Source organism: Bactrocera tryoni, chromosome 2, assembly GCF_016617805.1.
Source record: "Bactrocera tryoni isolate S06 chromosome 2, CSIRO_BtryS06_freeze2, whole genome shotgun sequence".
NCBI lineage: Eukaryota > Metazoa > Arthropoda > Insecta > Diptera > Tephritidae > Bactrocera > Bactrocera tryoni.
Genome location: NC_052500.1, coordinates 42,621,866 through 42,693,954, shown reverse-complemented (window position 1 = coordinate 42,693,954; position 72,089 = coordinate 42,621,866). Strand labels below are relative to the sequence as shown.

Genomic DNA, 72,089 nt, shown 5'->3' with positions numbered 1-72,089 from the left:
AGGGTTTCCTAAATATTCTACTACTAAAACGGCCAAATGCCTTAGATAAGGCACGAGTGTGTTGCCGTGTTATGCTATCCAATTTATTATTTTAAGTACGTGTTTGTTAAATTTTCAAATATATTTCGATTATTAAAATTCATTAAGACTATATTTACCTAGTTTTGATTAAAAATTTATTTATTGTATCGAAATATTGGTAAATCTTTCCTATTTTAATAAAAATATTTAGAGAATATTTCTGTTAAAACAATGTGTTTCGTGCAACTGTGTGATGTAAAAAGCCTTTTCAACGGACATATTTTTAAGCAGAAAAAACTTTAAAAGTTGTGGTTTTTTCAAAGTGATCAATTTTGATTTATAATCTGCATTTATAGATTATCTACACTTCATCCAGAGTAAGTATATTAAAATGTGTTAATAATTGTTTTATCATATAACAGGATGCCATTTCGCAAATGTGCTGCTGGTTGCAGTTTGGGCTGGTCCAGGTGAGTCTTTACATGAAAATAGTCTATATGTAAATAAGTGATATTTAATATTTGTATAAAGAGATAATAGTATATGTTAGTGTGACGAATTAAATGTTAGAAAAATTTTGAGCAAATACGAAAACAAAATGTGAATAGGGTCGTCCGAAATTCAAAAGCCGTTATTTCATAAAAAATGTGCAATTAAAAAATCGCGTTATTTTATAATTTATATTTTAAATATATATATGTATATATATATATATATATATATATATATACAGCATTTTGACTGGTCTGGTATATCTAGTATTAAAAATGGGGACGTATGTATATAAAAAAAATTGTATAAAACTTGATTTATATATAAGTATTCGAAATAAAAATAAATAATTTAGTTCGAAATAAATATTTACATTTAGTAATAATAATAGAGACATTAAAATGTCTTGATTTAATATTTCGTGGCGCCTCCTTTGTTTATAATTAAATTATAAATTATTAGGTTCCGTTTTTAGTTTAGTTAATGTTTGTGTTTTTTTTTTTTCACTAGGCGGCGTGAATGGGTCAAGCTGTTGGGTGTAGCGAATCCAACAGTTAAACATTTGTTTGCGTGCCAAAGACATTTCTCACTTAAGATGAGGAAGGGTCGTTTAATATTTCAGTCTTCAATAAGATTTAAATTTAAAATTATCTCCACCTACAGCGAAAGTTGATATAACCATAGGTTGTAGTGGATAAGTAGGTAGAATAATTGACCAAAATGGACAGGACAACATTATAGATATAGGTTGTGAGGATTTTTACCCGATACATCTTAGCTCTTCTTCTATTAGAACTGTCTCAACTTCAAACAGTAATACGTTTGAAGTTGAACCCTTGGGTAAATCCCTTCAACCAGCAGGTCTTGAAGAATGTACACATTCTTCCTCTTTAGGTAATACGAAACTAGTTAGCACTTGGACATTGAGTAGACAAACTCAAACAGATATTTATTTGTCATTATATTTATGTATCGGGAGGAGTTGGACTCTAAATCGAAGGAAATAAAACTTTTACGCAATAAGGTGAAAACTTTAGAAAATAAAATAGAAATTTTAGAAAAAAATAAGAATTTGTCTATACTTGGGCAGGAAGAATTGAGGAATTGCCTTAAAAATGCGCCCCGTACTCCGAAGGGCTATAGGTTTGATAGGGAACTGAAAACTCAAGCTCTGGCTATTAAATTTTTATCACCTATTGCGTACAGGTATTTAAAGCCACTTTTTAATTGGCCATCGCAAGTAACCCTCGAAAAATTTGTTCAAGGTTGGCCACGTAACCCTGGCTGCAATTTTAGCAGCATTAAAGCTTTGGAATTGAGAAGCCGTGGTTTCATAGACGCAAAGAGATATGTTTCGATATGCTGTGACGAAATATCTCTGAAAATCCACCTTCAATATGGGAGAAATAGGGACTGGATCATTGGGTTGGAGGATTACGGTGAAATCACGGTGATTGTACCTCCAGAGTAGCTTTTAGTGTTTTAACACTTTTCGTCCAAGGTGGAGAAACTTGGACTCGCCCTCTAACATATTTTTTTGTGCACGAAGCTTGCAAAGGAGATATTATGAAAGAATATATATTCGAAGCCATTGGTCAACTCCAGAGTATTGGATTTCGTCCCTGCCAAATAGTTAGCGACCAAGGGTCAAATTTCGTAAATTTTTCTAAGTTAGTAGGAATAAATAAAGAAAGGCCCTATTTCGAAGTGAATGGCTCAGAAGTCATATTCATCTCTAAATATACTTCGACATATACATACTTCTTTGATTCACCGCATCTTTTAAAAAGTACACGAAACTGCTTAGAAAATAAAAAAAAATAAAGTCGTTTTTGATGGGCGTCCAGTTGAATGGTCGGATATCGTTCATATATATGAAAACGGTACCCATAACGACATTAGTTGCACCCATAAATTAACCTCGGCACATATTTCTCCTAAACCTTTTCAAAAAATGAGCGTGCAATTAGCTTCTCAAGTTTTTAGTCATTCTGTTGCAAGTGCTATGTTCGCCCTTTATAGCTCCGGCAAACTTAATACTTCTAAGTCTCCATCTTTTCTTAATACAGCCAAGTTCGTTCTTTTTTTTTTGACAAATTATTTAATATTTCTAATAGTAGTGCATTTGGAGCAGTAGAGAATTTTAAAGAACCCTTTTCGGCTACTGGGAACCAATTAAAATTTCTTGAAGAAGCCGAGGAGTTTCTTAACTCCATTAAAGTGTACGACTCGTTCGGTCGTGAAATAACAAACACTTTTAATTTCATAAAAGGTTGGCTTCTAAATATACATAAGTAGTTTAAGACGTTTGTGGCATTTCTGGTCACATAAGGAATTCACACATTTAATGACAAGAAAACTGACTCAGGATAGACTGGAGAATTTTTTCGGACACATACGTAGAGGAAGGGGATTTGATGTGAGAATAACTCCGCAGCAGTGTGACCATTTCAGCATTTTTGCAGCTAAATTTAGCTTTTTTTTTTTAATTTAGCCGCAAAATTTTCATTTAGCATTCAGCATTTTTCTTAGCTTTTTGCGATTATTAGTTTAGCATTTTTTAGCATTATTCTATCCAAAAAATTTCAAATGTTTTATTACTTTTTTGTATAAATAAAATCTGATAATTTTTAGTTTACTACACATTTATACATATAATCATGGCAACCATTTGCGTAGTGATTAAAAAATAAAAACTGACATCACAGCTCAATAGAACAGCTGTGTTTTCATTCATCTCTAATAAAACAAAAAATAGCAATTTGTTTAACATAGACAATGGAAAGGTTGGTAGTTAACTAAAAAATGAAATTATGTGTAAATTTAAGTAATCATAATGATTTTTATAGGTATCTTAAAAGAAGTGACCCAAATGATTTAGATATTGACGAAGTTAGCAGTGACTCCGAAGAAAACACGTGCCCAGCACCACTAAAAGGTAAATAAATACTTATTCCGTGTGTTAAAAATGTACTAAAAGTCATATACTCGTAAATATTGCAGAAAATATACCCAAAGAACCAGAAAAAGCTGGTTTAATGATCCGAGACTATGCAAGTGGATTGTCGAGCTAAATGATCAGGAGGTAAAGTGTAAATACTGCCATTGTACTTTAAAACCAAAACTAAGTACACTTCTTACTCATGGAAAAACTTCTAAGCATTTAGCAGCAGCATCGCCTTTCACAAAAAACAATCAAAAAACTCTCGATTTTCACCCACTAAACAACAATTCCAAAGTAAGAGCAGTAGAATTATTAGAAGCTTTATATATAGCGGTACACACTACGATAAGGTCAGCCGATCATTTAGTCCGTTTACAAAAATATATATTTATTGATAGCAAGGTCGACGTTGGCATGCCATTGGGTCGAACAAAGTGTACTGCCCTCATTAAGTCAGTTTTGGCTCCCCATTTTCAACACCTATTGGCTGAAGATATTAGTGACAACTTTTTCAGTCTGATTATAGACGAATCTACAGACATAACTATTGATAAATATTTGGGTATAGTAATACGTTATTACAGTAAGTCTGCGAAACAAATTGTAAACACATTTTTAAACCTAAGTGCACTTGATGACGCGTCAGCCAATGGAATATGCAAAGCCATTTTTAAAGTTATTAAGGATTTTGATCTAAAAATTCAAAACATGGTGGGCTTAGGAACTGATAATGCCAGAGTAATGACTGGAGTTAACCGTGGAGTGGTAGCAAAACTACGTGAAAAAAATAAAAACATAATACTAGTTCCCTGTATCTGTCATTCCATTCAGCTTTCAGTGTTTTCAGCATCCAAAATGCTACCTGATGAAATTGAGTATTTAGTGTCAGAAACTTGCAATTGGTTTTCCAAATCAACTTTAAGACACAAACATTATAAAAGCATTTACGCTGCGATTAATGATGGCATGCAACCATTAAAATTGGTAAGAGCTTGTGACACTAGATGGTTGTCAATTGAATCAGCTGTAAATCGTATAGAAAGTCAATGGCTAGAGTTGAAAACTCATTTTGAAATTGCCGCAACGGTAGAATCGTGACGTCAAGCCAATATATTAAAAAAATTGTACACTGACAAAAATTATTATATCTGAAGTTTTTGAAACCTTTGCTGTCAGATGTACAAAAAGTAAATAAAATGTTTGAAAGTAATAATGCTGACCCTACTCTGTTGCTATCAGAACTATATGTTCTTTTGAAAGACCTTTCCTATCAAATTGTTTTAAAATCTGACACTTTTGATCCGTTCAATTCGCGTTTAGAAGATTTTTTTGTTCCAACACCATTCTTTAATTGCAACTTTGAAGAATTTTTAAAATCAAATAAAGATGTAATCAATTCTGAAGAAGAAAATGAAATAAGAGTTACTTGCCGAAAGTTTATAGCTCAGTTAATATATCAGCTTAGACAGCGATTGCCAGCAAATTTTCTAAATCTTAAAAATACAAATTTGTTTTCTGTAGAAAACAGTTTAAAAACGAAAAATTTAAATTGCATGAACATTTTGAACAACAAATGGTAGATTTCGCAGTGGACGAAATTACTATTTTAGAAAAGCAATGGCAAAAGCTAAGTACATATGAATGGGCAAACAAAAACTCAACAATTGATTTCTGAATAAGTTTATACGAATATAAAAATGCTTTAAATGAAAACCCGTTCCAGGAATTGTCTTCTTTTGTTATGAAGTTTCTAGTTTTACCATTTAGTAACGCAGAAGTTGAAAGAGTTTTCAGTGGCATGAACCTTATAAAAACAAAAATTAGAAATAGAATGATATTGAACACTATGAATTCACTTCTTTACATTAGATGCGGATTGAAAAGGTTAAATAAATGTTGCGAAAGTTTTAAAATTACCAACGATCTCATACAAAAATGTGATAAAAACATGTATGATAATGATATTTCGACCGACTCTTCGGAAGTTGAGGAACAATATTCATTTGATAATGTATTTAGTTTATAATTAAAATGTATCATTTGTAAACAAATGATATTTAAAAATGTACTGAAATGCTATTAAATAGCGATTTAAATGTTTATGTTATTTTTTTTATGTAAATATACATATACATATGTATGTATGTACAAACCAATGTGATATAGAAATGAATGATCACTTTTTCTTTTATGTTTGTAAGACTCTTTATGATTCTTCTTTATTCAATAAATAGTTTTTTTTTTGTTGTTTGCCATGGCTCAACAATACATGGTTGAATTACTACATGACATTGTTTTATTCTAATGAAATATATTTCTAAGGCAACATTGAATACAAAATTTTAAAAAAAATTAACGTTTTATAGTGATCATTTTATGTAAAAAACGTTTTTATATTTAGCATTCTTTTTTTCCCTAATTGACCATACACACCTCAGCAGAACGGCTTTGCAGAAACGCTGGATGAAATGTTGAAGAGTATGTTTGTCAGTTCGGGTGTAAACGAAACTTTTTGGACAGAGGTTGTTTACACTGTAGCATATCTACGAAACCGTGCACCAACCGGTTTAAACCGGTTTCACAGCTTAGCAAAGATCTATCATATTTGAGATCTACATTTTAAAGTCGCCCGTGGCGTAGTGGTTAAGCTGGCAGGTCACTTGCGCAGCCTAGGGTTCGAACCCGGCCGAATATTTTTTTTTTGGTGGTGTTCCGTAACAAACTTCAGGAATCTTTATATAGAATGAGAATTTTGAAAAAAAAAACGTCGAATAAGGTGCGAAATTTCAGAAAAGCTTTTTTTTCGAATGCTGTGCAGTTTTTCTTAGCAGCTTCACTTTAAAAAAATATAAATGTCATTTCATATTAAATTTACTACCAATGATTTGAATATTTGGAGAATATGATTAGTGAAAGTTTTTTCTGGCATTTTTGGGAGCATAAAAGGCGACAAGTATATTATTATTTTCAGTACGATACAATATTGGTATTTTTCTTCTTTATTCAATTGGTAAATTGATTTTATATTCATAATTCCTATCTTGCAGTCATCTCGACAAAAGTCCATCTCGGCCTACTTTGCACCTGCGAAAAAGTACATCGAGAAGAAAACGAGATTCCTCGTGCAGTGAAGCACAGTCCACCTAAACATGATGAAGGCATTGACAATTCGGGCAGCGAAACACCGTCTTCGTCTAAAAACTCCGACATTGCGCAAATTTCTACCATTGCTGTAAACCTTTCCAATGATGTTGGTAATTTCGTGGGACAAAAAATTTACGATCACGTGAAACAAATTTTGCTTGAAAATCTTTGGACTTCTCCAAAATATTATACTTTCCCATTTTCGTAGAGAGTTGTTTCTGACTAGAAATAAAATACTACGTCTCTTCCAAACACTTGGATTCTCATGCAGAGTGGCTCGTACTATCTGACGTGGGGAAAGGGCTATTCTGCAAATATTGCCCATTGCTTACGCCTCGAAATCAAGGAGATTATCGGGGAAATACTCCGCTTGGGATACTTGTCACGCGGCCGATGACTGATTTCAAAAATTTGGTTGGGATCAAGAGTGTGTTAGAAATTCATTCTCAAAATATGTACCATAAGAATGCAATGGCAACGGGGAAGGACTTCGTGAGAGACTATCACAACCCACAACGAAGCGTCCGTAATCTTCTCGACGAAAAACATCTTTCGCAAACCCAAGAGAACAGAAAACGACTCATCCCCATTGTGAAAACGGTCATTTTTTGCGGAAAGCAGAACATCCCACTTCGTGAGCATACAGATGACGGAGATAATCGAAAAAATAAAACGCCCGTGCAAAACGAAGGGAATTTCAGGGCTTTGCTGAAGATTCGATTCAGGTGACACAACTCTGGAGCATCACCTTGGGAGCACATCTTCAAGAGCGACCTATACCAGTAAAACGATTCAGAACCAACCAATTGAATGCTGCAGGGCAGAGATACTGGACAAAATTTTGCAACGAGTGGTGTGCTGTGCTGAGTTTTACACAATTGTTTTCGATAAATCTCCAGATCTGTCGGGAAAAGCTCAGGTAATATTTTCATCCTGCCAATTATTACGTAGAAGTAGAATTTCCGTAAAAATATAATAATTGATGCCTATTGTCTGAACTATCGGATAGTGATTGTTCCCAAGAAAATAAACTGATTAGCGTTGTACTCAGATACGTCGATTTTTCTTCTGGCGAAGCATGCATACGAGAAGACTTTGCATCTTTCAAGAATCAGAAGAAAGCGAGGATGAAGCTGGATTAATGGCTTACAGGACTGCTGGAAAAAATTACCGAACCGATGAATAATAGTTTGTAAGTGGATCTGTCATCGGGGGGATTGTTCTTGGAGACATGAAGAAAATGAATCTCCGAATGGAGAAATGCACTTCGGTAGGGACTGATGGATGTGCGGTCATGCTGTCAGATTTCGGAGCAGTCAACGAAATCCGGAAAGAAGCAAAAAATGCTGTCATGACTCCGTGTTTCTCGCACAAACTCAACAACAGTATTTCAAAGTCAGTGAAAGTACGATTAATCGAAAACGTTGCCAGTGCCACACGAGATGTCGACAAATTCTTCAAGAACTCATTTCCAAAACGTGTGACTGTATTAGCAAAGATACTTCGTGAAAAAATTGTTCAGTTGTGTGAAACAAGATGGGTAGAGAGGCACGATGCTGTCCTTCAATTTGTTGCGAAGTTACCGTTGATCATCGAAGCTCTGTCAAAAATCAGTGAGTGGAAGAACAGAGAAACAGCAGGCAAAGCAACATTTCTCATATCGGCTTTGTGTAAGTTCGAATTTATCGTCGGGCTCTTCTGTCTCAGCGACATTCTATCGCTCACCCATTCGCTCAGCGTAGTTCTTCAAAAGGAAGGAATTGATTTGGCGAAGGCATCAAAAATGATTGGGACGTTGCTTGCCACGTTGGAAAAAAGAGGGAAAAAGTTGATGAAATATTCCGATTGATTTATTCAGAAGCCAAGAAAATGGCGGAAAAACTCGATGTTGACGAAGCGAAACCGAGAACATATGTTCGACAAACGAAACGCGAAAATTACGACGTGAAAACTTGCGAAGATTACTACAGGGTCTCTGTCTACATAACTCTCCTGGATACCATCAAAGAAGGTTTGGAAGCTCGTTTTTCACAAGAATTTTTGAATGGTTACCAATTGAGTGTGTTGCTCCCAGAAAAAGCAAGTCTTTTAAAAGAAAACGGAATCGATGATTTAATCGGATGCTTGATAGAAAGATTCGGAAATCTTCTGGATGATGAAAAAAGCGTACAAAAATTGAAATTCAAAGGTGAATTAAGCTACTGGCAATGTCACTGGCAGCAGCAACAAAAGATTGAAGACAGCTAAATTCCAACTTCTGCACTGGAAACATTAAGAAAATGTGATGTCGACATATTCCCAACATTCCACACCTATCTCCGAGTATTTTGTACACTTCCCGAAACAAACGCGAGCTCTGAACGTTCTTTCTCTTTGGATTAGCGTTGCTTCATACGCATCATGACATCGAAATCACCGCCGAAGAAGTCATCCAAAGATTCGCAAAACTTGGCAATCATCGTTTTGCGTTATGAAACACGCAATGTAAAAGAATTTTTCTTTGAATTTTTAATAAAATGAGCCATTATGTAATGCATGCATATAGTTGACTTTTCGATTATAACCACTTTGTTTACCTAAAAATTGGAATTGATAATTTTTGTTTCATAATTTGTACTGTATTTCTCTCGCAATAATAAGTTTGAAACCAAAATCGAAAGATAAATTCAATTATATATAAAATATAACTGTTATAATCTTCTTCTTCTTAATTGTCGAAGACACCGCTTACGCGATTATAGCCGAGTTAACAACAGCGCGCAAGTCGTTTCTTCTTTTCGCCACATGGCGCCAATTGGATATTCCAAGCGTAGCCAGGTCCTTCTCCACCCGGTCCTTCCAACGGAGTGGAGGTCTTCCTCTTCCTCTGCTTAACCCGGCGGGTACAGCGTCGAATACTTTCAGAGCTGGAGTGTTTTCGTCCATCCGGACAACATGACCTAGCCAGCGTAGCCGCTGTTTTTTAATTCGCTGGACTATGTTAATGTCGTCATATATCTCATCGTTCCATCGAATGCGATATTCGCCGTGGCCAATGCGCAAAGGACAATAAATCTTCCGCAGAACTTTTCTCTCGAAAACTTGCAACGTCGACTCATAAGTTGTTGTCATCGTTCAAGCCTCTGCACCATATAGCAGGATGGGAATTATGAGTGACTTATAGAGTTTGGTTTTTGTTCGTCGAGAGAGGACTTTGCTTCTCAATTGCCTACTTAGTCCGAAGTAGCACCTGTTGGCAAGAGCTACTCTGCGTTAGATTTCGAGACGAAAGAAAGTCGTCTTGTCTGAAACCTTGTTTGGTATCGAATGGCTTGAGGAGATTGGTCCTTTCTAATCCTGACGGAGCTTTTGGTGTTGCTCAACGTCAGTTTACACAGCCGTATTAGTTTTGCGGGGATACCAAATTCAGACATCGCGGCATAAAGGCAGCTCCTTTTCGTGCTGTCGAAAGCAGCTTTGAAATCGACGAAGTGGTGGTGTGTGTCGATTCTCCTTTAACGGGTTTTTTCCAAAATTTGGCGCATGGTGAATATCTGGTCGGTTGTTTATTTCCCAGGTCTAAAGCCACACTGATAAGGTCCTTATACGCGATGTTAAGGAAGCTTATCCCATGGTAGTTGGCGCAGATTGTGGGGTCTCCCGTTTTGTGGATAAGGCACAGCACACTTAAGTTCCAATCGTTGGGCACGCTTTCGTCCGACCATATTTTACAAAGAAGCCGATGTATGCTCCTTATCAGTTCTTCGGTTTTGTTGTTCTTCAGACGGGTAATTGCTATTCGAACTTCTTCATGGTCGGGCAATGGAACGTCTGCTCCATCGTCATCGATTGTGGAATCGGGTTCGCCTTCTCCTGGCGTTGTGCGTTCACTGCCATTCAGCAGGATGGAGAAGTTTTCCCTCCATAATTTAAGTATGCTCTGGGCATCGGTCACTAGATCACCTTTGGGGGTTCTACAAGGGTATGCTCCGGTCTTGAAACCTTCAGTTAGCCGCCGCACCTTTTCGTAGATTTTTCGAGCATTACCCCTGTCGGCCAGCTTATCAAGCTCTTCATACTCACGCATTTCGGCCTCTTTCTTTTTCTGTCTGCAAATGCGTCTCGCTTCCCTCTTCAACTCTCGGTATCTATCCCATCCCGAACGTGTTATGGTCGATCGTAACGTTGCGAGGTAGGCTGCCTGTTTTCTCTCCACTTAAACACGGCACTCCTCGTCGTACCAGTTGTTCTTTTGCATTTTCCGAAAAAAAAATGGTTTCGGTTGCAGCTGTACGTAAGGGGCTTTAAATGCCGTCCCACAGTTGCCTTATACCGAGTTGTTGACGAGAGCTCTCAGAGAGCAGGAGTGCAAGTCGAGTAGAAAAACTTCTAACTGTTTTAATATAAAGTATAAATTTCAATTGTTTTATTTATAAGGAAAAAGCTGACCGATACGATAGACAGTGGTAACCAATGAATAATGAATTAAATTACTCATAGCAAGGCGCGAGTTAACCGATGCACCAGTTTTCTGTGACCAATTAATAAAAATAACCTATCGGCCAGTTTTTGTAACGCATATGTAACCAAACAAACTAGCTGGCTAACAAAACAAATAGGCAATTAAACGCACGCTGTTTTCCGATGAGTAACTGATAGTTTTTCATAATATAATAAAATGTATTACAATTCAGTACTAGATTTCTTTAGAGCTGCATACTAACACAAGAAAATTTACCGCAGAAAATTTTTTATATGAAGTTTTTACATTTCTTGAGATCTGGAAACCACCCTTAAGTGTGAAATACACATAAATTTATCGACTCTTACACTGCATAAATATTATAGGAATTCTCTTGCTCTTGCAAGATTGCACTGTGACACAAAATGCAAAAATCCTCTACCGAAATATGCAAGGCCAAGAGAGCACCCATTTCAGAATCTAGTGACATATGAACGGCTGATTCGGTAAATTTTTTGAGAATGGCTATTGTGCATGACTATTGTGAATTGGGGCACATTCTGTATTCATTCTTAACAAAAAATTGTAACAAATCTTAATAATTTAAAAACATGTTCAGACCGAAAATTTGAGGGGATTAGATTACATTTAAGCCCTTCCCTAATCAGCCCGCTCTGACTGCCGTTGAGAAGATGTAAAAACAGCTGCTTTTGCCATTCAAAACTTCACATCGCTTAATATTTATCAAGAGAAAACATTGTCATATAGTATTTTGTAATAAAAGACGTCTTCTTTGAAATACTTTTCATATAATGGAAATAATCGACGCATTTTTTTTATTTGAGAAGTCTATTTTGTTTGTTTAATCGATTTCCAATGCTGACAAGTAGATGGCGCAAATACAGAGTCGCACCGAGAGATTTAGCGTGGATCAGTTTCAAATCACTTCGAAGAAGTCTTTATGTGAAATGACAGCTAAAACAGGGTTGCAATTATATTTTTAGGAGTCATTGCACGAAAATAAACATGGGTTTTGGTCTGACATATTTTACAGCCATTGAAAATAATTTTCTGCATGTGTTTGTTGATGTGCGTTGCACCAAGTAGAAAATTAAGCAATTCATGCACCGTGCAAGGGTTTTGCAAGAGCAAGAGAAGACCCCCATTGACTTCAATGTTTTCTTTGTAACTTTATATTTGTATCATAGATAGTTAGATGTACGCAACAGGAGGAATGTAATTTTCACTCAGCAAAACGTTTAGAGCTGTTTCAACAGCAAAAAACTACATATCGTCACCTGAAATGCAAAATAACGTATCATCAAAAAATTCGAAATTGAGTGTCTTATTGATTACGCTTCACTACTTCAAATTACATACATAATATTACATATGTTCAACATTTTCAGGTTCTGCGGTCAGATATAAACCAGTTTTAACCAATATTAAAATTTTGTTTCACTCATGTTCCATTTTATTTCATGCTTCATTCATGCCACTGTAAATTTCCGAAAATGTTGTTAAGTTATTTTGCATTTCAGGTGACGATATGTACATATAGGCTGCTTTGAAGTCACAACAAATTGATTAAAAATACCGAAACCTCATTAGCGTTATCAATATCAATTTCGCATATACATACTAATATCTGACATTCTTTAAGAAAATTCAATGCTCAAATATTAGATATAATAACTAGGTTTTAAGATTTAAATTTAAACTTATTAGATATACACTGTGGCAAAAAAGTAGTGTAAATAAAACGCAAAATATTTAATTATTCATCAAAATTTATTTTGTCGCCTTCAAAGTAATCTCTACCTGATCTAATACACTAATGCCAATGATTTTCCAGTCCTTTTTTCGAATTTTATTTTATCTCTTCGATCGACTGAAAACGCGTTCCTCGGAACGGGAATTAAACTTTGGGGAACAAGAAAAAATCAAACGGAGACAAATCTAGTGAATACCTTATTTGATCGATGGTATTCATTTCGTTTTTGACTTTAAATTTGGCCGTGTAAAATCCATGATTGTTCTTACACAATTCCCGTCTGTCCCTCAGGAAGAAATTCATGATGCAGTAGACCACAAATATAGAAAAAAGCAATGAGCATTACATTTATTTTTGAGATGCTTTTCTTGTTTTTTTTTTGGTTTCGGATCGGAATTGACACGATCAAGCATGTCCAAAGAGACCTGTTTACGGTGCTCCTTTTGAGAAAATTCCGCTTTATCGTAGCAAATAAAACAACATATCGAGGGAAACCGAAGTAACAGATATGACTGTTAACAAATAGGTAACAAATACGATAACATGTTAAAGGCAACAAATAGTTAAGCAAAACAATAACACTAACAGATATTTGAATAACAAATCCTTATGTTATGGATAATACGAATGTAACCATTCGCAAACAAATGTATTTGGCACCTTTAAAAGACTGTAAACATAAATAAAACTATTAGGTTACACATTGAAGACAAAGTAGGGAAAACCTGCCATATTCTACAATAGTGAACAATACCTGCATGACTTTGTAAGCCCAGTTAACCCAACTCATCTAACACGTTAGTACGTTTCCTGGGCCAGACGTTAGATGACCTCGATGACAACTTACCAGAACCTTACCACCCAAGCTTTGATTAAATAACCGTTACAACAACCTGCTATAATTGTAATTGAATAGAGCGACAAAGTCATTGAACATCCTATGGGAAATGTGTTAATTTTTTCACACTCACAGAACAAAAGGAAAAAATTATGATAACTTTACCCAAGTGAACAAGTAGTTAATACGTTTGTTAACAAGCATAAGTGCGTTCGAGATGGCAATTAGGACGAATTTCTGGTAACACTTGCAATTTGCAGTCACTCTTGCGCGCAATTTACAAAACAACATTTAATTTTTGTCTGCATATCAGCAAAATATCAGCAACGAGTTGTCAAATATGCAACATGGCTCCTTATTACGTATCTCGAACTCACTTTATATTATATATGTATATCATTATAAATACAATACAAACAAACACACGCGTAAAAAATTAGCCACCCAGTAGGCTTTTGTCACTATATACCAGTAGGAAATCTGGACAATATATTTTAGATGTCATCGTATTTGTAATATAATGACTTTCGGAATTTTTAATAAGCAAATATCGAAAATGAATGAATTTTAAATGTTTCCTTAATACCAATTGAACCACCAATTGGAAGAAGGGAATAAGAGCCGTTTTTGACGAAATAGATTTTTACTCATATTAGCTCTTTTCAATCGTAAAACTACGCGTCAGGTTGAAGAAAGAAATAAAAAGGTTAATCGCCATTGTAATACTAGCGGTCAAAAAAAATGTAAGTTGGAAAAAGGGAATAAATCATGGATTTATTTCTTTCTTCCAACTAACAACCTTTTGTCATACAATTAAAAGTCATTTTAATTTGACAATTTTATTCACTTAAACCGTTAGTAATAGCTGAATTTGATTGGCTGGTTAGCCGGCTGCTTAGATCATCGCGATTTTGTTTTGTTTACCAGTTATTTAGTTGACACTTGACCTTGAATACAAACGTTGTGGTTTGTGGTCTGATGAGATTAACATTCCAAAAAAGAAGAAAAGAGAGGTACGTAATTTTCACCTTTATAAAAAGAAAATACAAAAAGCACAGCGTCTATTGGATCAATCGTACACAAGTACAAGCACAGGGAGGTTAGTAGAGGCAAAAAGCAATAAAGAACGTGATTGTAAATGCAAAAAAAAAGTGCACACATCAGTTCAGTAATATAGATAGTAAAGCAATAATGAATACAGTTTATAATGGACGACCCAAAAATGAGCAAGACACGTATCTTATGAGCCTTATTGAACGCTCAAATATAGCCCGCCGCCGCCAATCGGGCAATGAGAATAAAAAAAACCGTGAGAGTAGCTTTGCCATGAAAAATACCGAAAAGATAAAAGTATGTCGTGAAGCATTCTCCATATTATACGCTGTGAAAAATAAACATATATTCCGATTGACTCGTCTCATCACCGAAAAAACCCCAGATCAGCGTGGTAAACATCGTAATCGAGGAAATAGCTTATCAAATGAAGCGAATGTTGCGATCGATCAACACATACGATCATTTCCCCTAAAACTATCGCATTACAGCAACAGAGAGCTTTATTATTTAGAGGCTAGCCTTAATGTCGAAATAATGTTTGAACTTTTTTCCAAGAACTACCCCCAATATAAAGATGTTGTGAAATATGATTACTATAGGACATATTTTAAGGAAAATTTCGTCTATAGATTTGGGCGGCCACAAGTCGTCGTTTGCTCTGTCTGTGAAGAGCTAGAATCCAAAATGAAAAGTACTTCACTTAATGCTATAGTTTTTGAGTATATGCAGGACCTACCTTTGCCAAAGATTCCTGTTCAAGAAATGTTTTACTTAAGAAAACTATGGCTGTACGTGCTTGCGTTCATACAGAAAATGGATCCTAAAATCAAAGAACTACACATTTTTAGCGATGCTTGCGGAAGGCAAAATATCGGGTGATTTTTTAAGAGCTTGATAACTTTTTTTTAAAAAAAACGCATAAAATTTGCAAAATCTCATCGGTTCTTTATTTGAAACGTTAGATTGGTTCATGACATTTACTTTTTGAAGATAATTTCATTTAAATGTTGAACTTGGCTCGTCATGTGGTTTCAACAAGATGGCGCTACATGCCACACAGCTCGCGATTCTATGGCCATTTTGAGGGAAAACTTCGGAGAACAATTCATCTCAAGAAATGGACCCGTAAGTTGGCCACCAAGATCATGCGATTTAACGCCTTTAGACTATTTTTGCGGGGCTACGTCAGTCTAAAGTCTACAGAAATAAGCCAGCAACTATTCCAGCTTTGGAAGACAACATTTCCGAAGAAATTCGGGCTATTCCGGCCGAAATGCTCGAAAAAGTTGCCCAAAATTGGACTTTCCGAATGGACCACCTAAGACGCAGCCGCGGTCAACATTTAAATGAAATTATCTTCAAAAAGTAAATGTCATGAACCAATCTAACGTTTCAAATAAAGAACCGATGAGATTTTGCAAATTTTATGCGTTTTTTTTTTTAAAAAAGTTATCAAGCTCTTAAAAAATCACCCGATGGGAACAACACACTCATAAGGTTTTTTTTTACCCTCTTATCAATCAATCGTTTTGATAAAATATATCAATACTTTCCGGTGCGAGGACATTCCTTTTTGCAATGTGACCGTAATTTTGGAACAGCCAAGAGACTTATTAGAAGAAAGGATAGAATATATGTCCCACCTCAGTACAACAACTCGATTTCAGCAGCTAAAAGTAAGGGATTTTCGGTTAAAGCCATTAATAAAGAGAACATATTGAATTTTAAAACAACATGGCAGCCGTTCTACAAGAAAACCTGCAAGTCAATAGATAAAAGTAAAAATTTTAAAATATCAAAATATAAACATTTTGAGTACAATAGTGGTAATAAAGGTCACTTAATCTGTTCCAAATTCATTGACGGATTTGTAAAGACATTTTTTTTGCTCCGAAAATCAAGAACTACTCCTAAAATACCTGACGAAAAAGCATACCGGTCAAAACTACCCATAAACGAAAAAAAGATGAATGATGTGCGAAAAATCATACCATATATTGAAGAGTATAAGACGTTTTATGATTTGATTTTGACTTGGCCCACAAGCACATTGGATGGTGCTGATATAGATGAGGATAAATACAATATCTTTTCTATGTTCTTAATATAAAAAATGCTAATATTCTTTAATATTTGTGTTTTTATTTTCATAAATTGGAAAAAGGGAATAATTCCAAGAATTTCAAACTACCCTAACTTTTGTTTTTCTTTACATAAAATATTTTTTTTTACAGCATATTATCGGCAACAATGTTTACTACATTTCATTTTAAGATATCATGGGTATTTCATCTATACGTTGAGAGTAAATCAGTTTTTTCTAATTATCTCAGTTGGAACTTTTGTTTAATTATTCCCTTCTTCCAATTGGTGGTTCCATTGTGGTTCAGCTTTTCATGTTGCTCCGAAATGCAAAGAGATTCAACTGATAACTTTTAACCTATATTTCTACAAAATTAATTACCGTAGTTATTAAATAAAATTATTTTTTTGTTACCTGCATTATTTTATTTATTTAGCCAAGCTCCCAATATTTAGTTCTACAATACAAATTAAATAAACTCATGCGAGCAGAAACAGACTTAAATTAAAACAACAAGGTATTATTCACTAAGTTGTAACTTGACTTCAAAAATATACACAGGCACCAGCAATTTCCATTAATATATAATATGACATAATATTTGTATTAAACAGCATCAGAAGAAACTGGTTGGCTTCTAATTTCGATTTTGTTATTTTGCTAGCTCTTTCATGCGATTAAGAGCGCTACCAGCCTTAAACCAACCAATTTGTAAATCATTAAGAGTATGATTTAGTTTAATTTTATCGGTTTTGTCGCCAGTTTTAATCTCACAATCAATTTGTTTTCCTGGTGCTATTTTTTCTAGCCCGAGGAGGGAAATTTTACTTTCAGGTTGAATCTATAAGCATACAAATAAAGAAATTATTTATTTTGTGTAAAATATTTTTCACCAGAAATACCTTATCGTAGTCGGCGGGATTTGCAAATGTTAAAGGTAATAAACCCTGTTTTTTTAAGTTTGTTTCGTGAATGCGGGCAAATGATTTAACAATGATTGCTCTACCGCCAAGGTGTCGTGGTTCTAGAGCGGCGTGTTCGCGTGATGAACCTTCTCCATAGTTTTCATCACCGATTGCAACCCACTTAATGTCATTTGCCTTGTAATCTCGTGCAACGTCGGGTACTCCTCCCCATTGCCCCGTCCGCTGATTTTTTATCTTATTCATTTCGTTATTTTCCGAATTGACAGCTCCTATAAACATATTATTCGATATGTTGTCTAAATGCCCCCTGTATTTCAACCAAGGTCCAGCAGCAGAAATGTGATCTGTTGTACATTTTCCTTTTACTTTGATAAGAACTGTCATATCCACTAAGTCTTTGCCATTCCATTTGTCAAAGGGATCTAAAAGTTGGAGGCGTTGGCTCTTTGGATCCACTTCGACTTTAACAGCATCTCCGCTCTGAAAGATAGTTACATATACATAAATAATTCCTAAATAGTTTAATTTGAAGTAGTTTTTAAGATGTCTTATGATAAAGAGTCGGGCGGAATGATAGAGGTTTAATATGCCTGCTTTAGAAGCTTCAAAAAATCGAATTTTTTTTTGCTTAACCCTGGTCGAGACCAACGGTCTGATACACTTAGTCGAGACCAATGGTGCGTGGCTAGGCCAAGTGGTGGTTACATACATTTGTATGGAAATACGTGTTGTATTTACGCTCATATATGTACAATATAGATACATTTTTGAAATTTCAAACCCATTTTGCGAGTTAGTTCACCCCTGGGGCTTTCAGGAAAGCCCTCAACCTCCCCTCTATCCCTACCAGGGGCGTGGCAATAGCATTCACATAAAATGTATCATTTTGAGAAAAATTAAATTTTTCTTTTTAAAACGCTCTAAAATGGACATGTAACGAACATGAAAACAGATAAATCAACCGTGCGAAGTGATAGAAACATACCAAAGTTCATATATTTTCATACAAAATATATGGGGTCTAGCCAAGCACCATCCTTTTTTTGTCCGACACTTTATCGTTGAATTTTTTTCAGAATTCTATAGACAATAAAATTCTGGGAAGCTACCTGGAAGCGCAAGTCGTTTGCTATACTCTAAATATATTTAAATGACATTTAAAAACAAAATATGCCTGGCCAGACCCGAGGGTCTCGATGAGGGTTAAATCTCTTTAAATAATGGGTTGTCAAAAAAGTCTTGTGGTATTTTTATTGAATTTTTTTTATTGAAATTGAAATGAATTTTTGATGACTCATGCCCAGCTCTTGACCGATGCTATGGCTGCTACTATGCCGGTCTCTTTCGACCAATTTAGCGATTTTATCGCAATTTTCGACGACAAATGGAAATGGAAATGGAAACTGTATCGGGTCCAAATTTTATTGGCGGCTTGAGATCCATTTTTGCCTTTATCGTAGTAGTACTGTAAAATATGCCGTATTTTCTCTTTATTTTGCTCCATGTTTGCGACGCTATAACTCACGAACGACTTAAAAGAAACGACAATCAATCAAACACGTGTTAGCTCGTGAAATGAGCTTTCCAAAAAGGTATAGCATGACCCGATGCGACGAATAAAACTAGAACTACGCGCTTTCAGTGCCAACTAGCGAAAATACCGCAAGACTTTTTTGACAACCTGTTATAATCTTTAAATATGTCCCTTAAGTTATAGATGGGAACTCGAAATATTTTCGAAGCTAGAAAGGAAATAGTGACCGAGCGTCTAGCAGATATATGAGCGCTTGGGCAGAAAGCGAAAACTTTGACGCCCGATTCTCGGTTTTTCATTTTTACGATTTTTCTTAATTGGCGGGCAGGATAGAAAAAAAACTAAACGTCGTATGGAATTGGGGAAAAGTTTATTATCTTTGGCATTAAACTATAATCTATTTAAACAAAAAAAAAACTAAGAAAAGTCAAGTTTGAACATATTTTTAAACAACACAAGTCAAATTTGTTGGTCAAAACCACTTCTTTTTCAATTTATAAAAAAAAATTTTAAAATTTTACACTTTTTTAAGTTTAACTAAAAGAAGATGAATTTTTTGTTTCCGACATAAATTGCGAATTGCATCCTACCCGCCGTCCGACAAATGCACATGCGAGATGCATCGGGCAATTGCTTCCCAAAAGCAGAATATCAAAGATTTCGTACCCAACAAATTCATGAATGATGTTTAAACATATACATAACTATAAACCCTAAAAATTTCGATTTAATCAATTATTCCTTTCCTTCCCAAAAAAAACTCTTCAAAAAATCGAACTTTTTAATTTTCGATAATTTCATTGATGCTTAGATTAGCTAATATAAAATATAAAATCAGATCTGGTTTAAAATCTGAAATACCTGTACTTAGTGAACAAAAACCCTCATGTACCGACGAAGGGGTTTGAGACCAAATTTGTTATGGAAGCTTATAGCGATACTACCGAGTTCGCTCGGGGGAAAACTTTAGTATAACATACACTGACTGGTTAACAGAACGGGAGAGTTGATTATGCCTATGTAATTGTTATTTGCCTCGGGTCGTAGAGAGCTAGAAATCATTTTACTGCAGCACATCCCAGTAACCAACATTACGGACTTATTGTTTTCTGCGTAAATAAAAAGAATGCCTTCATAGTTGGGAAAATGAAAGGGTGCCCAGGTGAATGCCGGCTACTGTTAGAGTTTGTCCTTGACTTTTATTTACTATGATAGGGAAAGCAATTTTTAAAGAAAAATGTAAATGTAAAAATGTAATGTGGGTATTATAGGGATTCGGGAATCAATACAGTTCCTCCTTCGGTTCTTCCAGTAAGAATGGTAGTGAGACGATGTGTCGTCTCAGCTCTAGGATACGTAACCTAATAAACACAGTCGGAGCATCCAGGTTACGCAGCAGTATGATAGGCACACCAACTTTAAGTTTCACTTGTGGGATCGAATCCCTTACAGGTTGAGGGAATTTAAGACCACTACCGGGTTTATAGTTAACAGCATCCAGGAGATGAAAAATACTGTCTTTTTCACTTAGAATCATTTTTGTTCTACAAATTATACTGCATAACATCAGTGCTGTCGACAACTGGCAAAAAACTGAAGCTTCTGGACAAAGTTTTCAGCACCCTGCCCCTCCCTGCCCCACTACAACCTGAGATCCAAAATATGTGCGAGTGAAAGCTCCAACTTGACTGTTTAGCGTGTCGATCCAAAACATCTATATTAGGGTTCCTAAAAAACTATACATTGCCGCTGGATTGTTCAATGAAGGATATTCATTTATTTTGTAAGTAATCAATAAAGTTAGCCGACAATGCAAATCGTTTTCCACTAGAATGGATGAGCAGAGACTGACGCTTATTAGCTACTAAAGAAGTTCGTCAAGCACATCAACAACAACTTGTTGAATTCTACGAAGCTACAGAAGGACCAGTATACACTGGCGCTGGAATCGCTGATTGATTGGTAAGTCACTATAATAATTCGATCTTCCAATATTTTCAAAAGCATTTTTCTCAAACCCATATTTTTAAAATCTGTTACCTCTATAATATTATTGATTGATGTTCCTGAAAGTTTGCACATATATTTTTTATAGTATTATTTTCCATATGAAACAACATGTTTTTGAAAATTTGTTTACGCCCAGTCCAGTCTAAACAAAGAAGATATGCCAAAAAGCCGTTCAGATATTCTTAGCTGTGCGGGTTTCAACGTTATATTTAAAGATTCTGGCTGACTAGCCTTCATAACCGCAAATATGATGCGTTGGACTTTTAAGGCTACTTCCGTTCAGGCGATGTCAAGCTAAAAATATTAAACATATTAGGACTAGTGCTGGTGGAACAACTTGACGATTCGTGATTCTGCACAAAGAATGGCGAAGTCAACTCATATATAACATATGTTAATATCGCATCAGTCCATCTGCTCATAAACACCTCTATTGAGAACACACTACCACTATCAAGTCCTTGTCCAATCCGAAGAAACACGATCTCCTCGGATCCTAAGTAGTGCGCGGTTTTTTCCGCGGCTATTCTCTCAAGAGATCATTCCTTTATTACATGGACGACACTGAACAATTAACCACTCTAGTTGGACGCAACTAAGTTCAGACATACACTGGATGACATTAACATCTTCACCGACTCCCTCTTAGTGAATGGCGTACTTGTCGTCAAATCACCACCCATTTCAGACTAAGATCTAGAGTTGCTCCTGCGTAATTTCGTTCTGTATATTCTAGCAGGTTAAACTCTTGTCCAGATTCTATCCCGACATACAAATATATGCCCTGCGTGCAATGTGTCCCGGCATGACTGTAACCATCTCTTTCACTCATTTCATAAACAGTGCCTAGATAACCACAACAACAAACAAACTAGCTCATGCCTCCTCGACTAAAAATGTAATCAAACGGGTGTTCTTACTTCCGTAAATCACGAAAATGGATAATAGTTACTATACCCATTGGATCCTTCGTAATTAAATTTCATTCCAATAGAAATGTCAACGCAGCTCCAATCAGAATTTAGTTTTATGTACTCTAATGCCAAAAAATATGCCTATTTTCTCAGGAGTATCATTAAGACATGTTTGACAACGTACATATAAAAACACTTAGCACTTGTTTTCAGTGGAGTTTTAATATTTTCATTAGTCATTCCATTAATTATTAAATTAGCAAATAGATTTGAGTTTAGAAAAAAATAGAACATACTTCTTTATTTAAATTTTACAAAGAATTTTTTTACAACACTGCTAATCTGATTAGAATGTAATTTTAATTTTCAAAGATTTTGTTAAAAGTAAACAATCAAAATAAATAAATAAAAAAAAACAAACAATAATGAGGGCTTCGCAGCCTCACCAGTAAAGCCGTAAGCATTCCTTAAATAATTAAATAAATAATTAATAAATAAATAAATTAAATAACAATGACAACCCCTGGCAATAAAGAATGTAACGGCGATGATGTCATCGCAAGGAACAGCAGTCAGCAGAAATCATCAATCGGGCAACAACAAATGTGCTGACAGCAATCAGTATGCAGGTACCAGCAAACACTCGGACAGCGAAAGAAAACAAAATGCAAGGTGAGAATATACTAAACAAGCATCTGTTCTAACTGGTATTGATCGCTACATAAACCTAAAAAGGAAATCTAGTCCAATTAGGTCAATACAAAAAAATTTCAACCAAGCACGCCAAATGGTAGCAGCAGATTTGCTTTACTAAGCAAAGAACCTAACGATAAATATACATTTTGAAAGGTCTTGACCTACAAAACGACTTTTTGCATGATTAGTTTGGATATTGCGTTCAACAGTTATAGACCTGTAAATATAGAGTTCACTAACGCCGAAATTCGCGCTATTTTAAAGTTGTCCTTCGTTAAAGGCAAATCCGCTAGAGAAACGTTCCGTGAGGTTAATGGTGTTTTGGGGGATGGTACTTAATCACTTTTAACTACGGAGGGATAGTTTCGACGATTCAGAGCGGGTGTAAGCGACACCCTGAATAAGCCAGCCGGCGGAACACCTGCGACGACGAATACCGATCAAATCAATGCTTGAAGCAGGCGATCGACCAGAAGCCAGCCAGAATTGGCCAACAGGAAGGGTGTAGTGTTCCACCAGGACAACGCCAGACCACACACTTCGTTGATGACTCGTCAGAAGCTACGGGAGCTCGGATGGGAGGTTTTATCGCATCCACCATATAATCCGGACATGTAATTACCACCTGCTCCTGTCCATGGCGAATGCCCTTTTTGGTGTAAAGTTGAACTCAAAAGAGGCTTGTGAAAAGTGGCTGTCCGAGTTCTTCGCATATAAGGAGGGGGGCTTCTACGAGGGGGGCTTCTACGAGGGGGTATTATGAAGTTAACGTCTAGATGGAAACATATTATCGAACGAAACGGCGCATATTTGAACTAAATCCGATCACTGTAACACTTTTTATAAAGCATTGAATAAAAAACAAAAAAGTGGAAGGGAGATATTTGACAGTATTTGCGTGAGCGGAGCTCAAATGCGCTGGTCTCCAAACTATGCAATATAATATGTACAAACAATTTCCACATAGTTTCCTTGAAAAAAGTGTAGTATATATGACACAAAACTTCAAACATACTCTGAAAAAAAAATTTATGGATGTTGTAATATACTTGTCAAATAAGCCAAGAATTACTTACTCTATCAACTGAAGAGCCCAAAAGGCCGAGTTGTTGTCATTACACCTATTGAGTCTTATACAATAACGATGTTAAAGAAGCACTGGATGAAGGTGGTTTTAGTTTCAAATCAGTAGTAAACATTTTTAACAGAATTCCACCCAACTAAAGAAAAATTAAACACATCCGATTTCCAATCTAATATATATGCTCTATCACAGAATTACCGTTGAGGAATCACATAAAAGAAATGGTCCAGTACAATACACAAGCTGCCAAGAGTATGGACACACGAAAGCATATTGCACCCTTCGCAATGTCTGTGTGGTGAGTTACATCCTACATTCCAAACCAGGTAATCTTAAAAATAATGCTACACAAGAAAGCTATGCAAATGTGGTGAAAGTCAGTTCTGCATAAATGCAATTGCCCCAAAAACAACCAAATGGTTTGATTTGATTGAAACTATGATTTTCAACCTTACCCAATGTATGACACAATTTATATCTACAATGCAAAATATGATTCAAGAGGTAATCATATCACGAAACCAAATGTTGTAAACTTTATTAAGTAATCAATAAATGTATTGAACATTTGTATATGGAATGCTAACCGTGTTAACCAACATAAATTGGAGCTTATTAGATTTCTTGATGAAAATAATATAGATGTTATGTTATTGTCAGAAACTCATCTTACTAATAAAAGCAATTTCTTTATACCGGGATTTAAACTCTATGTTACAAATCACCCAGATGGAAAGGCACATGGTTGAACAGCAGTTTTGGTTAGAAAACGATTAAACCATCACGCATTAGAATCTCATGATATAGCGGAATTAAAAGCTAAAACAATATCTATAAAAAAATCGGTTCGGGAGCCTAAACTTGGCGGCTATATACTGTCGACCTCGGTTTAAAATTACAGACATCCAATTTAAAGACTTTTTTTGGAACGCTAGGTCATAGATTTCTGCAGGTGGAGATTACAAAGCAAAACATATGTATTGGGGCTCACGATTAATTAATCTGAAAGGACGACAGTGTATCACACTATTAGGCACAATAACCTAGACATAGTATCTCCTGGTAAGCCGACATATTGGGCTAATGATCGTAACAAAATCCTAGATTTATTTGAATTTGTCGCAATCAGAAATATAGATAAATCGCACATAACAGTTGATACGAGTACATGTACTGCAAGTGAACAACCCATATTTGTTGATCCAAAAATGGGTCTAACATCTTATAAAACGAATTGGCTAAAATATAAAAAAATATTTAATTTTATTTTATTAATATTGAGTACAAAAGAGATATTGACGAAAGCATAAGAGAACTCAATGATATAATAACTAAAGCAGCTGTCTTAGCAACACCAAACAAAAACTATAACACTCTTGGTTTCAAAAAAATCACTAATAGAGAAATAGAAAAGCTTCTAAATGAAAAAGGCGTGCATGACAAGAATGGCTGATAAATCGCACACCTTCCACTCAGCTTCAATTGAAATCTGTGTTTAAACGCAAGGAAGAATTTAACACTGAAATGTATATAAAAAAGCTGTGTCCAAATTCAAGCAAACTTCTCATTGGTAAGCCCGGAAGACCATGAAGATACCAATTGACATGCCTATACGAGACTTGGGTAGAAATTGGGCTCGAAGTGACAAGGAAAAGGCAAATTGTTTTACAAATCAACTAAATAGGTATTTCAGCCTAAAGAACAACTTTAAGCTGCCCAGCCTACCCAACACAGCTAACTCGAGTCATTTAAGACTTCACCTTCTGAAACTGCTTGTAATAGTAGCTTGATAAACAACATTTTTTGGTTTCTGTTCCGGTTAGAGAAAAGATGGTTTGCCAAGCTCGTGAACTCTGGCCGTGTGAAAAACATGGCATTTCCAAATTTATACCACTCACAATTTGATTATCCTTGTGTCCTGTTGATTGTCACCTCAAATGCAGTTTTCACGGGAAACGGAATAAGTTTGAACTGAAATGGCAATCGTTAGAACTCAGAGGAATTCGTAGAATAAAGCATTCTGCCCCCTTGTATTCGATAGCGCAGATTGCGAAACAATCTTTGAATCTTTCAGTTTAAGTCAACAACATCGGCATTTTTGGTAGCTAACATTGCGCGTGCACTTAAGGAATCGTAGTTACGATAATTTGGCCAATGTCCGAACATTCGTGATGAGTTCATCTTTCGTGAATTGATAAAGGGAAGATGGAATTGATATCGAACAACTAGTAGGGGAGCCCAAGAGGGGATTTTTGCAGTTACTTAAGCGTGTCAGAAAACTTTATGGGAAGAATCATTGCACCTTTTTATGTACCCCTACCAAATATGAGCCCTTAATATGGAGGCGTGCGTTGGAGGGAGTTCGTCAGATTAGAGAAAAAAAATCGATCCTTCGGGAAACTCGAACGCGTAAGATTAAGAGATGGTAAATTAAATACATGAAGACGAGTGTATATTTCAATATTCTGACAGTTTGAGGGTGGCTTAGAGAAATGGCAGGGTGGCAAATATGTAAAAAAAAACGTCACCTTGAAATACTCGAGCGCGATAGATTTTTGTTTCATTTTAAAGATAATTCTGTCAGAATCACGAAAATCATATAATCTGACAATTTCCGTGGGGCGATGCAGGTAAAATCGTCGAAAAAAGTCAAGTGTACTGATCACCAGAGCGTGGTTGTTGTTAGTAGATGCTTTTAATTTATTTGTATATATATATCATATATATGTGTCATATGTATCATATATGATACATGGACGCTGTACACATGGTACAAGAAAATAATTTTGTATCACATGTGATACATTGGACAGGGAACCTGTTAATTAGTTTTTTTTTTTTGCTAACAAACCGTCAGATTAACGATATGCCTCTATATAATTGTCAGATTATCTTCTGGGAAGACTCTGGCATCAAGTTCATCCCCCTGCATAAAAATCTGACGCACTCGAGTACCTCAAGGTCACCTTTTTTTTACAACTTTTAAAATCAATAAATGACCTTTGGCCACGCCGAAATTGTCAGAATTTGAAATGGCACACTTTTTAGAGGTTCATTAACATTCGCTTTGAAAATCTGACACGCTCGAATAACTTCTTTTTTTTTTTTGTAACCTCTCATTACGGCCCTCAACCTTGAATTAATTGTCAGATTAATATATATCGACTATCAGAAATACTATGCGCGTATATGCCATAAATGACTGACGCGCTTGAGTATTTTTATGTGACTGTTTTTTTTTACATTTTTGAAAATAATTACCCGCTCTTCTCCCCACTAAAATGGAAAACTTCACAAAGACTTTCTTTTTTTTTAAACGTTATCTTGACAATCTAGTAAGTCTCAATGACGCTCCAGTAACTGCAAATTTAGCACTCCGGGCTCCCCTACTATACCGGAAGTATCAACCGGAGTTGACCCATTTCCAATTTTTTGCGAAAACGATGTAAAATGTCTTCGGCAATGCAATTTTTGTTCGTATCCCATAATTGATCATAGCGAAAAGTGTGCGAACTTCATTTGCATTTGAAGTAGCTATTAGTGATTATTATGTTCCAGCAATTGTAATTGCTTAAGTTCGAATAGCAATTACCCGCCTGAAGAACAACAGAGCGGCGGGGGCCGATGGATTGCCGGCCGAGCTATTCAAACACGGCGGCGAAGAACTGATAAGCAGCATGCAACAGCTTCTTTGTAAAATATGGTCGGACGAAAGCATGCCTAACGATTGGAATTTAAGTGTGCTATGCCCAATCCATAAAAAAGGAGACCGCACAATCTGCGCCAACTACCGTGGGATTAGCCTCCTCAACATCGCATATAAGGTTCTATCGAGCGTATTGTGTGAAAGATTAAAGCCCACCGTCAACAAACTGATTGGGCCTTATCAGTGTGGCTTCAGACCCGGAAAATCAACAACCGACCAGATATTCACCATGCGCCAAATCGTGGAAAAGACCCGTGAAAGGAGAATCGACACACACCACCTCTTCGTCGATTTCAAAGCTGCTTTCGACAGCACGAAAAGGAGTTGCCTTTATGCCGCGATGTCTGAATTTGGTATCCCCGCAAAACTAATACGGCTGTGTAAACTGACGTTGAGTAACACCAAAAGCTCCGTCAGGATCGGGAAGGACCTCTCCGAGCCGTTCGATACCAAACGAGGTTTCAGACAAGGCGACTCCCTATCGTGCGACTTCTTTAACCTGGAGAAAATAGTTCGAGCTGCAGAACTAAATAGAGAAGGTAAAATCTTCTATAAGAGTGTACAGCTGCTGGCGTATGCCGATGATATTGATATCATCGGCCTCATCACCCGCGCCGTTAGTTCTGTTTTCTCCAGGCTGGACAAGGAAGCACAGAAAATGGGCCTGGCAGTGAACGAGGGCAAAACGAAATATCTCCTGTCATCAAACAAACAGTCGTCGCACTCGCGACCTGGCTCCCACGTCACTATTGACAGTTGACTTTGAAGTTGTTTGATAATTTCGTCTATTTAGGAACCAGTATTAACACCACCAACAATGTCAGCCTGGAAATCCAACGCAGGATTGCTCTTGCCAACAGGTGCTACTTCGGACTGAGTAGGCAATTGAAAAGTAAAGTCCTCTCTCGACGAACAAAAGCTAAACTCTATAAGTCGCTCATAACTCTTGTCCTGCTATATGGTGCAGAGGCTTGGGCGATGACTGCAACCGATGAGTCGACGTTACGAGAATATCGCATTCGATGGAACGATGAGCTGTACGAGATATACGACGACATTGACATAGTTCAGCGAATTAAAAGACAGCGGCTACGCTGGCTAGGTCATGTTGTCCGGATGGATGAAAACACTCCAGCTCTGAAAGTATTCGACGCAGTACCCGCCGGGGGAAGCAGAGGAAGACCTCCACTCCGTTGGAAGGACCAAGTGGAGAAGGACCTGGCTTCGCTTGGAATATCCAATTGGCGCCACGTAGCGAAAAGAAGAAACGACTGGCGCGCTGTTGTTAACTCGGCTATAATCGCGTAAGCGGTGTCTACGACAATTAAGAAGAAGAATTGTAATTGCTGGCATGCTTCTCAAAAAGTTTCACACACCGTACCATTCCCAATACGCAATGACTCAAATGAAATTGAAGCACGTACATTTATCAATAGCAAGCGAAGGTAGAAGCAATCGTCGATTTTCGGGTGGATTGTGTAAACTCGTTCTAAGGTATTAGTTGAGAACACACCTGGATGTCAATCTACTGGTTGGCCTTGCTTTCTGTGTAACTATTTCTTCGACGATGCATTCCATGTATAATATCAAGGCGTTTCCGAATAGAGCAATATTCTCGCTAACGGATCACTGACGAAAGTTGAGAAAAAACTCGTAAATGTTAATTTTGTTGTTGGCGGTGCTTCCACTGGCTGTACTGTATTCTCTGGGTTGAAATACACTCTTTGGTCATTCTCCAAGTTAGCTGCGAGACGCACAATATCCTACAAAGCGCTTTATTGCAGTTCACGTATCGACCATATCGTTCAAGACCAATAACCGCCATGTTGCTTTCTTTGATGACGGACTTGGAAACGTATTTTATCGATTTCACGAAATTGCAATACTCAACATTGACATAAGTTTTGAATGTGAATTAGACAACAGTGGCAAATATGATACGATCCATGTGTTGTTAACTTCAATATTCACGCCTCTAAATTGAATGCTAAATATTCTGGCATTGTCGCCGGGTGAGCGACGCCGATAGAGTGGATATCCATCATTTCCAGTTTGTGTTTCCGAAAGAAAAGCACGTGGATAGTGTTTCGTGCCTTTATTGTCAGACATACAAACCGAAGTGGGATTGTAGTGTCCGCAAGGTCCACGAACCATATTGGTTTTCGCCACTTCGTATAGTACTGGGTATTTCTTTGGATCAGGAATTTCGTAAAATTTTCACTGAATAATTTTCAATAATTTTTCTTTAGAATATCCGGAATAAAAAAGCAAGCGACTGAAATTGAACGATTCAAATCAACATATTGAAAAATAAAACAAACAAAAATTGTAAAAAAATTTGTATGGAAAAAAGTTACTGTTTGGAATTATCCAATTTTCCGACTTTTCCTCATGAAGAGTATAATGTATTTTCATTTCTAAACCTTCCTCGATCCACAACGAACAACCTCTGAAATTTTCATCAAAATTGGTGTATCCGTTTTCTTAGCGCTACTAACAAACAAACATTCATTCGTTTGTATGGAAAAAAGAAAAGGGCTGTTTTTAGGGATTTTCCGGCAATTATTCGAATTTTTCTTGCCGTAAAAACCATCCTTGAACCTCTACGAACATTTAATAAAAAGAATTGGCAAAATTGGTTCAGGCGTTGTTGAGTTATGCGTTTAGCAACACATTTTGCGATCCATTTTTATATATAAGATACAAGATTAAAAATATTCTACGTTTAGAATTGTATAAAACATTGGAGTCTTATTTAGAAAATAGACAGTTTATGGTAAAAGTGGGAGATTTCATATCTGATGAAGGACATATAATATATTCGCCGATGACACAGCCTTAGTAAGCCGTAACAAATGCCACATAATTGCATAAAGAATATTAGCAGAGCACTTAAGTTCTGTCAAAGAATGGCTAGCCAACTGGCGTATAAATGTGAATGAACAAAAGTGTAAGCATGTTACATTTTTGCTAACACCTAACCCATTCTCGCACGTGTAGGCTCCCATGAAACCGTCGAAGCCCTAACCGAGAACTGCACAGCAACCACGTAACCATACAAATTGGCCAGTGACAACAGTACGCCGCACAGCCGTACTCTCACCGAGCAAATAAATTCGCAACAACTACTTAACCATACCAATTGTCCAGTGACAACAGTACGCCTCTCACCAAGCAAATGAATTCGCTACATACATCAACCAGCCTAACTGCACCAAGCACCCGGACTAAGATCTAGTAAAGGAACTCAACCTTAAAAAAGTCCAGCAGGACTTTATTTGAGGGGGAGTACTGTGGGCACACAGACAAGACGTATCACATCTGGCAGCACAGTTTGTCAGTTATTCTATTATTTCATTCTCTTTATATTCTTCTTGGAAATTTACAGTTTCAACTGAATTCTAAGCTTTTAGTTTTAAGAAGCGTCACTTCTTGTATAGACGCCATAAAGTGAAGAAGTCTTTTAAGTTATCTTAATAAATAATCTGTAATTTTATATTAAATGTGGTGTTAAGTCGCCAATTATAACTCAAAAGACTTCTTCATTTGTTGGCGTCTATACAGCTGTCAATTCTCTATCATATGTGCTGTAGTTAATCTGTGCGGGTGACAACTTTTTCGAGAAAAATCCAAGTGGCCTCCAAACGTTTTTATGTTTCTGCTCTAGCACCGCTCCCAGCGCAGTACAAGATGCGTCACACGTAATCCGAAGTTCGGCGGCTGGTGATGGATGAGTTAGGAGAGTTGCGGCTGCTAGTTGTTCCTTGATGTAGATGAAAGCTTGTTCTGATTCTGCTGTCCAAGGTACTGGACTGCGATGTGCCCGGCAGTAAAAATGCACAACATTTTAGTACCATAAGCGAATGAAGTAACTTAGTAGGTAGAATCTCTCAATTAAGCTCCCGAAGCCTTGTGAAGTCTTGTCTTTTCTTTATGGAATTATTCTTTGCTTATTGAGCTAAGCTCACCGTTTATAGGCTATTGCTTCCTTCAGACGGTTTCTTACCATCAATTCTGTCTTCGCTACGCTTACGGCGATTCGACCACGATCGTTTACACTTTACTTGTTGTAAGTAAACCACTTTTCATTACCATTAACCATATGCTTTAGAAAAGTATTGATTTTACAACAGCAATTCTCGCATTTTGCGCAAAGTTGTGTGGCACATATAGTACGAGTTTCTAATTATATCTATCTTAATGAATCCAAAAGATTTTAATGTTTAATTTCAAGGCTGATACTGTATCAAAATCATAACTGCTATTAAAATTAACCCCGGCTGGCTAGCGTTTCCGCCCTTATCGTAGAAAATTGTAAAATATGGCGTATTTATTTCTTGCTGTTCTCGATCTTTGACGCGTACTCAAACAATACTGAGTTTCTGAGAAGTTATTTTAGCACGAAATCTTACCTTTCCATCTAGCGTATATACATATATCTGATCGCACTTATTCAACGTAAGATACATATTACTAAAGCGATTTATTGGAAAAAGAGATTTTTTTTACAAGATTTAGATACTAACAGTACAAAGTACTTATTCATAGATGGGTTCAACCCTTACATAAAAAAATTGAATTAGCAAGAATAAACGGTAGTAAACGGTAATTTCAAAAACATGTAAAAGTTATAATTTAAATACAGGCTTCTACAAATTAAAAAAAAACATAGTTTGTTTTGTTACAGGCGCTTGCACAGAATCTTCATTTAAATATTTTGTTATGTTTCCCTATTTATATTTAAACTGCTCATTTTTTACACCTTGTTGGGTCTTTATATAGTTTTGCTTTAGTAATGGCCCAGTAAATCTCAATTGTGCAGCCCCTATTCCCTTCATCTGAGGATCCGAAAACGTGAAACTCATATGCCGAACCCTTCTGTTTTAAATAGCAGATCATTAAATATTTTATACGACATTTCTCGATTACGAAGGTTGAATGGTTTTATCAAGTATATTTTTAAGGGAAAAGTGTCGTCAATTTGTATAGTCGGTATCAATCGTAGCCGTCAGAACAATGCTTTTGTATTTTTTCTAGATAGTGTAAGGAACCTTATTAAAATCACTGATATAAGATCAGACAAGGAAACTATATGGCACATGGTTCCTATAAAAAAAAAAACTCGATAAACTATCGCCTGCAGCTAAATAACGTAGTGTTACCGTCAGTCTTTCATCGCCCGAGATCGTTTCAGGGAATCTTCTTTTATATTTATTAACATATTAGGTAAAGCGACCACTAAAAAGTTTAAGTCTTCCAGAGTTATAATTAGGGAGTTATTCAATCACTTTGGGTCCTTAGAAACCAATTTGGGTCGAAGTGTGGTGTAAAATCCACAGGTGGAAATTCCTTAATTATGGTATAATACGACATTGCGTTATCTATTTTTCTGAGTCTTTCGCTTTTGCCTTGCCATTTAACGTCGTTGCCAGACATAACGCAGCTGTTTGTTAATTTTTCCCTTTCACGCACTTTAAAAAAAAACGGACTTTCAATTTAACAGCTGTCAAATTTGCCTGTTTACAATTGACTTCTATAGTGAAAAGGGGTTGTTAATCATCTGAATCCAAAAATTAACAACATATTTTAAATGCACTTTTACATCAAGTCAGTTTTGACATTGTAATGAAAACCTTGACACCAAATGAAAATCTGTTTGTTGAGTCAGTTTTTGATGCTAATTATTTTAACCAAATGAAAACTAGACATACACCAACGTTAGGTGAACGAAACTACACTCGATACAATATATTGCGAGAGTATAATTATATTTCTGTGACAAATTACAGTGCCAACGCTAGAAGAGGTTTTACGGTTGAGTTTATTATATAAAGTGAGAAAACGCAGTAACCCCATTTCTCATCCCATTTTACCCAGTCCTGTCCAAGCTATTTCAGGCAAATTCATTTAACAGTGACCCTCTGCAAAAATGTATTATACGGTGGTAAATTTTTCACAAGAAAATTGGGCGATGAATTACACCCTATTTATATATGTATATATTATTAATTATGAAAGGACTTACCTTAGGTGGTGCATCAAACGTATCCATTCCGGGGTCAAAACCTTTCGAAGGTAATTCGTCACCAAACGGGGCAGTCAATTTGAATTTTTTGCCATCCGATCCAGTAAGTTCATCGGTTAATGGATTAAAATCTAATCTCCCCGCGATTGATAACGCAGTGACTAATTCTGGGCTAAAAAATACAAAAATAGTATATATTAAGTAGATATGATAAGCAGTTGTTTAGTTAGAAACAAGTAAGGAAGGACTAAGTCCGGGTGTCACCGAACATTTTATACTCTCGCATGATAAAGTGATAATCGAGATTTCATCATCCGTCATTTACATATTTTTTTATTTTGCTGTAAAATTAATTAGATTAGTAGTTCCTGAGATATGGTTTTTGGTCCACAAGTGGGCGACGCCACGCCCATTTTCAATTTTTAAAAAAAGCCTGGGTGCAGTTTCTTCTGGCATTTCTTCCGTAAAATTTAGTGTTTCTGACGTTTTTTGTTAGTCGGTTAACGCACTTTTAGTGATTTTCAACATAATCTTTGTATGGGAGGTGGGCGTGGTTATTATCCGATTTCTTCCATTTTTGAACTGCATATGGAAATGCCTGAAGGAAACGACACTATAGAGTTTGGTTGACATAGCTATAGTAGTTTCCGAGATATGTACAAAAAACTTAGTAGGGTGCGGGGCCACGCTCATTTTTCTAAAAAAATTACGTCCAAATATGCCCCTCCCTAATGCGATCCTTTGTGCCAAATTTCACTTTAATATCTTTATTTATGGCTTAGTTATGACACTTTATAGGTTTTCGGTTTTCGCCATTTTGTGGGCGTGGCAGTGGGCCGATTTTGCCCATCTTCGAACTTAATGGAATTACTACTAATTATGGAGCCAAGAAATACGTGTACCAAGTTTCATCATGATATCTCAATTTTTACTCAAGTTACAGCTTGCACGGACGGACGGACGTACAGACCGACGGACGTACTGACGGACGGACGTACTGACGGACGGACGTACTGACGGACGGACGTACTGACGGACGGACGTACTGACGGACGGACGTACTGACGGACGGACGTACTGACGGACGGACGTACTGACGGACGGACGTACTGATGGACGGACGTACTGACGGACGGACGTACTGACGGACGGACGTACTGACGGACGGACGTACTGACGGACGGACGTACTGACGGACGGACGTACTGACGGACGGACGTACTGACGGACGGACGTACTGACGGACGGACGTACTGACGGACGGACAGACAGACATCCGAATTTCAACTCTACTCGTCACCCTGATCACTTTGGTATATATAACCCTATATCTGACTCTTTTAGTTTTAGGACTTACAAAGCAACTTTGTTGCGAGAGTATAAAAAGCTATCTATCCGTTCTTTTTTAAATTTTCCACTTTTATAAATGTATTTTCAGGATACATTATTTCTTAGTGGATACTTTGGAAAATACCCTCTAATTTAATTTTGATATTTATTAGTATGTTTGAATTTGGTATCCCCGAAAAATTAATACGGCTGTGTAAACTGACGTTGAGCAATACCAAAAGCTCCGCCAGGATTGGAAAGGACTTCTCCGAGCCGTTCGATACCAAACGAGGTGAAACTGGTCGATAGCAGTCAGATATCACACTTTCACTGCCGCTCAGCAGGCTGGAAAAGTGTTCTCTCCAGTTTTTCACCCTCTGCTGCTCAAAATGACATAATTAACAAATTAATGATCCGACAGCAGTCATATTTATATACGCCCATTTTGGTGAGGACTAACTAAAAATTATATGGATTTAATTTTAATAGCGCCACTTTGTGTCAGACCGGGGCCTTTTGTTACGATGTTACAAACATCGTGGCAAACTTAACATACCTTGACCATGGTATAAAAATATTGCAGAAGAACAGGCATTATTCGAAGAAACCGAATGGATTACAATCAATTTTGGTTCGTGTTAACTTATAATAGGCGTGTTTTATTTTACCAGCAAATGAAGCTATTAGCTTATCATAAGCTGTCATAGCTTGTATATGGAACTAGAGGCATTGTCAGTTCATCGCTTTTTTTCATTCACAATAGCTATGATTTTTCCCAAAAGAAGTAGTTGGCAATAGCGAGAAACCTCATTTTGTCAGATGAGAACTTAAACAAACCAAAATTACAGATTTTTTGGATAAGTATTTAGTTAAAATTAAGATAAATATGAACACTTGTTTTCAGTTTTTTGTATTCTAGACCTCAAATAAATAAAATAAAAATATTTGTATAGTATATTAATATTCCGTTTAAACATTTGTAATTTCAAACTAAATTGTATATCAGCTGATTGTTCTTGTCCGCATTGCCAACACAATTATTTTTTAAGCGAATATATCAAATAAGCTAAGTGCGTTTTATTTGTCCAAGATTTAGCTGTTAGCTTGTGATGGTCAAATAAAACACGGCTAATATAATCATCCCCTATACACTAATTTAGTCATGCACTTCTGTTCTCCTTCAAATATATACGAACATATATGCTGACAAATGCTTTTACGCATCGAAGATTTGTTTTGCTCATGTTCAAATCTCATATATGTTTTGCCACACATGATTCAAATCAATCAGGCAGAAAAGAAAATGTTCACACATTCGTTCGATTCAAGCAATCGTCGCAACGCTATAAACTGACATGATATGATTTGAACTGAAGTCAGCCAAACCGTTTACTCGATCGTGATTGCCGAAGAACAGATTGTTAATGTGGCATCAGATCAGTTGATGCTGGTCGGTACTCGAATTGATCAACAATGTTGTCTACGATGAACTGAATTCATTTCATTGTGTTTTTGGCACGACTGTTTGGAGCTCTCTGGCCTGGACCGTGCCATAAAACTCCACATTCATTTGAGAATCAAAAATTGCTGCTATGAACGACAAGGGGAGTAATGAGTTACTCGGGTTGACATTGCCGTCGGTTGCAATGGCGTCTAGGAGGTATTGTTAATGTCAGATTTTTCAACAGCTAAGACATTTTGAAGACAAAGCGAAGTGAATTCCTTAAATAGAATGCTATCCTCTTCATTCAAAACTTCCTTTTGCATTTTATTTTGCTAAATTTTTTGCATAGCTAGGCTTGTTTAAAGACTGCCTTGAACCATGTATCTTTTCGTAAATTTTAAGGTTTTCTTTCAAATCTTTAATGGTTTTTGCTTGATACAAGACTGTTTTGTTAGGTTTTGAGTCGGGAATTCCCTCTATAAAATGTCCTATCAAACTAGCATCATCTAAGTTAATGGGCTTGGCTATTTCCATCACAGTATATATATATACATATATCTTAAACGATTCATTATTCTTTTTACGTCGATTCTGTAACATTTTGTGAATATCCAACGAAGATAATTTGGTACCGAATTAGTCTGCAACAGCTGATTTTAAAGAATTCCAATCTCTAAAACCTGACTGACTGCGTACGACAAGTTTTGCTGCTTCTTTTAGCTATTGTTTAGCATATATATACTTTGATAACTCATTCCACCCTAATGTAATGGCATTATCTGCAAACTCTTGAACCCAATCATTTAAATTTAATGCGTTTGTCCCAGTAAAAGAAGGTAAACTGTCTTGAATGTCTCTGAGCGTGAAGTTGGTACTGATTGCAACACCTCGTTGTGTAACTGCTTCCTCATACTCGGATTCCACATCAATATCTTTTTCATCGCTCTGAATGAGATTATGATGTCTTAGAAGTCTGTCTCGGTCCTTGAACACGTAACCCAACCCTTCTTAGATGTTCCTTCAACGTCTCAACTGTCATACCTAAAATCGTTTGTATGTCCATGGTCTTACAATATTTTACAACTATGAATATTATCAATATTAAAAATTAGGTACAATGTAGTGAAATGAATATATAGTATATTAATTTAATTTATAGGTGCTATATAAATTAAGTATTTAAAAATTAATTAATATTTCATACAAAATAGAAGTAAATGTAGGTCTACTTTAATTTTAGAATATATCTAGTATTATGTAATATTTTTTGTTAACAATTGAAGTTTCTGTAACAAAAATGCTTTGAAAAATTGATTGCGCCTTAAAACGTTACTTATAATAATAATTAATTGCAATTTTGTTATTCATTAATTATTCACATTTTCGTTTACATGTATAACTCAATTTTCAATTCTTTAATTAATTTTTTTTTTGTTTGTTTTGCCTTCTGTATTCTATGTTTAATGTAGTTACTTCTTCAAATTCATTTACTTATATTTTCTTTTCCTCACTTAGTTATACATTTTTCTTATGAAATTTGGTTTTTATATTACTGCTCGTTTTTTTATTATTAGCCCTATTATTACTGATTTTTGATGTCAATAACTACTCTTCTCCAACAATGGTTGTTGCTTGTATTTAAACGTTGATTGTAGTGTTTGGTTCTTTTACTTAACATCTTTTGTTATGATGACTTATTATTGGCACACACTTCTTCTTATTCGTGGAAATGCTTTGAAGCCTCTGGTTTTCATAACCAATCCTTCGCTTGATTCACACAAAAATATGCAGAATTTAACCCTTTTTCAAATATTCACCGACGGGTGAATCACTCTTCAATCACTCTATCTATTAAAAAAACCGCATCAAAATCCGTTGCGTAGTTTTAAAGATTTAAGCATACAAAGGGACATAGGGCCAAAAAACCAGATTTTCTTTTATACTATGCATTGATACTCAATCTAGCGCAAGTTATTCAGACCTACAAGTAAAACTTCGAAATCGTCCTCCTAGAGCTTGAGCTAGCATACCTATATACAACATAACATTACTCACCTGGTGACAAATGAGTGGGTAGCAGGATTAGCATCATTGCGACCAGTAAAGTTTCGATTGTAGGATGTAACAATTGTATTCTTTTCCCCTTTCTTTACATCTTTGCGATCCCACTGTCCAATGCAAGGGCCACAAGCATTTGCTAGAACAGTTCCACCAAATTTTTCAAACACCTTTCCGATACCATCTCTTTCGATTGTTGCACGAATTTGTTCAGATCCTGGTGTAACATTAAATGGTATTTTCGACTTTAGTCCATGACTCATTGCATCTTTTGCAATATTAGCACAACGCCCCATATCTTCATACGATGAATTAGTACATGAACCAATGAGACCTACTTTGATATCTAATGGGTAACCATTTTGCTTAGCATTTGCACCCAGTTTACTTATTGGGTGAGCTAAGTCAGGTGTAAATGGTCCATTAACATGGGGTTCTAGTTTATCTAGGTTAATTTCAATTAATTCATCATATTCACAATTGCCATCGGGTGCAAAAAGTTTTGTTTTATATTTATTTGCTTCGTCTGCGATACTGCTTCTTCCAGTGGACTTCAGATATTTAGACATACGATCGTTAAAAGGGAATACTGATGTTGTAGCTCCAATCTCTGCCCCCATGTTACAAATTGTTGCCATACCGGTACAAGATATTGAATTAACACCATTTCCATGGTATTCTATTATAGCACCAGTACCACCCTTCACAGTAAGAATGTCTGCTACCTAAAACAAATAAAAAAAATTATAAATTTGAATTATTTAACAATATAATTAAGCTAAACATTTCCATTCGATACAATTTTAACAACAAATAACCTTACTGCAAAAAAATGCGTAGATATAGAGCGTTTTCGGTAAAGCAAACTGCGCAGTGTGCATGATGCAACCAAAATCAAAAAAAATCTTACATATGTACATCTTAGCCAAAATGGAAAGTTCGAAAAAGCATCACTGTCATAGGTGGTGCGCAAAAACGCGCATAATTTGCAACATTTTAAAAGTAGTTACACAAAATATTACGCCAAAACCAACTGTGATAGCTAAAATATCATTGTGAATAATATTTAAGTTTCTTTTTAATTTTATAGGATATATGTATGTATATAGACAGAGATTGCGGCAAGTGCAGTACAACTTTCACTTATGGAATAATCAGTTTGATATTAAAGCTATTCGCAATTAATAAAATCATATTTTTACACGATTCATTTTTACCCGTTCGATCTTTGATGCTATATGACTCGTCCTTGAAAGTATGCATAAAAAATAGTTCGCACATTTTTATGCTAGAAAATTCTGAAATGCGCAGTTTTGAACAGTTTCAAGGCAGCTAAATTTGGCAGTGCTAATTGTGCAGTGTTGACGGTATTTACTGCATTACCGAAGAAGCCCATGGTGACACTTCATATTGAATTTAGCTGTTGCAAAATTGCTGTTAATGAGCAAGAAAACTTTCATTTGATAACCACAAGCTCAATATATGATCAAAAAGTGGCAATTTGTTCCAGCGTTTGAAGGAAATTTATACTTGGACTACACCTACGGCCACACGCAACTTACCACTACATTTTAATAGTTTTTTTCGGATTTTTTCATTCCTTCGTGAATTGTTTTTATAAAGCAAATCATTCTTAGTATTTAATTTATTTCGTTTAGTGAATAAAACAATAAACAGTTTTTTTTGCTTATACAAAATCATTCGAGTATATTGTTTAAGCATAAAGCGCTAACTTTTAAATTATTAGATTAGTAGAAATACGTGGGAATCTAACTGTGTCAATATTGTGTAAGATTTGCGTGACCGCATGTGTATATTCTTTCAAACATAACGGAACAGTTGAGACGGATGTTAAATTTTTGGTTGTTAGGATATAAATTGAAAAGCTTTTACATGATTTTACGAGTTAGATGGGATATTGATTGGACACGGAAATCTCCAGTATCGGAGATGTGATAAAAAAATACCCGAAAATTATAAATAAAACGCAAAATATTTAATTGTTCAATATATTTTATCGCCTTCAAAGAAATTCATACCAGATGTAATACACTTATGCCAGCGATTTTTCCAGTCCTGGAAACTATTTTTTAAGTACTTTTTGGGATGGCCTCCTTCGGAGAATTTTTATTTATCTCTTCGCTCCACTGAAAGCAGGTTCCACGCAGCGACAATTTCTGTTTCAGGAACAAGAAAAAATTTCACGGAGCTAAATCTGGTGCATTCATTGCGTTTTTAGCTTTAAACAGACCTGTTTACGGCACTCTTTTTGAAAGAAATTCAGCTTTATCGAGACGAAACCAGCAAGAACACGTTGAAGAGGTTGAAAGCCGTCCAGAAAAGAGCATGTCTACAACGATCTTTCGTAGGCTTGTGTTATTGATAAAACTGAATCACCGTAAGCCTTTTCAACATTCGCAACGATTCCGCAAAGGAAACTTGGTTAGAAATTCAAAATTTGAGACCAATTCTTTTTTCTATTTCATTTCCCCATTATTACCAGACTCCCTTCAAACCGTTCTCCTTCAACATTTCGCCCGAGGTTGAAATACCAGACTGACTCTGCTGATTGGTTAAAGTTCCAAGATGCGTGTCTACATGGTTGCAGCTCCTATCCTATTTCCCTTAACGTCAACGAAGAAGCGTCCCGCGTCCAAAAAATCATCAGAAGTGCGGCTATTCTATCTATCCCACAATCAGGTAGCAAAACTCGTAGGCCGGCTCCATTGTGGTGGAGCGCTGAACTTTCAACTTTAAGGCAAGCCAAACAAAGTACATGGCAAAGCCAAACTTGCGAAAGCTGCCTGTTTTGAAAAATTTACCAGCAACATTAACTCTTCATCCAACCCAAGAAGCATCTGGGCCGACATCAAAAGACTAACTGGGATGGCTTCTTTTCCTACAATATCTGCATTTCTAATGCTCTGTCTAATAAAAATCACATCTCCTTGATGTCTCTCGATTTTCAAAAAGCCTTCGATCGAATAGGCATTCATATCGTACTAAGGCAACTAACCAAATGGAAAGTGGGTCTGCGAATCTTAAACTTTATAAAATCTTTTTTATCCCATCGTAAAATAAGTGTCCTTATCTCGAACACCCGCTCCTCTATCCTTCCCCTAGATAATGGCACTCCTCAAGGATCACCCTTATCGGTGATTCTCTTCATTATAGCGTTTGGTGAACTTAGCGAATTACTATCTAAATTTACCACTATGTACGCTAACGATGTTCTGGTGTACTCCAAAAACACTGATCAAGCAGCAGTTCAAAGAACCTTCTCCGATATCCTCTCCAAAATCTTCTCCTGGTCGCAAAATTCCGGCGCTTCAATTTCCCCTAGCAAATCCAAACTGTTGCACATTTGTAGAAAAAGAAACTGTATCACCCATACCATAACTTTTTCCGATATAACTATAAATTGTACAAATAGCCTTAAGTTTTTAGGTATAATATTAGACTCTAAGTACTCTTTCGCACAACATTGTCAATATGTAAGAGATAGATTAATGACCAAACTATTAATAGTTAAGTAGCTCTCCGCAAAGCGCTCATTTATCGGTCCGGCACTGTAGATTAACGTAACCAGGGCACTTATTGTCTCAACTATACAGAATCCAATGTGGTTTAACGTGGGTATCTGCCTAAGGAGGCTCAAATCCACGGTGTTTTCTATTACTAGAAACACACAGATCAAAACAATGCGTTGATCAGCGCCCCAAAGCGTAAGTGTGTGCACCCACACTACACTCTGGAAAAACCAAGGTATGAGTGCCTGCCACATACACATACACTTTGGTTCCAAATTAAAAGGGTGGGACTCCCTTTCCACCTTGGTCGGGTGCGAGGCCCATCTAAAACCTCTGCCGTACTCTGGGTCCGGCACCCGGCCGCAGTGCGACTCCACATTGGACAAAGTCCTTCCTGCATTTAGGTTTAAACCACAGCCACCACGAATCTCCCCAAAGGGCCAAGACCCAATGAGCAGACTGGAGCGAACTCCAGGGGCGGCTGCTCCCCGTGGTACCATGTTTTAGTCTTTGGTGTGACCTGTAGCCCAAGCTTGCGCTTAAGCTACTGCAAGTCGAGCCCCCAAGAATTCCGAGGAATTCTTAAGAACCCGACTCTATGATGTGTTATCCGTCAAATCCATTTAGTGTTTGTTATATAATCGCAAACCCATTCAAAGAATATGATAGTATCTCAATATAGCACTTTTCTGACATCTCTGACCATGCCGACATTCAATAAACCAGACATGTGAATGTCGGACATAGTGCATTTGGATTTTAGTCGCCTCCTACGACAGGCATGCCTTACCGCGGGAATATTCTTATCTCCCTCCCCGCAGGGAGTCTCAACTATACAACTGTCAAACGTGTTTTACGTGGGATCCTGCTTATGTAAAGCTTAACTCCACGGTGCTCAAAAGCACAACGGATCAATACAATGCGTCGATCAGCGCCCTGAAAATTGGGTAAGGATTTTCAGTACCAATTGGCAGTGCGGTAAGGACACACTAACCACCTTGGTAGGGCTCGAGGCCCATCTAAAACCTCTGCCGTACTTTGGGTCCGGCACCCGGTTGCAATGCAACTCCACATTCGACTGACAAGTCAGTTCTTCCCGCGATTTGGGTTTTAACCACAGCCACCACGAATCTCCACAAAGGGCCAAACCCAATGAGCAGACTGGAGCGAACTCCAGGGGCTACTGCTCCCCGTGGTACCAGGTTAAAGTCTTTGGTATTGACCTTGTAGCCGAAACTACGACCAGTTGAGCCTCCATACAGCCCTGGACTGGTGGCCAGGATTTTAGTCGCCTCTTACGACAGGCATGCCTTACCGCGGGTATATTCGGTTTCCCCTCGAACCCGGAGGGGTCCCCCCGTACCCGCAGGGGGAAGTCTCAACTATACAATACGGTTTGGAAGTTTATGGACATCACGCAAAAAAATAAGTTGAAAATGCTTATTGCCCCTTACCACGCTGCAATTCGAAGATCGCTGCGCGCGTTTCCAACGACTCCCTTAAATAATTTATTCGCAGAATCTGGGCTAAATACAATATTCGATGACGCCGAAGATTCAATTCGCAAACTCTATGCTAAGCTGATGTTTTCACCGAATGCTCTTCTTAGAACGGACCTACAATTAGCGATTTCGCGCAAACGGCCACCCAAAGTGCAATCATCTGTTTACTTTTGTCGCAAATTCGCAAAGGATATCGGCCTTCCACTCCAAAGGCCTCATATTCGCAAAAGCATTCATCCGCCGTGGCTTTTTAGAAATGATTCTTTTATCAATGAACTTGTCCATCTGCGGAAGGCGAGTACTGCCAACGATGTATACAAGGCAAATTTCCTTGAAGTGGCAGCTAAATATAAATCCACTGGATGGGATCTGATTTTTACCGACGGCTCAAAATCATCACAGACTTCATTTGCTGTCGTGAAAGAACATGGAGAAGTAATTTCTTATGGTATCTTGTTTAATTTCTGCTCGATTTTCACAGCAGAAGCCGTGGCAATATTCAACGCGATGCTTTATTCCGTACGAAATAAAGGAAAATGTATAATTTGCTCTGACAGTATGTCATGGTTTCAAGCTATTAAGGGATGTAACCAAACCAACCCCGTTATTGAAAACATTCGTGACATCCTTATTTCACACCCCCAGAATATCAAAATCATGTGGATCCCCGGTCACGTAGATATAAACGGCAACACGATTGCCGATAAGATCGCTAAAGATATGGTTCTTACACCTATCATAATCAATCCCAGTCGTACAAAGCCCTGCTTCTCTCTGACCATGCCGACAAATTACATTACTCCATATACCCGTCTCCGACTTGGCCACACGATTATTAAAACTTCTCATTTGCTTCAAGGCGCTACTCCTAGTTGCTGCCCTTTCTGCAACTTTTCACTTAGCATTAACCCACTCTTGGATTGCTGCCCGAAACTTGACGCCCAAAGACTACACTATTTCAATGATATTAATCCTACACAGCTGTTAAAAAACCCTACTGACAATAATATTAGCAAGATATATAACTTCCTCAGAGAGACCGACCTACTCCGACGCATTTGAAACCGCCCTAGTCAACATGCCAGCCGAAAGCCTCCGACGCTAGCGCTGCGTTATCTTTAGTTTATGTAATAATTTATTGTTATGTAAACTTTTATAAATAAATAAATAAAATAAATATTTTTATCCACTGTAAAAAAAATCGCAATGCGCTACTGAACTGAATTGACTTAATTAAGTAGCTGCTGCAAACAAACTGGTTAACCGATCGCGCTCATAATTGGCATAGTAATTAAAGACAGTCCTACCAACTTAACAAAAATAATTTTGAAATATCATTTACTCGGGGAATTTATTTACAATTGCTGGGTGCTTTTTTGTCATAATGTATAAATTGTATCATGGCAATCGATGGGGGGAAGATGATTATGACTAACAACTAATATTTTGACATGACAAAACACATAAAAAATAATTAAGGAAAGACTAAGTTCGGGTTTGGGTTTATCCTCTTTCAACTTGCAAGGATCAGGACTTTATAAATTTTAAGAAAACGAGTTAACTTAATTGCATTAAAATATCACACATTTTTGCCAACCGAACGGCTAACCGTCGGGTTGAAAGTCGGAAATCATTATATATGATACATATATTGAGGACTGAAAAATAGAAATGCTGATTGCATTAATTTTTGACATTACTCAGGTATATTTGCCCACTTATTTTCAAAAAATTTTCTAAATATAAACATGGAGTAAAATCAGACCAAAATTTCTATTTATTTTTTTTTCGCATTGTTTTAATTAAGGCGTTGAGGACGAAGAGAAGTTGTCAGAATTCTCTATAGTCAACAAATTAGTTTTATGCCGTTCAATTAAATGCGACTTTAAATTAGTTAATCTATTGTTTCTCAAAGATGTATTGCATATGGCTACACCCACCTCCTTTCTTTTCAAAATGCGCCCACTCAAGAATTAAAATCGAAATATCGATCGATCAATTTTTACGGCTACGACCAGGTAGCAGGCAAATATTTTACCGTAAAATCACATGAAGCAAACACTCCACGCTAGTCGCTGCGACTGCCGACTACTGCTATAAGTCGACACTTGTTGTGGCTATGACTGACGATCACGATCGAAAGCAACAACAAAAAAAAGTGGATTTTTGTTCGCTTAGTTCACGGGATATTCGACTTTAAAGTTGAAAAATTCCCTCAATTCGAATATTTCAACAAGCTATTTCAGTACATTTAACACAATTTAACAACAGGCACTTGTCATTTAATCAAACTGTAAACATTTAAACAACTTATTTGCAGGCTTTATAAGTAAGATATCTCTTCTTTAAAAATGCCGTTTTACACTCGTAGTGAGCATCATTTTTATCCCAGCAAAACTTGCGTGACCGAAACTCCAATACTTTTACACAATTTTTACTTTTCCCTAACACTCCCTCACAAATCTTAGAAATGAGTAAGAAGTCAACCTATTGTGTTTTGTTTGTTTTATAAACAACAGATGCTAAGCAAAAATAAAACAAAAGAAGACAAACAAATTTGTTTAGCGTATTGAAAACGATGGATGTGAAAGCGTAAAGCATGATACCGTGAATTTGACGTTTTCTTGTTTGTTGTGACAAATTGAATTCGAAAAAAAATGTCGGTTACAAACGCGTCGCAAAAAAAATTGTGCATATTTGTGCTGGTGCATATTTAGGCAAAATTATTTAAAATATCTCTTTGAATTGTGTTTCGTTTAATATTTGTGACTACAATAATATCAGATGATTCAAGAATTCGAATAGAGTATTGTGGCTTATTAGATTAGATTAGATTGATAGATGAGGAATGCACCGCGACCTTAGGTCTATTGTGCCCTACAATATTCTACCGGGTGCTAGTGAGGCGATGCGATCCCTATCCGGAAGCATGGATCCAAGGGCCTTAATCCTGCGTCTACAGACTGCTGTGCAGTCGATCAGCAGGTGTTCCGGGGTTTCAGGCTCCCTGTCGCAGAACCGGCAGTTAGCGCAAGAGGCTAGACCCATGTTATATAAATGCCTATTCAGCATGCAGTGACCAGTATAAAATGCGACCAGTAGCCTAAGTTTATTCCTGGGGAGGTTAATTACAACTTTGAACCTGCTCAAGTTGTACCACCCAATTAGCAACTTGGCATGTCGCATACCGTGTGTTCGTTGCCAATGCTCTTCCCTGCGCACTCCTTCTTTGCGGAGTAGCTCCTTTATGGTATGAGGACCCAACCCAGTAAAGGGTTCGGGTCCTACCATTTTGGTTTAGTCTGCGGAACGGGCGAGCTCATCAGCCAGTTCGTTACCGGCTATACCTCTGTGACCAGGCACCCAAAATATGTGCGCCTAGTTTCGTTCCGCTAGGCTGTTCAGCCGTTCTCTACGCTCCTGCACTAGTAGCAATTTGATCTCGTAGGAGGAGATCGCTTTTAATGCCGCTTGACTATCGCTAAGTATGGTTATCCGCTCATTACGGTAGTTGCGATGGAGGTTTATCTCTATGCACCGACTTATGGCAAAGGCTTCTGCCTGGAAAATGATCGGAAACTCTCCCAAAGGTATGGAGAGCTTGTTCGGTAATCGAACATATTGTTAAAACGCATTTTTTAAAAACTTTCACTTTTAATAGAAAATTTCGAGATTTCTCACAAAATAAATTTAAAAAAAATAATAAAACTTAAATTGTAATTTTTTTTTAATAATTAAAATAGTAATATAATAGTAACTGATAAATAGAAACGACATTTTTTACTGAGAGAAAAGTAATAAAAATAATATACTTCAAAAGCGAGATATTTTAAGAGGGTATTTTCAGGCAGATACGAAAATATATAAATTACACTAATGTTTACCTTTAAAATAATATCCTTTGGGGAGGTCCATCCACTAATTTTTCCTGTTAAATTTACTCCGATTACTTTCGGACACTTTAATTCCCAAGGGATGTCAGCCATTACATCAACAGCATCTGCCCCTCCTACGCCAATACAAAGCCCACCAAGACCACCTCCATTTGGAGTGTGCGAGTCTGTTCCAATCATTAAAAGCCCAGGAAAAGCGTAGTTCTCCAAAATTATTTGATGTATAATTCCACTACCAGGTTTCCAAAAACCAAGACCGTATTTGGCACACGCTGACGCTAAAAATTTGTATACTTCCTTATTAAGATCCTTTGCTCTAGCTAAGTCCTCTTTTCCCCCGGTTTGAGCTTCAATTAAATGGTCACAATGCACTGTCGACGGTACCGCTACCCTTTTTAGGCCGGAAGATATGAATTGTAGCAGCGCCATTTGAGCAGTAGCATCTTGCATAGCTACCCGATCTGGTCTAAGACGTAAGTACGAACTTCCCCGCTCAATGTCTTGATTCTTCGGGTCGTCCAAATGAGAGTACAATATTTTTTCGGAAAGTGTTAGAGGGCGATTAAGACGATCGGACACGACGTTTAAGGTGTCTGTTAACTTCTCATATGGTAGAAAAACATCAGCATCAAATTTTGACAACGCAACTTTTGAAGCCAAATAAATTGATGCGTGAATATTTCTGGAATGAATACTGGAACCATATTGACCGATTTTACGAACCTACAAAAGGACGGAGAAGGGTTAAAAAGTATTTTCTCATATAATATAAACATATATAGTATACTTTCTATATTTATTTAAAAAAAATTTGGGTCGGCTTTAGTATACCATCCCAGGATTTCGGGAATAAAATGGGTATGGTCGGATAGAGGAGATTCTCCAGATCACGAATATATATGGTTATAGCCGCAGGAAGCTTATAGTTTTCGAGTTATTCGCGTTTTAAGTTGAAAATTTGCAATATTTTAATTACATATGTTCGATATATAAAATTAATTTTGCACTTATATTTTTCACTTTTATATACACTAACACATCACTTATTCATTTGCGCACATTTATTTTATGTAATATAGTGCAAAAATAGCTTTTAATACGCATTTAAATTATTGTTGAATTTGATTATTTGAGAATAACAAATGAATTACAAACTGTCATATAATCAGTGTTACCTTATCGACATCATTTGTAAAAATAAATGTGGCAAATAATCAGTGTTACTATAGTAAAATACTTACAAACTAAAATAAAAAAAAAAAATATATATAAAGTAATATTATACCCTAAATACAGGAAACATAATCGTTGATAAATATTAAAAAAATTATAAAAAATTTAAGTGGCTGCCAATGTAAAAATGAGTTCTACGGGAGAAAAAAAATTTATATACCCGGTGTTTGACCGACCAGAGTTATTTTTTTTGAAGCGCGGCCGAAGGCCGCCCACGCAAAAAGGAGTTCTACGAGAAAAAAATTTGGTTCACCCCGGTGTTGGACCGACCAGGGTTATTTTTTTGAAGCGCGGCCGAAGGCCGCCCACGCAAAAAGGAGTTCTGCGCAAAGAAGTAGCAATGTCATTGAGGGCATAACAACCACTCTAACATCAATGCGATCTAACGGATATAAGTACTGCTACTTTTAAAGCAAAGTACCGTTGCTTTTATTTGGCATTTTTATAATTATTTCGTGTTTGGAAGATTAAGTTGTGTGGACATATAATTATATTAATTTGTATTAAAATTACGGAAATATTTTTGAAAAAAATGGAAAATAATTCATCAGGTATGATAAATTAAATATTGAAAAGAATATTTAAATCATTGTTTCTAATACTTTGTTACAATTATATGTAGATCTGAAACAAGAAGCGACTATAAATGTTCGCAAATCAAACAAATTGAGCGTGTCAGAGGTGAAGAGAATGTGGAATATTTCAAAAATATTCAACACATTTCAAACAAAGGAGAGCTGCATATTATTCTGCGAAGAGGAGGGTCTCATTGCCAGAGGAAGGACTTGCAGGGTGCATAGACTGCCGATGGTGCTCTCCATGACGGGAAATAGCACCGTCGGTACGTTTAGGGGCCGAAAAGGATCTTGCCGAATGCGTTCCGGAATATCTCGATCCACGGGCACCTGGCTGGAAAATGTTAGAATACCATTACCACAAGTTTTTTACTTAATGTTTTGCTACGCATCGCACTGGTCGCATGACGTAGTAAGGAAAAACAGTATTGTCAGGGAATCTATTTTATCTAGCGCTACCATATGTGACTGGTATAATTACTGTCGCGAAGCGGTAGTTTTATAACAAGTGGAAAGAAGGCGGTAGGTAAAATAGGTGGCCCTGGCAAAAAGGTCCAAATTGATGAAAGCAAATTCGGGAAGAGGAAATTTAATAAAGGTAAGGTTAAAAATATACAATATTAGGTACTTACTTATATGTTTTTCTCATTTTAGGCAGGAGTGTGGAAGGTCACTGGGTGTTGGGGATGATTGAGGATGGGAGCGACGACCTGCGGCTGGAGGTATGCCCAGATAATGTTAGGTCTGCGGAGGTGCTCATACCCCTGATTAAGAAGCATGTTGCGCCAGGAACTACATTAAGCACAGATTGCTGGAAGGCGTACGATGGTTTGGCGAATCACGGGTATGAGCACCGAAAAGTAAATCACAGCGATTTGGACAATCCATTTGTGGCTGCAGATGGAACGCATACGCAGCGTATAGAGTCCCAGTGGCGTGTGATTAAAAGGTTTTTTGCGAGGGACAACCACAACAATCCCGAAAATTTCGCCGACCTAATTTTTGAGAATGTTTGGCGGAAAAATGTGGCCAACAGACACGAAGATCCTTTCGTCAAATTATTAGAGGCAATAAAATTTATATACAAGCCTTAATACACGTTTGTTTTATTAAATTTAAATAATTTCTTTATATTTTATGTTCAACGCGAAAAAATTCTGATACACCCTGGTGTTGGACCGACCAGGGTTATTGTTTTTTATAGGTTGTTGATTTTCGTATTTGGGGTATAATCTGTGCCCTTTATTTCATTTAGTTATTTTACAAATAATGTTGATAAGGTAACACTGATTATATGACAGTTTGTAATTCATTTGTTATTCTTAAATAATCAAATTCAACAATAATTTAAATGCGTATTAAAAGCTATTTTTGCACTATATTATATAAAATAAATGTGTGCAAATGAATAAGTGATGTGTTAGTGTATATAAAAGTGAAAAATATAAGTGCAAAATTAATTTTATATATCGAAAATATGTAATTAAAGTATTGCAAATTTTCAACTTAAAACGCGCATATCTCGAAAACTATAAGCTTCCTGCGGCTATAACCATATATATTCGTGATCTGGAGAATCTCCTCTATCCGACCATACCCATTTTATTCCCGAAATCCTGGGATGGTATACTAAATTCTTCGCAAAAATTTAATTAAGAATCAAAATTTTATTTTGTTGAGATTAAAAAAAAATTTAATTTTTTCAATTTCGATGTTAGGCTCAAAAATACCGTCCCAGGATTTCAGGAATAATATGGGCATGGTCGGGTGGAGGAGGTTCTCCAGATCAAGAGTATAATGAAAAAACGAATTAGTGAAGTGTTTGTGAACATAAAATAACGAAATATATGTATGTGTAAAATTAATTTTAAATCGAAAAAATACGTACTTAAAATAGTGATAAGTTTCAACTTTAAAGGTAAATATCTCCAAAATTAATATATGACTATATATATTCTTTATCTGGAGAACCTCCTCTATTCGACCATATCCATTTTATTCCCAAAATCTTGCTCCGGTGTACAAAAGTTTCCCGGATTAAAATATATAAATTTTTATCTACGCAAACGCGAAAAAATGCTAATTCTAAACTATTTAAATTTTTTTTTAATTCTTAATATATTTTTAAATTTTAATCGGGTTTGTGAGTTTAAATTTTTCTTTAATTTTAGTTGAATTATTTTTTAATTCGATCGTATTATTTCTGATCTGCCGGTACAAGTGACAACTTGAGTGAACTTCATAAAACTTGTTACGCGGTATTACAGATAAGTACAAACAGGATCTTGAGGTATAAATCAAGCTAAAAAATTCACATCAGTAATTCACACAGTAATTAGGTGTTTTAAGAGAAAATGAGATCAGGGTAGGCTTTAAAAAAATTTTTATGAGCTGATTTGGTATCAATAAATGGGTATCTACGGATAAAGGAGGTCTCACACATCCAAATTCTATTCTACTGGAACTTGTCGCTGACTTATGGTTTTTGAGATACTTGCAATTAAATTGCAAAAAATCAACTATTTAAATAAATTATAAAGTTTGATATGGAATTAAAGATTTTTGGCCTATTTAATATAAAATAAATGATTAGAAACGAATTAGTGAAGTGTTAGTGGATATAAAAGTTAAAAATATAACTATAAAATTCACTAAAAATGGGAGAACCACGCATTTTAAATAGTACAATGGGTAAAATTTAGAATAGCATCCCCGGATTTCGGGGATAAAATGGGTATCAGTGGAAAGGTGACGTTCTCCAGATCACGAAAATATATATATATAGTTTCCGCTGACTTATAGTTTTAAAGATATTTGCATTTAAAGTTGAAAAATTGACAGCTTTTACATTGATAATTTGTATATTGTGAGTAACTTTTTCACTTATATTATGCACTTTTCTCGTACTAGCACTTCACTCTAACGTTTCTGCATATTAATTTTTTTAATATTTGTTGTAAATAAAGCTTTATTTAAATTCTTTTATTTTAGTTACAATTATCTGCATTTGCACAATAAGAAAAGGGTTGCCATGGTTATTTTTTTTAAGCGCGGCGCTTCAAAAAAACAATAACCATGGCAACCCTTATTGTGCAAATGCGGAGAATTGTAACTAAAATAAAATAATTTTTTTTTTTTTATTTTTATTTTATTTTATAAAAGCTTACATAATAATACAATTATTATACAAACTTAAGAAAATACGCAGCACTAGCATCATGGGCTATCGGCCGAATAAAATAATTAAAACAAAGCTTTATTTACAACAAATATTAAAAAAATTAATATGCAGAAACGTTAGAGTGAAGTGCTAGTACGAGAAAAGTGCATAATATAAGTGAAAAAGTTACTCACAATATACAAATTATCAATGTAAAAGCTGTCAATTTTTCAACTTTAAATGCAAATATCTTTAAAACTATAAGTCAGCGGCAACTATATATATATATTTTCGTGATCTGGAGAACGTCACCTTTCCAGTGATACCCATTTTATTCCCGAAATCCGGGGATGCTATTCTAAATCCCAGCCAGTAGAATTTTTGAACTTTAAATTCAAATATCTCAAAAACCATAAATCAGCGGCAACTATATATTTTCTTAATCTGGACGACCCATTTTAACCCCGAAATCGGGGGATGCTATTCTAAAATTTACCCTAGAAAAGAATTAGTGAAATGTTAGTGGATATAAAAGTTAAAAATATAACTATTAAATTTATTATCAAAGGAGAAACACGCATTTTAAATAGTTGATTTTTGAACTTTAAATGCAAATAAAAAAAACATAATTCAGCGGCAACTATATATATATTTGCTTGATCTGGAGGATCTCCTTTATCCGTTTATACCCATTTCAATCCCGAAATCGGGGGATGCTATTCTAAAATAAAAAAAAAATATATCTTATATAAACAAAAAGTGCATGTAAAAATGTAAATTAATAGCCATATTTATTTAACAATCCATATCTTAAAACATATGTATATATAACTTTTAACGAAGGTTTCCTTGTTTAATGCGGGAATGAATTTCTTTAAAAAGTTTTATTAATAGGTGCAAAACAAAAGTAGGTTATTTTCTGGTTAGATAATCATGTCTATTGAGGTTATGATTACTAAAAATCACTTCACAACGTTCGAATAAGTTAAAGGGATATACGACTTTGTGAAATACTAAACTGAAGCAATTTTTGATTTTGATTTTTAATTGAAGGTATTATCAAAATATATAAGGCATATACAAATACAACACTTACCCTACTGTTTACACTTCGCAAAAATTGTGCCATTATGTTTTTTATTAATTATCGTTTAACAATTCCACCACTTAAAAATTTGTAATAAGGAAATAAAGCAAATATTTAAAAAGATTATTTACGCAAGCAGCTAAACCCACAAGTACACCAATGAAGTTCTTTGAATGAACCAAGTGAAAGTTTTGAAATATATCAACATCACAGGTACTTTACTATATGAGCTAACGCAAGAACACACGAAAAACTCGATTTTTGATCGATAAAAAATATTGTTCTAACTGAAGTTCTCCGTACCATTACGGGGCATCTAGACAAGTTAAATTTATCTTACTTACTATCAAATCCATTGCTAATGCCATTGCCAAATCAGTATGTGGACATTTGTTATCATAACATAATCATTTGCGCAAAGGCGTAGGGTAGGTAGGTTCGAGCTGATGTAGCGCATGCTTTAAGCGGGAAATGTTTAGTATCGCGCCGGTTAAGTATCGTTAATGGAAAAAAACAAGGGAGGGGGCTACCCCCCCCTCACGACCCCTTATTGGAAAGAGGATGGATCGAACTTTTTAATAAACCCACCCTCGACCCCCTAGAGCTCCTATAGCCCTGTAGGGAGCCCTTTGAAAATGACCAAAAATCAGTGTTTTTGCTCATTTTTCGATACAAACAGAAACCAATAGAACCCAGCCAACATTTTTGAAAGTACTTTTAATATTTGTTGTAAATAAAGCTTTATTTATATTCTTTTTTTATATTTTAGTTTAGTTTTTTTATATTTTAGTTACAATTATCTGCATTTGCACAATAAGAAAAGGGTTGCCATGGTTATTGTTTTTTTGAAGCGCCGCGCTTAAAAAAAATAACCATGGCAACCCTTTTCTTATTGTGCAAATGCAGAGAATTGTAACTAAAATAAAAGAATTTAAATAAAGCTTTATTTACAACAAATATTAAAAAAAAATAATATACAGAAAAAAATTTTAAGCATACATGCGTGTTTAACATTTTCAATTTGGTTCTTTCGTTTTGGTACAGTGAACCAAAATTAATCGGCGCGATACTAAACCCGACACCCGACACCGCTTACGCGATTATAGCCGAGTTAACAACAGCGCGCCAGTCGTTTCTTTTTTTCGCTACGTGACGCCAATTGGATATTCCAAGCGTAGCCAGGTCCTTCTCCACCTGGTCCTCCAACGGAGTGCAGGTCTTCCTCTTCCTCTGCTTCCCCCGGCGGGTACTGCGTCGAATACTTTCAGAGCTGGGGTGTTTTCGTCCATCCGGACAACATGACCTAGCCAACGCAGCCGCTGTCTTTTAATTCGCTGAACTATGTCAATGTCGTCGTATATCTCGTACAGCTCATCGTTCCATCGAATGCGATATTCGCAGTGGCCTATGCGAAAAGGACCATAAATCTTTCGCAGAACCTTCCTCTCGAAAACTCGTAACGTCGACTCATCGGTTGCTGTCATCGCCCAAGCCTCTGCACCATATAGCAGGACGGGAATTATGAGCGACTTATAGAGTTTAGCTTTTGTTCGTCGAGAGAGGACTTTACTTTTCAATTGCCGACTCAGTCCGAAGTAGCACCTGTTGGCAAGAGCAATCCTGCGTTGGATTTCCAGGCTGACATTGTTGGTGGTGTTAATACTGGTTCCTAAATAGACGAAATTATCAAACAACTTCAAAGTCAACTGTCAATAGTGACGTGGGAGCCAGGTCGCGAGTGCGACGACTGTTTGTTTGATGACAGGAGATATTTCGTTTTGCCCTCGTTCACTGCCAGACCCATTTTCTGTGCTTCCTTGTCTAGCCTGGAGAAAGCAGAACTAACGGCGCGGGTGTTGAGGCCGATGATATCGATATCATCGGCATACGCCAGCAGCTGTACACTCTTATAGAAGATGGTACCTTCTCTATTTAGTTCTGCAGCTCGAACTATTTTCTTCAGAAGCAGGTTGAAGAAGTCGCACGATAGGGAGTCGCCTTGTCTGAAACCTCGTTTACAGCCGTATTAGTTTTGCGGGGATACCAAATTCAGACATCGCGGCATAAAGGCAGCTCCTTTTCGTGCTGTCGAAAGCAGCTTTGAAATCGACGAAGAGGTGGTGGGTGTCGATTCTCCTTTCACGGGTCTTTTCCAAGATTTGGCGCATGGTGAATATCTGGTCGGTTGTTGATTTTCCAGGCCTGAAGCCACACTGATAAGGTCCAATCAGTTTGTTGACGGTGGGCTTTAATCTTTCACACAATACGCTCGATAGAACCTTATTTGCGATGTTGAGCAGGCTAATCCCACGGTAGTTGGCGCAGATTGTGAGGTCTCCTTTTTTATGGATTGGGCATAGCACACTTAAATTCCAATCGTTGGGCATGCTTTCGTCCGACCATATTTTACAAAGAAGCTGATGCATGCTCCTTATCAGTTCTTCGCCGCCGTGTTTGAATAGCTCGGCCGGCAATCCGTCGGCCCCTGCCGCTTTGTTGTTCTTGAGGCGGGCAATTGCTATTCGAACTTCTTCATGGTCGGGTAATGGAACGTCTGCTCCATCGTCATCGATTGGGGAATCGGGTTCGCCTTCTCCTGGCGTTGTGCGTTCACTGCCATTCAGCAGGTTGGAGAAGTGTATCCTCCATAATTTAAGTATGCTCTGGGCATCGGTCACTAGATCACCTTTGGGGGTTCTACAAAAGTATGCTCCGGTCTTGAAACCTTCTGTAAGCCGCCGCTTTTTTTCGTAGAATTTTCGAGCATTACCCCTGTCGGCCAGCTTATCAAGCTCTTCGTACTCACGCACTTCGGCCTCTTTCTTTTTTTGTCTGCAAATGCGTCTCGCTTCCCTCTTCAACTCTCGGTATCTATCCCATCCCGCACGTGTTGTGGTCGATCGTAACGTTGCGAGGTAGCCAGTCTATTTTCTCTTCGCTGCGACACGGCACTCTTCGTCGTACCAGCTGTTCTTTTGCACTTTCCGAAAACCAATGGTTTCGGTTGCATCTGTACGTAAGGAGTTTGAAATGCCGTCCCAAAGTTCCCTTATACCGAGTTGTTGACGTGTGCTCTCAGAGAGCAGGAGTGCAAGCCGAGTAGAAAATCGTTCGACTGTCTGTTGTGATTGCAGCTTCTCGACGTCGAACCTTCCTTGTGTTTGTTGACGTGCGTTTTTTGCTGCACAGAGGCGGGTGCGAATCTTAACTGCAACAAGATAGTGGTCCGAGTCGATGTTAGGACCTCGGAGCGTGCGCACGTCTAGAACACTGGAAACGTGTCTTCCGTCCTTCACAACATGATCGATCTGGTTGGTGGCTTTTCGATCCGGAGACAGCCAGGTAGCTTGATGTATCTTCTTGTGCTGGAATCAGCACCATAACCATATTTCGGGCCCCGGCGAAGTCAATCAGCCCCAACCCATTTGGGGATGTTTCGTCGTGGAGGCTGAATTTACTGTTGCGCCAAAAATACCTTTCTTGCCCATCCTGACGTTAATGTCGCTAAGCACGATGTTTATATCGTGGCGGAGGCAGCTCTCATAGGTGCGCTCCATAGAAGGCATCTTTGGTAACATCGTCCTTCTCTTACGTCGGGGTGTGGGCGCAAATCAGCGATATGTTGAAGAACCCCGCTTTGATGCGGATTATGGTTAGACGTTCATCCACCGGAGTGAATAATAGTACTCGGGGACGGAGTCTCTCTCCCACCACGAATCCCACACCAAACTTGCGCTCCTTTATATGGCCACTGTAATAAATGTCACAAGGACCTACTCGCCTCTGTCCTTGTCCCGTCCATCGCATTTCTTGGACGGCGGTGATCTCAGCTGGGCACCTTCCCAATTAAGGGTCCGGACATTCCAGGTGCATGTCCTAATACCGTAGTCCTTATTTCGTTTGCCATGGTCATCATCAAAAGGGGGGTCTCTCATCCAAGGCTTGTTGTTCCTTTTCATTGGGAGTGTTTTTTTACGTGGCGGTGATGTCAGCTGGGCACCTTCCCAATTAAGGGTCCGGACATTCCAGGTGCATGTCCTAATACCGTAGTCCTTATTTCGTTTGCCATGGTCATCATCAAAAGGGGGGTCTCTCATCCGAGGCTTGTTGTTCCTTTTCATTGGGAGTGTTTTTTTACGTGGCGGGTCCCAAACCCAGCGCACAACCCTATGTAGGGGATGTTTCGCCTTCTCACTTTAGCTCGCCTTCGAACGGATGTTCTTAGGCTACCTAGAGGATACTTGGTCAAAGACCGGAAGTCGTGAGCTGCTTGAGCCATGTGTAAAAGAATCGTTTCTGGCCACTCCCAAGTGAATGGCGATCAGAGAACTTTCCTCACTTGCGTGAACTTCTACACATGACTCCATCCTCCTTTTGCTAGTATAAGTTTATTAAATTTGAGATTTCGCTTATTCCCAACCCAATTTGCGTAATTTTTCTGTAAATTAACAATATAAAACTAAATATTAATTTTTTGAAAAAATGTTATTTTGAAAATGTACTTTATTTTTATAATATAACACAACCGTCATAACACTCGCTCTTCTAATTTTCATATTACCGAAATGAAAATGCCGTTGGCATATGTGCAAATGGGATATGTTGCCTCTTCGAAATTTTTATAGAAGTGAAAACTGCGATGTCAAACTGCTAAAGTGACAGCATATAGCTTACGATATATGGCATACTAATTAGTTTGCCATATTTTGTAAGCTATAAGCAATGTGGAGTCTCCACAGGTAATAGGCACGGCAATACAGATAGTAAGACATAGATTTTATCCTGTCGAGATGGCCCGTTAAGACGGTGTTCCAATCGAATTATTCACCAAATAATAATGAATAATTTGCCAAAAAAACAAGAGTCGCCGATGAATTCCATTACTATGTTCGGACCGACATTGAAAACATTCTGAAAACACATTTGTATGTTGTGGAATCTAAAAGTGCCCATACACGACAGACAAGTGTGTTCGATCGGTGTGAATTCGTTTCGCCCATACACGACACACAAATCTACATATTTTGCGTTCGCTCTTCACACAGTCTACATGTGCGACAGGCAAGGGAAACATTTCTTCTAATTCATTTCTAATGTAGCACTTTTATCGATTTCTTTGAATTTCGTTAATAAGTTATTCGAACTTTTATTTTTCTCAATTTTGTTTTTATATTTATCACTTTTCGTTTGCCAAATTGCCAATTAATTTTTTATAAGATTAATAAATTCTAATACGAAATCTTTATTAAGGGGGTAGCCTGCTTTAGAAACTTCAAACAATCGATTTTTTTTTTTGTTTTTTGCTTAAATCTCTTTAAAAATAATCTAATAATATGTCCTCAAAGTTTTAGATAAGAATTTGAAATATTGTCGAAGCTAGAAGGAGTTTAACTAGAAGATAAATTATTGTTTCCGATAGAAATTGCGACCTGCGTTCTGCCCGCCGTCCTAAAAATGCACATGCGAGATGCATCGCGCAATTGCTTCCCAAAGGCAGAATATCAAAGATTTTGTATCCAAAAAGTTTGAGAAAGATGTTCAAATATATAACTATAAAGCTTAGAAATTTCGCTTGAATCAATTATTTCTTTCCCTCCAAAAAAATCTATTTTGTGAAGCCTCGAAAGCAGGCTCTCCCCTTAACATTTGCCGCGATCATCACTGTTCAGCGCCACGAGAGAAAAAATCAAACATTTTCGCGAACATGGATCGATACGCGCACAAGCCCATACACGAGTAAACCGCATGCGCACACATACCGATCGAATGCACTTGTGTGTCGTCTATGGGCACTTTAAATCGTTCGGACCGACAATGTGAGTTTTCGCTGAGTTTTCACTGACAACTATCAATAGCGGCATTCTCTTGCTCTTGCAAGATTGCACGATGACACAAAATGCAAAAATCCTATACCTAAATCCTCCGAGACCACCCATTGCAGAATCTAGTGATATATGACGGCACGAAAATAAACGTGGGATTTGGTCTGACATATTTATAACCATTGAAAATAATTTTCTGCGTGTGTTTGTTGTTGTGCCGTTGCACCAAGAGGAAAATTCTGCAATTTCTGCACCGTGCAAGGTTTTGCAAGAGCAAGAGAATCCCCTAATATGAGAATATCAAGCGACAGCTGTTTTTGTATATGGAATGTAAACAAATATCAAGTGACAATTTAAGGCCGGCAAAATATGTCTTCCAAAAACATCGATTAAACTAGAGCATGCACCGATTATAATGAGTGGAATGTAAGTTTTCAAGTAGTTTTCAGCGAAAACTGTGTTTTCGTTTGACAGATTTGACATGAACGAAAACACAAGTTTTCGTGCGAAAACCAGTTTTCCCACGTCCGTTTACATTAATAAGTTCGAGTACACTGATACTCAACATGCCTCCCAGGAAGCAAGTTGATGCTAGCGCATGCGGTAGCTGCTCTGAACCAGTACGAAAAAATACAAAAGGTCTAAGATGTGCATTATGTCCGAAATGTTACCACGTTGAATGTCTAAAACTGAGTAATGAAGAATTTAAAGTCATTGCTACTAATATCGAAAAACATGATGTACAGTGGAGATGCACCGTGTTTAGTGAGTTTGAGGTTAGTGTTAGAGACATCGATATCGCCTCTGACGAGGAGTCAGATGTTAGCGGTGATGACAGTATTGATAAATTCGAAGCAATTTGAAGAATTTTCCCAAATATTCAATTACAAATTTGATAATTTTAAACAAACCATCGAGGAAAGTATCGTTGGACTCAAGAAAGAAATACACAAGCTTTCCAAGCAGAGCGTTGCCACTGAAAAAAATTTTCTAACTTGAGTGGCAGGATCTCCTCTGTAGAAAACATGCTCAACTCCCTCAGGAGTGTATCATCTCCGTAAGACATCATAAAAGAGATGAACGATCGAAAAAGGAGAGAGAGTAATGTCATTGCCCTTGGCATCACTGAATCTACTAATGCTGCTGGTAATGACATACTGGAAGCCGACAAAATTTCGGTCTCGGCAGTCTTACCCCCCGAAATCTTTGCCAAGATACCTCAATTCAAGATTCCAAAACTAGTTCGTCCGTCAACCGGCCGTACACGACCCCTGCTCATCGAGACTCGTTCAGCGACCGATGCTAGGGAGATTTTCAAGCTTAACCAACTTAATGGAATGACAGTTACTTTCAAATCTGATCAGACTCCATCACAGCAGTCTCATCTCTGTTGGCTACGATCCAAACTCAATACTCTTGGCAAAAATGGTGACAGAAGCAAAACCATCAAATACATTCGAGGAGTACCCCAGATAGTGAGCAAAAATTTTCGTTCGATCAATGAGAAAAACAAGAAACCTGAAGACTCTTCAGATTTATTACCAAAACACCAGAGGCCTTCGGACAAAGCTGTCTAAAATTATGACAGTATCAGCGGGTAGCGGTTATGATCTATTCTGTATCACCGAGTCGTGGTTAAACTCGTCAATCAATGATGGCGACGTAACTGATACCACTTTTTTAGAAGAGATAGAGATCCTATGTGAACTGTCCTAGAGCGTGGCGATGGCGTCTTCATCGCCGTCAATTACCATAGATGAAAGAGATTTGGGATTGGTCTTCGAAAAAATCAAAGGTACTGTACATGATATTATCGTTGGATGTGTATACATGCCGCATCTTACAACACTAGAAACTTATCGTAAACTACTTACAACTCTAAACTACATCAACGGGAAATTCAATAACGCAAAGCTAATAATCGTAGGTGACTTCAACTTGTCAAGCAGCATCCCCCGAGCCGATTGCGACAAATTTGTATACGATGGACTAAGTGCGGAATGTTAGAGTAATTACGTATACAAAGTTGAGAACATCAACATGGATCGTCACGCAACGTACACAGCTAAGAGATCCAATACAATGATCTTCTCGACCAGCTACTCAAATTAAATCCAAATAAAGGCGCCGGACCCGATGGGATACCAAACGTTTTCTTAAAAAAGTGCGCCATCGAGCTTTGTGAGCCCCTCACACATATTTTTAACTACTCTCTTCAATCAGGTAGTTTCCCTCGTACCTGGAAACTGTCATATGTGAGTCCAATACATAAAAGTGGCCCAAGATCTGAAGTAACTAACTACAGGCCCATCTACATCCAATCTGCATTAGCCAAGCTCTTCGAAAAGTTGGTTCTTGCTCAACTATCTCTAACCTTCAAGGATATCATCACTACAAAACAACATGGATTTGTGGGTGGCAGATCAACCGTGTCAAATCTCTACCTGTATGTCAACTATATACTTAACGCATTGAATGAAGAACAAAAGGTACATTCAATCTACACTGACTTCAGTAAAGCTTTTGATCGTGTTGACCATGTGATACTCGTCTCAAAACTAAATAACTATGGCGTCAATGGCACCGCACTGGATTGGCTTAACTCATATTTAACTGACAGGTTCCTTCAAGTCAGGGTTGACGGATATCTGTCTAGAGAATATGAAGTCACATCTAGAGTTCCTCAGGGATCACATTATAAACAATATACAGTCTGAATGCCTGCTATATGCCGATGATTTGAAAATATTCAGAATTATTTCTAACGATTCCGATGTCGTACAACTACAACAAGATATCGACTACCTGTCAACCTGGTGCCTTAAAAATAATCTCGATCTCAATGCTAAAAAGTGCGCTGTCGTATCCTTCTCACGCTCTCATAACAACATTGTCACCAACTACAAACTCAACAACGAGTATCTACAGAAATTAACCGAAATCAAAGATCTAGGAATTATAATAAATAAGAAACACACATTTGCAAAGCATATTGACAAAATAACTGTGCAATCTTTTAAAACGCTAGGACTCATCATCAGAACATGAAGGGATATCAACAACAAGTCTATACCGCTCACTTGTACTACCAATACTAGAGTATGGCTGTGTAATCTGGTCTCCATATTCTGATACACTCATCAACAGGGTTGAGAGAATACAAAACAAATTCTGCAAGACATTGTTGTTCCATCAATCGTTAAGGATGCAGGGACTCTCCACTGAGGACATCCGCTCCCGTTTCAGACTCAACAGATTAACATCGCGTGGAAAGGTTTCTGATGCGCCATTTTTCTACAAAATTGTAAACGGTCTGATTGACTCCTCGGAAGCACTCAGCAGTTTTGAGCTTGCTCCTACTAGCCTCTCACTCAGGCATAACAGACTGTTATACCCGAGACAGACATGTAGTAACAATACCATATATGGTACAAATACCATACGTGTGTCACCAAATACTAGCAAAATATCATATGAGCAATGTAGTATTTTGCTGGTAACAATACTACGATGTTTCATTGTGGTATTTGTATAAACACAGCTAAAAAACAGGTAACAAACTTTGCTAAAAGCTTTTACACAAAAGCTCTTCGAAATATTCTGTCAAAATTACTTAAAAAATTAATTAATAAAATGGAAAACAAAAATTTGTTTACAATTTTTTCCGAAAAAGCAGGAAATGTCTTATTTCATGTGAGAATTTTAGAGAGACTTTAACCAAATCGCTTTTTTGCGATGAAAATACATTAACTTTAGAGTATTTTAAACAATTGCACTTATTTTTTCAATAACACACAACTACATATTTATTGTTTACATTTTTTTGAAATATTTAACGCCTATGAAACAAAGGTAGTATTTCAGTTGACATGTTGTCACCAACGTAGTAAACAGAATACTTTACTATGGTATTGTTACTACATGTCTGTCTCAGGTATTAAAAACAACAAAGACTCAACGAAACTACGTATACCACGGACCAAATAATAGGATTGCTAATCTCGTAAACTCACAACACGCAGACATTGATTTTTACGGAGGAACATATCAAGCCTTCATCTCGCACACCAAATATGTACTGTTTATCTACCACTAACTCGTTACTTACATTCAACCAATTGGGTATATACTATATAACACTTTCCAAATTCTTATCTCTATATCATTTTGTTTTAATTTTGTATATTTACTAACTATTCGATGTATAAAGCCGATTGGCGTATGGTTTATTAAATAAATAAAATAAATCGTTTCTTTAAATAAATTCAAAGTAATCGTTAAATTCATCCTAAATTTCCTGCGGTAAATGTCTTGTGCTAGTATGCAGCTCTAAAGAAATCTTGTACTAATTTTTAATAAATTTTTTCAATAAAATGCGTATGTTGCAGTTCTTGTTTTGCGAAGAAACATGAAGTCAACACTTGTTTCTTAAGGCTGAACCCACACCGGGTTAGTCAAAACAGTTTTTCTTGTCTCATACGAAACTGCCCATAGCTTCATATGAGACAACCCACACCGAACAAGACGAAACGAAAACGCATATTCGTGCTTTGACTTGTTTGAGGAGCTGTTGTCGAACTTCTTATGTATTTTCATACAGCCAACGCACACTAAATGCGACAAAACCGTTTTTGTTGTTGATCCAAACATGCCGAGCTACGGCGCAACCCACACCGAATGGAACAGACAAGACACGACAGAAAAACACGTTTCGTTGCTTATAGCTGAACCGTTGGATTTCATAGTCAAAATTACGCATTTTCTTTGTGCTTTTGTTCTGCATACAAGTTGTTAAAATGAACATTGACGCTGAGAAATTAGTGTTTTTGATCGAGGCAAGGAGCCTAATAAATAGTATAATTACAAAACCGACGACATCTTTGCAAGAACTGATTCGCTTTCTTCTTTTTGTCAAAAAGACAAAATGTCGCATTGTGCTACGCTTGGTGTGGGTTAGAGCACAAAATGATTTTGTGTTTTATTAGTCAAAGACGGTTTTGACTAATACGGTGTGGGCTCAGCCCTAAGGAAAATCAAAGTAATCATTACATTCATTGTACAATTAGTTAAAATCGTTATTATGTAATATACAAGTAGTTCATTTTGAAATTTTGTATAGAACTTCCCAATCTTCATAAATATTCTTTAAATTGTTATGACAACTTTTATATACTTACACACATAAGTTTATTTTCTCTTGCTCTTCTAATAAGGATTAGAACGCTATATAAATAGATATAAAGCGGGATATAAACATGCAGACTTGTATACTCGTACATACCGCATCGCAAGTCAGTTGACTATACATACACTTGTGCGACATCAGAAAAAGAAATTTTAGCGCTACTTGTAATTTCGTTGTGCGCGAAAAATGCGAAGCAAAACAGAGAAAAACGAAAGGAATGCTTTTGGAGCGAACAATTTTATAAAAAACGAAAAATGTATTCTCACGTACCACTTCTCAAAAAATTGCAAGCAAGATAGATAGATAGATAGATTATTAATGAGGTACAGCAACCTGAATAGTTCTAGGAGTTTGCTGGGCGCTACTGAGGTGACGTGATCCCTGTCAATGTATATGGAACCCAGAGCCTTAAGCCTTCTTCTGAAAATTGCTGTACAATCCAGAATTAGGTGTGCGGGTGTTTCCTGTTCCAGGTCGCAGAACCGGCAGTTGGAGCAGGAGACTATGCCCATGATGGACAAGTGCTTCCTGTGTAGATCGCGACGAGGAGGCGGAATTTGTCACGGGGGAGGTTAATTAGTGAACCCACACCGGGAGAGGTTGTATCCCCCTAAAAGCAGCTTGGCATGGCGCATACCTGCTGCCTGCTGCCTGCTGGAAGTGCTATTCTCTCTCCGTTTTCACTTCTGTGCGGAGCAGCCCCTTAAGAGTGTGGGGTCCCACCGCGATGCATGGTTCTGGTCCTATCATATTGGATGCTGCCGCAAAGCGGGCTAGTTCGTCGGCCCTCTCATTTCCTTCTACCCCTTTATGCCCTGGCACCCATATTAGGTGCACCCGGTTGCACAAAGATAGACGGCTTAGCCTTTCTATGTATTCCTCTACTAAAAGCGATTTGATCTCATATGCTGAGATCGATTTTAGTGCCGCTTGACTATATTTGAGAATGGCGATGCGCTGGTTGCGATAGTTGCGGCGGATGTTGACTTCTACGCACTGACATATAGCAAAAACTTCAGCCTGAAAGACACTTGGCAAGCATCCCATTGGTATGAACAGCTTAGTCCGCGGTCCCGCTACCTGTTTGATCACCAGATGCAGTGGTGTGAGCTCCAGTATGACTTCCAGTGCCACCGTGGGGCATGTGCGCATTGCCCCCGAAGCACGAACACAGGCAAGCCTTTGCAGCTTTGATAGTCTACGGACCAGCGAAGACTGCTTTACGATCATGGTATACAGCCATCTAATGATACTTGGCTTGTATACCCAGGATCTGCCGGCCAGGCGTCTGCATATCATGAGTGATTTAGTTGCTTTAGAAAGCGTTGAGTCCAAATGTTTACTCCACCGTAACAATGATGGAGCCGTTACGTTCCTTCTCTCAGTGCCTTGATTACGCTAGTGTGAGACGCGTTATCAAAAGCACCCTAAATGTCTAGGAAGGCGCGAATCGCAACGTGACTGAGTCTGCAGTGAACAGCTCAGATGAACCGTCTCCGTAAAGTGCGCTTGTAGGAGTGTCTCTGCCCTCTCCTCCGCGCTAGTCGTATACGTCCCGTCCTGTCTTTTGATGGATAATACCGAGTCCGTCTTGCCTCTCGACAACGCCTTGTGCAGTCGAGCTGTCTCTGTGGTCGAGCAGACGCTGTATTGGTGCTGTGGTCATCTCTCCTGGAAAGTAGGCGGATGCAAGAACGAAGTCCGAACCTTCCCTGTCCTTCACTTGTACCGCCACCAGATCCTGCGTTAGAAACTCTGAAGTACAGAAAAAGTCTTTATCAGTTCTAACGACTACACAAGAACGGGGTCTATCGCTATAGAGATCCCAGTTTACCTTGCTTTTTATCGAATTGAGGCCTCTTACCTCTCCTTTATGCACCCATGGTTCCTGGATTAAGAGGATGCCCAGGTTGTGCAAGATGAACCGCTTCGCGATGACAGCCGAGGCATGCCCATCATAATATTGGCTCGATGAGAGACTGGTCCTTGTCCCCGCCATCTTCATCAACCTGCATGTCCAGCACTTCAGAAGCTCAGTGGATAATAGCGTGCCACCCTGCTCGTTGGGAAGCTCATTGCGCTTACCTTCATCAGCGGCGGTGGTTACAAGCTGTCCTGCCGAGATGGTGTCGTTGGGGGACTCGTGTCGCTCTCCTCCAACAACAGCGGCAGTCGCATCATGCACAGCTGAGCTGGCTTCGGATCAAGTCGGTACTACGGTCGTCCCAGTCGCAGGCTCCTGGCTCGCCTTGGGCCTCCATGGCCGCGAGAGCTGAACTTTTGTCTAGCCCCTAGGCCGCTCTTACCTGCGGTACTCGTGCTGCTGCAGCTATTTGCTGTTGTTGTTGTTTGTGGTTTGTTGCTCATACTGGTTCTTACGACCATTCAGCCCATATTGTGGACCTACTGGTATATTCTTATGGAGGGGAATCGCAAAGGTCCGCCGCGGCAAAGCCCCTTGACCCGGTAAGGCCACCGTTACTTCCCAAGGCGGCCCAGTGTTGGGAAGGCTCCGTTGGAATACAGCCGAATTGACCTCCTGGCTGCAAATCATCCAATGGGCACGGTAGTCGCATAACACCCTGGATTAGGAGGTGGTAGCTCTTGGTCGCAGCATACATGCAGCTTCTGCGAACCACCAGGAGAGATGCTATGCAGCACCACCCATGACGGTTGTAATATGCCGTACTGTGTTGCAGCTTAAGCCCCTGCGCCGCTACAAGGTTGCTACCATTCGCAGGGGTCAAGGTGCAAGCAAACTTCATGGCAAAATTATAAATTGTTTACGCATGAATAATGAAAATTATAAAAAACTCCTTCCATGGTGGAGCCTTTAATAGAAAAAGACTCCTCTATGAGAGACGCGATTACGCCACATGAGTCATGTCATCAGACGAAAGTTTTGAAGATTTCAAATTTTTAACAGCAATATTTCCGCGCAGCTTACGCCTTAATGTGATTGAAACTTGGGAAGCCATTATAAAAAAAATGGACGAGTATATTCGAAATACCTGACTTCTTTAATATTTTTTTATTTCAAACACAAACATTATTTTTAAACACGAAAATTAAAATAATTTCAATACTGTTATTTTTTTGGTATTATTTTTCTAATTATTTCTGGTAGAAAAATTGTAGGTACTTAAATATTAAAAAAAAAAACATGTAAGGTACTATGTTGATAATACTTAAACTATAAAATTATTATTATTGTTATTATTATTATTTATTATAATTTAAATTTCAATAAACGTGAAAAAACTCTAGCAATTAGGGCTACATTTGGGGTGTTTAGTATGAATATGGGATCTTGAAGAAATATTGTGCATCAGAGGAGATTTAAGGATTGGCATTCCTTAAGGATATGGGTGATTGTTAAAGAGGATGAGTTGCAAAAGTTGCACTTCGGCTGTGGCTCTTTCTTCACCAAGTGAAGATGTGTAAGAGGAGTGTGCCTAATGCTTAGCCTTATTTGTTATTTGTTATTGCGTATTAGGCTTTTGAGAACGTCTTGTAATAGCTCACTTCTGATTCGTTTTTTCAGGAATGGAATAAATAGCTGAGATGTTGAGGTCGCTATGGCTGCTTTATCTTCTAGCTCGTTTCCTGTTATATTAACCTTTGACACACATGAGCTTAATTTTTTTTTTTAAGTTTATTAAGGAAGTCCTAATTGTAGATATTTCTTCCGAGTAGTTGTTAAATTTATGAGCTCCATGTGGTAATGGTTTCTTATCTGTGCAGAAAACAAGTTCATTGCTTTTTTTGGAGACGAGTTGCAACGCGCTTAGGACACCTTGAATTTCAGCCCCGTAAGGTGACGTTTGATCTAGTGAAATTCCGTTTACTATCAGATCATCATTTTCATGGACTACTGCAAAAGATTTTCGATAATTATTTCTGGACCCATCTGTAAATAAAAATTTCCAGTGTTTGCTTTTTAATGAAACGGTCTCCTCTAGAAATGCTTGTTTATAGATAAGTGAGCGAGTTGAGACTTTAGGGTCGGCTAACAGATATTTGACGGGAGTTGTTCGAAAGGCTAAATCGGACAGCAGCATGATATGTGCCCATTATTTTAGTAAGAGATGATTTCGAGGTCTTGCCATAAATTTACAATCCTTAGTAAATTTTTGCGAGGATAGGTAGCGTTGTAAAATTTATGAGTGGATTAAGGTGGACATGGCTTTTATTTGAGGATAGGTATTTTATTATATTGAGTCTGGTGGGAAGATCTTGCTTAATGTTAATACAATGTTGGTTAAATGTATTCCTTTTATCAAAATTCAACCCTAAAATTTAAATTATACCTATTTTCTATTGTAATGTTCCTTGCCAGACGGAGGTAACATATTGCACAAACACATTGAAACATTTCCTGCTGTTCACCAACACAGTTACATTTTGAGCAATTTTTGTTTGAATGTGAGAAAGCGTAAGTAAGAAAGAGAAAAACTATCCGACTTTCAAGGTTATCGAAATATTAATATGTTAAAAGAAAAAAGGCGATACACATTTTTTCAAGACGAAGAATTTATAACAGATTAACATACCTCCTCTATATCTTCTGTTGCATTAATAATAGCATCAAGCGAACAACGCAGTGGCTGGCGTGAGATAAAGAATTTGTTCACTCAAGCCACGCGTAAGTTCTCCGTCTGTGGTTGAGCTACTTGAGTTATTTCCTCCCCTTCTTAATGTACGCCGTCTTCGGGCTTACTCAGACTGTCAATAAAAATCTTTTCTTTTAATTTTTGTAGCACCTTCAAGATAAAAAATACAATGGCTATGATGAGGAGGATAGCCACGCTGAACGTTGCAGGATTTGCTGTCAGCTTTCTATCTGTGTCTCTAATATATTGTAGTTTTTTGATCTTAAGCCTTTGTAGGTACGATAGACTCAGAATTTCTTTATGACCAGTGATATTCAAGAACGCCGATGTCGTTGAGCCGGGTGTCGTCTAACAATATTCTTCATATACGAGAAAAGAGACCCATTTATTTCGACTTCTTCTTCGTATGTCACCAAAAATGCGCTATGGATGGTTTTTCCGGAACTGTTCTCCATGATACCGTCTTCTACCACTTTCAACGGGTTTAGATGGCTGGAATGGGTATTGCAATGCGCGGGAGTGTAGTTTTTGAGCACAAGTGGTGAAGGGTAATTTCTTGCAGAAAGTCTTCGTGAATGTGTTGTTGCCATCAGCGAAATGTAGTATTGTGTACGACAGGAAAAAGAGTTATCTTTTTACAAACTAAGTTAGGTTCAGGATATTTAATTATGATTTGTAGGAACATTACATTGGCATATGCTACTTGCATTAAAACTATTATTGTCATACCTGAATCTTTGCGAGTGTAATTGACAACTATAGTGTTTCAAGTTCTGAGATTGATGGTTCATAGAGGTGACCAGTATCGATTTCTTTATTTTTTGCATAATTAACGATAGAATTTACGGTTTCTGTTAATTCGATCCTGTGTCCGAGTATTTATTATTTCTTGTCTATCTATTGACTCAATTAGCTTTTGTTGGTTGAATTTTAGTTTTTTATAATCATGAAAATCGGGAGTTCCGGCAACCACTTTCAAAGCAGTTGCTAGAATATTAATACTTCTTGCTTGCGTATTGTGAATGTTAACTGTTTCTAAAAGTGTTTCTATATGACCTATATCAGATTCTAATTTTTTTTTTCATGTGCGACTGAAGGAAGTATTTCATAAGTAATCCTGTTTCACCAGCTACTTCTGAAAAATGCTGCCAGTTAACTGCATTTCCATCGATTAGTGGGATGTAATCCGAGTGTGTATAATAGGATAGTTTGGCGGTTGTTACAGTAACGAAAATCAGCATAGACGATATCCTAAATAGAAAAAACATTGATTAGAATAGAAAGTGGAATTAAGACTTATCTTAAATTGTCCTTATGGACCTCTCTCCTTTTTATTAGCTACTTTTGTAGTTTCTTCATACAGAGGCTTAAGTCTGTTGCCTCTTATTTATTTTAATAAGTACTTTATACCCTACCTGAAAAGTTCTGTTACGACTTGTCTCATTATTTGTCCGTAGTTGTATCTCTTGACTCTTTTTTTATTTTTTCTCTTATATCTTCTTCGAAATCTGGTGGGTAGGAGAGTATTACGTCAATTGGTCTCTTATTTATTATAGAGTGTACTCATTTATCGTATTCAATTGTTACTTGAAGTATTTACTCAACTTACCAATTTTTTTGAGTGCCAAAATTTTGTTGTCGGGAAATTCTCTATGAGTCTACATTGGAATATGTTTTAGGGTTGGTAATGCGTTTTGCACTTTCTCTAGCAGACCCTCCCTGTATGAAAAATTTATTACGCCTTGTTTTTTGGACAAACATAATTATAGTTCATGTTGAGGAGACTGCGGTTTCTTCAATGATTATTTGATTCCGAAAGCAATTTACCGGTTTGACGTATGTAAACGATAATTTGTGGCCAAATCAGCTGGTACATCTTCTTCTAATGCAACACAATTTTCTGTCCTTCGCTTAGTAGATTTGTACATTGTGCTCATTGAAGGTCCGAGAAGGTTTAAGGTTAAATAACGACTGAATTTATTCAATATGGATAAACATGTCTTTACAGTTTATAAAAGGATATATCAAAAAAGAATCTAGAAAAGGAATACAGAGGTGCAAGAGATACATAGTTGTAATTTAAAGTACATATTCATTTAATACTATTTACTAAGAACTAGTTCGCCTCCGGAACACCTCCTCTCGAAGTAGAGAGCTTATTCTTCTTCTTGATTGCATTCGATAACGCCCAAATATCCTTCATACCGAAATGTTGCGAGAGCGTTTTCTTCGTTGTTTTTAACCAACTTTCGTTATTAGATGCTAACAACAAATCATCTACGTATATACTGGCCAACATAATGTTACCACCTTCTCGACGTACGTAGAAACATGGATCAAATTTCGTTGATTTTAATCCAATCTCGTTTAGAGTTGCTGATAATTTGTGATACCACATTAACCTTGACTGTCGCAAACCATGCAATTCTTTCTTTGCTAGGCATACGGAGTTTTGTCGTTGTAGAGCTGCTTGTCATTCTCTTGCTGTTTGTTGTATTTCGCTACTATACTTTGCCAAACCTTTTACGCGCACAGGTTGACCTCGTTAAATTTTCTTCAACACACTCATAAGTAACTCTGGAACATCCATGTAGATGTTTTCGTCTAGATCTCCATTCGAATATGCGGTGACCACATCCATCTGATGTATCTGGAGATACAGCACTGAGTGTAAAGAGCCGTACTGAAGTTGACCGTGCAACCGGAGAGGAAACTTCGTGAAAATCTTCCCCCGGCCGTTGAGCATAACCCTTTGCAACCTGTCGAACTTTCTTTAAATATTCATCTTTGGTACGAAACACAAACTTGTTACCAATTACTTTACGATTCAAAGGCTTTTCAACTGTTTACCAAGTTTGGTTTCTCAAGCGCCTTTACTCATAAAGACGCGTCCTCGCACTTCATTGCCTCTGCCAAAGTTTGCGGATCATGAATTATTAAACGTGCTTCGTTGCACTCGTATCGTGCTTC

At 37.2% G+C, this 72,089-nt stretch overlaps 1 protein-coding gene and 1 pseudogene across 1 annotated transcript; one reads left to right on the top strand and one right to left on the bottom strand.

The window, feature by feature from the left end:
- Positions 1-17,195: 17,195 nt before the first annotated feature.
- LOC120767240 (probable aconitate hydratase, mitochondrial) lies at positions 17,196-53,737 on the bottom strand. Its single transcript, XM_040093081.1, has 6 exons — positions 53,509-53,737; positions 47,436-48,167; positions 38,517-39,244; positions 33,689-33,860; positions 17,696-18,199; positions 17,196-17,634 (listed from the first exon to the last, which is right to left on the bottom strand). Exons 1-6 carry the CDS (start codon positions 53,539-53,541, stop codon positions 17,446-17,448), a joined length of 2,358 nt encoding a protein of 785 aa, XP_039949015.1. The 5' UTR covers positions 53,542-53,737; the 3' UTR covers positions 17,196-17,445.
- Positions 49,275-50,390, top strand: LOC120767241 (annotated as a pseudogene).
- Positions 53,738-72,089: the final 18,352 nt, after the last annotated feature.

Coding starts and splice junctions, on each gene's coding strand:
- LOC120767240 (XM_040093081.1), bottom strand. CDS start 53,541: ATGGCACAATTTTTGCGAAGTGTAAACAGTAGG. Junction 39,245..47,435: donor CAAAGGATATTATTTTAAAG/GTAAACATTAGT, acceptor TATTTGTTTTAG/GTAGCAGACATTCTTACTGT. Junction 17,635..17,695: donor ATCCCGCCGACTACGATAAG/GTATTTCTGGTG, acceptor GTATGCTTATAG/ATTCAACCTGAAAGTAAAAT.